Source organism: Salvelinus namaycush, chromosome 5 (genome assembly GCF_016432855.1).
Source record: "Salvelinus namaycush isolate Seneca chromosome 5, SaNama_1.0, whole genome shotgun sequence".
Taxonomy (NCBI): Eukaryota; Metazoa; Chordata; class Actinopteri; order Salmoniformes; family Salmonidae; genus Salvelinus; species Salvelinus namaycush.
The window spans coordinates 69,677,402-69,749,490 of record NC_052311.1 but is presented as its reverse complement, the minus strand read 5'-3'; the positions used below and the strand labels follow the sequence as shown (position 1 = coordinate 69,749,490).

The following is a 72,089-nucleotide window of genomic DNA, read 5'->3' as shown; positions in this document are numbered from 1 at the left end:
GTGCTACACAACCAAGGGTTTGTATTAAACAAACAATTATCTGGTACCAGCACAGTCTATTCCTGGTCTGAATAGCCCACCACCACCACCCACCAACTGTACAGTACAAGACAAAAGGGAGATGTGGGTCCAGTCACCTGGGCAATGCCAGGTGCGCTCTCATTCCTAATGTGAACAAACCAAAGCATAGACCTTAACCACATCAGAGAGATTCCACCTCGAGTCTTCTTAGCCTCCTTGGCTCTCTGCCATCCACTCAGTCCAAAAGATGTAGGTGTTGACAAGGCCCTATCCCAGCTGTTGGTGTGTATTCACTATACAGGCAACAGGGTGACATTTGGGACGCAGTCATGGTCTTTCTTGTGTTGAGCTGCAAGTCTCTCCAGAGATGTTTGGTCGGGTTCCAGTCCGGGCTCTGCCTGGGCCTCTCAAGGACATTCAGAGACTTGTCACGAAGCCACTCCTGCGTTGTCTTGGCTGTGTGCTTAGGGTCGTTGTCCTGTTGGAAGGTGAACCTTCACCCCAGTCTGAGGTCCTGAGCACTCTGGAGCAGGTTTTCATCAAAGAGCTCTCTGTACTTTGCTCCGTTCATATTTCCCTCGATCCTGACTAAGTTCAATCTTGGTTTCATCAGACCAGAAAATCATGTTTCTCATGGTCTGAGAGTCTTTTGGTGCCTTTTGGCAAAATCAGAGGGCTGTCATGTGGTTTTTACTGAGGAGTGGCTTCTGTCTGGCTACTCTACCATAAAGGCATGATTGGTGGAGTGGTGCAGGGATGGTTGTCCTTCCGGAAGGTTCTCCCATCTCCACAGAGGAACTTTGTAGCTCTGTCAGAGTGACCATCGGGTTCTTGGCCAATTCCCTTCTCCCCAGATTGCTCAGTTTGGCCGGGCAGCCAGCTCTAGGAAGAGTCTTGGTGATTCCAAACTTCTTCCATTTAACAATGATGGCCACTGTGTTCTTGGGAACCTTCAATGCTGCAGAAATTTTTTGGTACCCTTCCCCAGATCTGTGCCTTGGCACAATCCTGTCTTAGAGCTCTACGTACAGTTCTTTCGACCTCATGGTTTGGTTTTTGCTCTGACATACACAGTCCACTGTGGGACCTTATACGGACAGGTTTGTACCTTTCAAAATCATGTTCAATCAATTGAATTTATCACAGGTGGACTCCAATAAAGTTGTAAAAACATTTGTGGAAAAAATGTGGAAAAAGTCAAGGGGTCTGAATACTTTCCGAATGAACTGTACATAGGAGATTTGAAAAACAAAAGTGACAGGACAAATGATCATTTGATCGTAGCGGGAACAGAGAAAGATCCTTGGTAGAGTGTGGTAGGATATATGGATATATTTCCCTTTTAAAAGACTGTGACATTTCTTAATTAACTTCATTTGAATGTCTTTGCTTACTGCTCCTATTACCAGACATTATATAAATATATAGGGCTCTATTCAATCCGCATCGCGGAACTACAGCTTTACAGCGTGATTGAAATTGAAAGGCAACGCTCACACTTTTTAGCGGAGGCTGCATTCAGGTTAAACGCTGCATAAGTCGGCTCAATAGGAAATGACCTTAACGTTTTCTATTCCGGAATCCTTAACCCTTCAGCTTTATGATTGAATAGAGCCCCTCGTCTCAGATTCATGGACATGTCAAATCAGACATTAACTGCTCAAATTAAGCTTGTCTGGAGCCCTGTGTAATTACAAATAGACTGACGCGCACATATGTGCTAGAGCAGGCTAAAACAAGGACATTCATTCTCAGTATGATATGTGCTAGAGCAGACTAAAACAAGGACATTCATTCTCAGTATGATATGTGCTAGAGCAGACTAAAACAAGGACATTCATTCTCAGTATGATATGTGCTAGAGCAGACTAAAACAAGGACATTCATTCTCAGTATGATATGTGCTAGAGCAGACTAAAACAAGGACATTCATTCTCAGTATGATATGTGCTAGAGCAGACTAAAACAAGGACATTCATTCTCAGTATGATATGTGCTAGAGCAGGCTAAAACAAGGACATTCATTCTCAGTATGATATGTGCTAGAGCAGACTAAAACAAGGACATTCATTCTCAGTATGATATGTGCTAGAGCAGACTAAAACAAGGACATTCATTCTCAGTATGATATGTGCTAGAGCAGACTAAAACAAGGACATTCATTCTCAGTATGATATGTGCTAGAGCAGGCTAAAACAAGGACATTCATTCTCAGTATGATATGTGCTAGAGCAGACTAAAACAAGGACATTCATTCTCAGTATGATATGTGCTAGAGCAGACTAAAACAAGGACATTCATTCTCAGTATGATATGTGCTAGAGCAGACTAAAACAAGGACATTCATTCTCAGTATGATATGTGCTAGAGCAGACTAAAACAAGGACATTCATTCTCAGTATGATATGTGCTAGAGCAGACTAAAACAAGGACATTCATTCTCAGTATGATATGTGCTAGAGCAGACTAAAACAAGGACATTCATTCTCAGTATGATATGTGCTAGAGCAGACTAAAACAAGGACATTCATTCTCAGTATGATATGTGCTAGAGCAGACTAAAACAAGGACATTCATTCTCAGTATGATATGTGCTAGAGCAGACTAAAACAAGGACATTCATTCTCAGTATGATATGTGCTAGAGCAGACTAAAACAAGGACATTCATTCTCAGTATGATATGTGCTAGAGCAGACTAAAACAAGGACATTCATTCTCAGTATGATATGTGCTAGAGCAGACTAAAACAAGGACATTCATTCTCAGTATGATATGTGCTAGAGCAGACTAAAACAAGGACATTCATTCTCAGTATGATATGTGCTAGAGCAGACTAAAACAAGGACATTCATTCTCAGTATGATATGTGCTAGAGCAGACTAAAACAAGGACATTCATTCTCAGTATGATATGTGCTAGAGCAGACTAAAACAAGGACATTCATTCTCAGTATGATATGTGCTAGAGCAGACTAAAACAAGGACATTCATTCTCAGTATGATATGTGCTAGAGCAGACTAAAACAAGGACATTCATTCTCAGTATGATATGTGCTAGAGCAGACTAAAACAAGGACATTCATTCTCAGTATGATATGTGCTAGAGCAGACTAAAACAAGGACATTCATTCTCAGTATGATATGTGCTAGAGCAGACTAAAACAAGGACATTCATTCTCAGTATGATATGTGCTAGAGCAGACTAAAACAAGGACATTCATTCTCAGTATGATATGTGCTAGAGCAGACTAAAACAAGGACATTCATTCTCAGTATGATATGTGCTAGAGCAGACTAAAACAAGGACATTCATTCTCAGTATGATATGTGCTAGAGCAGACTAAAACAAGGACATTCATTCTCAGTATGATATGTGCTAGAGCAGACTAAAACAAGGACATTCATTCTCAGTATGATATGTGCTAGAGCAGACTAAAACAAGGACATTCATTCTCAGTATGATATGTGCTAGAGCAGACTAAAACAAGGACATTCATTCTCAGTATGATATGTGCTAGAGCAGACTAAAACAAGGACATTCATTCTCAGTATGATATGTGCTAGAGCAGACTAAAACAAGGACATTCATTCTCAGTATGATATGTGCTAGAGCAGACTAAAACAAGGACATTCATTCTCAGTATGATATGTGCTAGAGCAGACTAAAACAAGGACATTCATTCTCAGTATGATATGTGCTAGAGCAGACTAAAACAAGGACATTCATTCTCAGTATGATATGTGCTAGAGCAGACTAAAACAAGGACATTCATTCTCAGTATGATATGTGCTAGAGCAGACTAAAACAAGGACATTCATTATCAGTATGAACGCTTTATCTATCGCTCTAATATATTTTGTTTTACCCTGTCAGCAATGTGCTGCTTGACTGGGTCTTAGCAAAACCCTTCAACTGTACAGGAAAAAAAACTGCTGATGCACACAAAGCTAAATGAGAAATACCCCTCTTCTCTTCTCTGGTCTCCAGAATCGGAAGGGGTATCCTCCCTGCATCCTCCACCATGTGAGCTTCAGTTGAGTTCCGTGAGGACATGTTCCTTTTTGTTCTTCTAAAGCCACAAGAAATTGGCAGGTGTCCTCCCATCCTTCTCTTTGAGAATCCACAACTGGCTATTTCTACTACATTTATAGGTTGGGTCTCAAATTGTACCCTATTCCCTATATTGTGCACTACTTTTGATCAGGGTCCATAGTGCTATGTACAGTATATGGAGTAGGGTGCCATTTGGGATGCACACATAGACTACACAGCACATTCATCTCTTCTCTTATTTCTCGTGTTTTTAAAACATTTTATACTGTATATTTTTTGTTAGTTATACTATTTTGATATTGAATACTGCAGGACTTGCAAGTTAAGCATTTCACTGAACTGGTGCATGTGACAAATAAAAACTTGAAACATTCATCTATCTGCTTTTTACTGGAGGAACAAAACAAGGACTTCCTCGCTAGAGCCTTGGTTTAAAGTCTCCTTCTTAACCAGACAGATCAGCTAGTCTTTAGAAGGGCTGTCCCTCAGCCGTTATGGGCCGAGGAGGAACGTCAGCTGCACAATGAATACTAATACATCCCATACATCATTTTCCTCCCGATGGGAAGTCAGATACGCTGTCACCGCAGTCAGGCCAGAGTAACCAAGGGGAACGGAAGGGGAACGGAGGTGTTAAGGTCTCCTCAAGCAGCAGACACCTCTCATAACTCCTATATCCCCATAGGTATTGGTTTGCTGTTGTGGCCCTTTATGCCAAAGGTGATCGTGTGTGTCTGGTTGGCTGCACCGCCGGTTGCTGAGAGTAACAAATGGCTGTTGTCATAAGCAGATAAATTGCTAAAATCCCATAAAATGACAACATTACTAAAGCAGAGGATAACATCTGATGCATGCTAAGTGTACTGGTCTCACTATGAGTCAAGAAAGGTGTGTTTACCACAGTTTTGACAAGGCATTATGTTATTACGTAATTCATATTATTTGTGACATAAACAAGTGGGTTTATGTGAATTAAACTGTTGAGGGCTCTCTGAGTCTCTCGGCAAGATCGAGTGCTATGGGAAACACTACCCACCCAATAGTTTGTCTGAGGAAACACTTTGCTCATCAAGTGTTTCCTCAGTAGAACAATGTTCTACAATGTTGTAGGTAGTCTGGGAGCAGACTCAGCGGAGGAAGAGGAGGAGTAGTCTGGGAGCAGACTCAGCGGAGGAAGAGGAGGAGTAGTCTGGGAGCAGACTCAGCGGAGGAAGAGGAGGAGTAGTCTGGGAGCAGACTCAGTGGAGGATGAGGAAAAGACTATGCTACATCCCCCAGGTATTCATGCAAATGCAGAGCTCTGTGTCTCAAATGGCACCCTATTCCCTACATAGTGCACTCATTTTGACCAGTCTAACTACCTCTTAATTAACTACGGGATCGGTGTCCCGGGATCGGTTGAGTTAACGTAGGCTAATGTGATTAGAATGGGGTTGAAAGTAACCAAAAAAAATCCCAGAACATAGACATATCTGATATTGGCAGAAAGCTTAAATTCTTGTTAATCTAACTGCACTGTTCAATTTACAGTAGCTATTACAGTGAAAGAACACCATGCTATTGTTTGAGGAGAGTGCACAATTATGAACTTGAAAATGTATTAATTAACCAGTTAGGCACATTTGGGCAGTCTTGATACAACATTTTGAACAGATATACAATGGTTCATTAGATCAGTCTTAAACTTTGCACATACACTGCTGCCATCTAGTGGCCAACATCTAAATTGCGCCTGGGCTGGAATAAACTTCAAAGTGTTTCCTTTTAAATATGGATATATGCATATCCTTGCTTCAGGGCCTGAGCTACAGGCAGTTAGATTTGGGTATGTCATGTTAGGCGAAGATTGAAAAAAAGGGTTGGATCCTTACCAAGTCTAACTATAGAGCCACAAGGATATCGTTATTACCCTCTTAATTAACAGTCTAACTATAGAGCCACAATGATATCATTACTACCCTCTTAATTAACACAGTCTAACTATAGAGCCACAAGGATATCATTACTACCCTCTTAATTAACACAGTCTAACTATAGAGCCACAATGATATCATTACTACCCTCTTAATTAACAGTCTAACTATAGAGCCACAAGGATATCATTACTACCCTCTTAATTAACACAGTCTAACTATAGAGCCACAACAATATCATTACTACTCTCTTAATTAACAGTCTAACTATAGAGCCACAATGATATCATTACTACTCTCTTAATTAACACAGTCTAACTATAGAGCCACAACAATATCATTACTACTCTCTTAATTAACACAGTCTAACTATAGAGCCACAATGATATCATTACTACTCTCTTAATTAACAGTCTAACTATAGAGCCACAATGATATCATTACTACTCTCTTAATTAACAGTCTAACTATAGAGCCACAATGATATCATTACTACCCTCTTAATTAACAGTCTAACTATAGAGCCACAATGATATCATTACTACCCTCTTAATTAACAGTCTAACTATAGAGCCACAATGATATCATTACTACTCTCTTAATTAACAGTCTAACTATAGAGCCACAATGATATCATTACTACCCTCTTAATTAACAGTCTAACTATAGAGCCACAACAATATCATTACTACCCTCTTAAGTAACAGTCTAACTATAGAGCCACAATGATATCATTACTACCCTCTTAATTAACAGTCTAACTATAGAGCCACAAGGATATCATTACTACCCTCTTAATTAACACAGTCTAACTATAGAGCCACAACAATATCATTACTACCCTCTTAATTAACACAGTCTAACTATAGAGCCACAAGGATATCATTACAACCCTCTTAATTAACAGTCTAACTATAGAGCCACAATGATATCATTACTACCCTCTTAATTAACACAGTCTAACTATAGAGCCACAATGATATCATTACTACTCTCTTAATTAACACAGTCTAACTATAGAGCCACAACAATATCATTACTACCCTCTTAAGTAACAGTCTAACTATAGAGCCACAAGGATATCATTACTACTCTCTTAATTAACACAGTCTAACTATAGAGCCACAATGATATCATTACTACCCTCTTAATTAACACAGTCTAACTATAGAGCCACAATGATATCATTACTACTCTCTTAATTAACACAGTCTAACTATAGAGCCACAATGATATCATTACTACCCTCTTAATTAACACAGTCTAACTATAGAGCCACAATGATATCATTACTACTCTCTTAATTAACACAGTCTAACTATAGAGCCACAACAATATCATTACTACCCTCTTAATTAACAGTCTAACTATAGAGCCACAACAATATCATTACTACTCTCTTAATTAACACAGTCTAACTATAGAGCCACAACAATATCATTACTACCCTCTTAATTAACACAGTCTAACTATAGAGCCACAATGATATCATTACTACCCTCTTAATTAACAGTCTAACTATAGAGCCACAATGATATCATTACAACTCTCTTAATTAACACAGTCTAACTATAGAGCCACAACAATATCATTACTACCCTCTTAATTAACAGTCTAACTATAGAGCCACAATGATATCATTACTACTCTCTTAATTAACACAGTCTAACTATAGAGCCACAATGATATCATTACTACCCTCTTAATTAACACAGTCTAACTATAGAGCCACAACAATATCATTACTACCCTCTTAATTAACAGTCTAACTATAGAGCCACAATGATATCATTACTACCCTCTTAATTAACACAGTCTAAATGTAGAGCCACAATGATATCATTACTACTCTCTTAATTAACAGTCTAACTATAGAGCCACAATGATATCATTACTACCCTCTTAATTAACACAGTCTAACTATAGAGCCACAATGATATCATTACTACTCTCTTAATTAACACAGTCTAACTATAGAGCCACAATGATATCATTACTACTCTCTTAATTAACACAGTCTAACTATAGAGCCACAATGATATCATTACTACTCTCTTAATTAACAGTCTAACTATAGAGCCACAAGGATATCATTACTACTCTCTTAATTAACACAGTCTAACTATAGAGCCACAATGATATCATTACTACCCTCTTAATTAACAGTCTAACTATAGAGCCACAAGGATATCATTACTACCCTCTTAATTAACAGTCTAACTATAGAGCCACAAGGATATCATTACTACTCTCTTAATTAACACAGTCTAACTATAGAGCCACAAGGATATCATTACAACCCTCTTAATTAACACAGTCTAACTATAGAGCCACAATGATATCATTACTACCCTCTTAATTAACAGTCTAACTATAGAGCCACAACAATATCATTACTACCCTCTTAATTAACACAGTCTAACTATAGAGCCACAAGGATATCATTACTACCCTCTTAATTAACACAGTCTAAATGTAGAGCCACAATGATATCATTACTACCCTCTTAATTAACACAGTCTAACTATAGAGCCACAACAATATCATTACTACCCTCTTAATTAACAGTCTAACTATAGAGCCACAAGGATATCATTACTACCCTCTTAATTAACACAGTCTAACTATAGAGCCACAATGATATCATTACTACCCTCTTAATTAACAGTCTAACTATAGAGCCACAATGATATCATTACTACTCTCTTAATTAACACAGTCTAACTATAGAGCCACAACAATATCATTACTACCCTCTTAATTAACACAGTCTAACTATAGAGCCACAAGGATATCATTACTACCCTCTTAATTAACACAGTCTAACTATAGAGCCACAATGATATCATTACTACCCTCTTAATTAACACAGTCTAACTATAGAGCCACAACAATATCATTACTACTCTCTTAATTAACAGTCTAACTATAGAGCCACAATGATATCATTACTACCCTCTTAATTAACACAGTCTAACTATAGAGCCACAATGATATCATTACTACCCTCTTAATTAACAGTCTAACTATAGAGCCACAAGGATATCATTACTACCCTCTTAATTAACACAGTCTAACTATAGAGCCACAAGGATATCATTACAACCCTCTTAATTGACACAGTCTAACTATAGAGCCACAATGATATCATTACTACCCTCTAAATTAACAGTCTAACTATAGAGCCACAATGATATCATTACTACCCTCTTAATTAACACAGTCTAACTATAGAGCCACAATGATATCATTACTACCCTCTTAATTAACAGTCTAACTATAGAGCCACAATGATATCATTACTACTCTCTTAATTAACACAGTCTAACTATAGAGCCACAATGATATCATTACTACCCTCTTAATTAACACAGTCTAACTATAGAGCCACAAGGATATCATTACAACCCTCTTAATTAACACAGTCTAACTATAGAGCCACAAGGATATCATTACTACTCTCTTAATTAACACAGTCTAACTATAGAGCCACAAGGATATCATTACTACCCTCTTAATTAACACAGTCTAACTATAGAGCCACAAGGATATCATTACTACCCTCTTAATTAACACAGTCTAACTATAGAGCCACAATGATATCATTACTACCCTCTTAATTAACACAGTCTAACTATAGAGCCACAAGGATATCATTACTACTCTCTTAATTAACACAGTCTAACTATAGAGCCACAAGGATATCATTACTACCCTCTTAATTAACACAGTCTAACTATAGAGCCACAAGGATATCATTACTACCCTCTTAATTAACACAGTCTAACTATAGAGCCACAATGATATCATTACTACCCTCTTAATTAACAGTCTAACTATAGAGCCACAAGGATATCATTACTACCCTCTTAATTAACACAGTCTAACTATAGAGCCACAATGATATCATTACTACCCTCTTAATTAACAGTCTAACTATAGAGCCACAAGGATATCATTACTACTCTCTTAATTAACACAGACAAACTATAGAGCCACAATGATATCATTACTACCCTCTTAATTAACACAGTCTAACTATAGAGCCACAATGATATCATTACTACCCTCTTAATTAACACAGTCTAACTATAGAGCCACAAGGATATCATTACTACTCTCTTAATTAACACAGACAAACTATAGAGCCACAAGGATACCATTACTACTCTCTTAATTAACAGTCTAACTATAGAGCCACAATGATATCATTACTACTCTCTTAATTAACAGTCTAACTATAGAGCCACAATGATATCATTACTACCCTCTTAATTAACACAGTCTAACTATAGAGCCACAAGGATATCATTACTACCCTCTTAATTAACAGTCTAACTATAGAGCCACAATGATATCATTACTACCCTCTTAATTAACACAGTCTAACTATAGAGCCACAATGATATCATTACTACCCTCTTAATTAACAGTCTAACTATAGAGCCACAATGATATCATTACTACTCTCTTAATTAACACAGACTAACTATAGAGCCACAATGATATCATTACTACCCTCTTAATTAACACAGTCTAACTATAGAGCCACAAGGATATCATTACTACCCTCTTAATTAACACAGTCTAACTATAGAGCCACAATGATATCATTACTACTCTCTTAATTAACACAGTCTAACTATAGAGCCACAATGATATCATTACAACTCTCTTAATTAACACAGTCTAACTATAGAGCCACAAGGATATCATTACTACCCTCTTAATTAACACAGTCTAACTATAGAGCCACAACAATATCATTACTACCCTCTTAAGTAACAGTCTAACTATAGAGCCACAAGGATATCATTACTACCCTCTTAATTAACACAGTCTAACTATAGAGCCACAATGATATCATTACTACCCTCTTAATTAACAGTCTAACTATAGAGCCACAATGATATCATTACTACTCTCTTAATTAACACAGTCTAACTATAGAGCCACAAGGATATCATTACTACTCTCTTAATTAACAGTCTAACTATAGAGCCACAATGATATCATTACTACCCTCTTAATTAACAGTCTAACTATAGAGCCACAATGATATCATTACTACCCTCTTAATTAACACAGTCTAACTATAGAGCCACAATGATATCATTACTACCCTCTTAATTAACAGTCTAACTATAGAGCCACAATGATATCATTACTACCCTCTTAATTAACACAGACAAACTATAGAGCCACAATGATATCATTACTACCCTCTTAATTAACACAGACAAACTATAGAGCCACAACAATATCATTACAACTCTCTTAATTAACACAGTCTAACTATAGAGCCACAAGGATATCATTACTACTCTCTTAATTAACAGTCTAACTATAGAGCCACAAGGATATCATTACTACCCTCTTAATTAACACAGTCTAAATGTAGAGCCACAATGATATCATTACTACCCTCTTAATTAACACAGTCTAACTATAGAGCCACAAGGATATCATTACTACCCTCTTAATTAACACAGTCTAACTATAGAGCCACAAGGATATCATTACTACCCTCTTAATTAACACAGTCTAACTATAGAGCCACAAGGATATCATTACTACCCTCTTAATTAACACAGTCTAACTATAGAGCCACAAGGATATCATTACTACTCTCTTAATTAACAGTCTAACTATAGAGCCACAATGATATCATTACTACCCTCTTAATTAACAGTCTAACTATAGAGCCACAATGATATCATTACTACCCTCTTAATTAACACAGTCTAACTATAGAGCCACAACAATATCATTACTACTCTCTTAATTAACACAGTCTAACTATAGAGCCACAACAATATCATTACTACCCTCTTAATTAACAGTCTAACTATAGAGCCACAATGATATCATTACTACTCTCTTAATTAACAGTCTAACTATAGAGCCACAAGGATATCATTACTACCCTCTTAATTAACACAGTCTAACTATAGAGCCACAACAATATCATTACTACCCTCTTAATTAACACAGTCTAACTATAGAGCCACAATGATATCATTACTACCCTCTTAATTAACAGTCTAACTATAGAGCCACAATGATATCATTACTACCCTCTTAATTAACACAGTCTAACTATAGAGCCACAATGATATCATTACTACCCTCTTAATTAACAGTCTAACTATAGAGCCACAATGATATCATTACTACCCTCTTAATTAACACAGACAAACTATAGAGCCACAATGATATCATTACTACCCTCTTAATTAACACAGTCTAACTATAGAGCCACAATGATATCATTACTACCCTCTTAATTAACACAGTCTAACTATAGAGCCACAAGGATACCATTACTACTCTCTTAATTAACAGTCTAACTATAGAGCCACAAGGATATCATTACTACCCTCTTAATTAACACAGTCTAACTATAGAGCCACAATGATATCATTACTACCCTCTTAATTAACACAGTCTAACTATAGAGCCACAAGGATACCATTACTACTCTCTTAATTAACAGTCTAACTATAGAGCCACAAGGATATCATTACTACCCTCTTAATTAACACAGTCTAACTATAGAGCCACAAGGATATCATTACTACCCTCTTAATTAACACAGTCTAACTATAGAGCCACAAGGATATCATTACAACCCTCTTAATTAACACAGTCTAACTATAGAGCCACAAGGATATCATTACTACCCTCTTAATTAACAGTCTAACTATAGAGCCACAAGGATATCATTACTACTCTCTTAATTAACACAGTCTAACTATAGAGCCACAATGATATCATTACTACCCTCTTAATTAACAGTCTAACTATAGAGCCACAATGATATCATTACTACCCTCTTAATTAACAGTCTAACTATAGAGCCACAAGGATATCATTACAACCCTCTTAATTAACACAGTCTAACTATAGAGCCACAAGGATATCATTACTACCCTCTTAATTAACACAGTCTAACTATAGAGCCACAAGGATATCATTACTACCCTCTTAATTAACAGTCTAACTATAGAGCCACAATGATATCATTACTACCCTCTTAATTAACACAGTCTAACTATAGAGCCACAATGATATCATTACTACCCTCTTAATTAACACAGTCTAACTATAGAGCCACAATGATATCATTACAACTCTCTTAATTAACAGTCTAACTATAGAGCCACAAGGATATCATTACTACCCTCTTAAGTAACAGTCTAACTATAGAGCCACAAGGATATCATTACAACCCTCTTAATTAACACAGTCTAACTATAGAGCCACAATGATATCATTACTACCCTCTTAATTAACACAGTCTAACTATAGAGCCACAAGGATATCATTACTAACCGCTTAATTAACACAGTCTAACTTGTATGTCTTAGATGTGGTAGACCATGTGCTGACTTAATCAATTACCAAAAGTACACTTAGTGTACAAAACATTAAGAACACCTTCCTAATATTGAGTTGTGCCCTCAGAACAGCCTCAATTCATCGGGGCATGGACTCTACAAGGTGTCGAAAGCGTTCCACAGGGATGCTGGCCCATGTTGACTCCATTGCTTCCCACATTTGGGTCAAGTTGGCTGAATGTCCTTTGGGTGGTGGACGATTCTTGATACACACGGGAAACTGTTGAGTGTGGAAAAACCCAGCAGCGTTGCAGTTCTTGACACAAACCAGTGCACCTGGCACCTACTGTGCTACCATACCCCGTTCAAAGGCACTTATATATTTTGTCTTGCCCATTTACTCTCTGAATGGCACACACACATACACAATCCATCTCAATTGTCTCAAGGCTTAAAAATCCATCTTTAACCTGTCTCCTCCCCTTCATCTAAACTGATTGAAGTGGATTTAACAAGTGACATCCATAAGGGATCATAGCTTTCGTTTAGATTCACCTGGTCAGTCTATGTCATGAAAAGAGCAGGTGTTCATAAAGTTTTGTATATTTAGTCTATACCATAACTGTGTGTTAAAATAGCAGTGAGGATGATTGAATCAAATAACAGATTAGGGAGTTAAAATAGATTTCTGTGTGAACATTTTGGGGTGTAAAACATCCATCTTGGATACATGTTCCTAAAATGACATACCTAGCATTCTTATATGAAGTGTTCATCCCTGCAATGGCATGAGTCTAGATAAGCCAATACATTCCTCAACACTTAGTATTGGAGTGAATGTGAGACTGTATCTTTCCTCTAGTGAATAATTACATTTCAGTTAAAGACATGCTGCGGTACTGTTGCGACTAATAAGTCTTTTTTTAACCTCCCGCTTTGGGCTGGATGTGTCAATTTGTAGCTCATACATGCATAATCTATGAGCAAAAGTAATGTTTTAAGGTCAATTAGCCACAAATCCATAGTTTGAAAGTGACATTTTGTGGAAGCTGTGCGGCGTCATTTTCACTACATTTACCCACATGTGAGCCAGCCTCCTAGCAATTTGAGTTTCAGCCAATGAGCTCCAGCCCCTCTGCATTTAAGTGACAGCTAGCAAGATGCACACGCAGTAGAGTGAGAGAGAAAACAATGACATGCTGCACGTATCTGCACATTTGTGACGTAGTACACGTAGCACTACTTTCAGAACTACTGGCTAAAAAGTATAAAAAAGTAGCGGAGAATATCTTTAAAAAGTTCAACAGTAGAAACAGGCCCAGAAAGTGACAGGCTACAGTACATAAATCCTAGCACGCCTATTTTCACTGTGGATGGGAGTCTCTCCAGGACCTTCATGTGAAGTATCTCCCTGTACACACTCTCCCTCCCTGTGGAGCTTCTCCTTAGGCCTGTCTGGAGACAAACACAATCTAAAGAGACAGACACTACGTCTCTAATGGCACCCTATTCCCTATGTAGTGCACTTCTTTTGACCATAGGTCCATGTCTTTAATCTTTGTATTGCGTTTATACTGGGGTGCTATTTTGAGACACAGAGAGAGAATGTCCTCACACTCTGCAGCACATCGCTTCTTTAAGACTTCACATCTACAAATTGGGGGTCGAGAACGAATTGAGGGTTGAGAACAAAAGACATTACAGTCTGTCTGTACTCTGTACTTGCTGTACTCTGACATGAATATTGAGGCAACACCAGATTCCAGAAAGTACTAATTTATGATTTAAAATGATTGTTTATAATTCATGATTTAAAAACAGAAAGTAAAGCATAGAACAGGTGGAGACATGTCAGGGTGATCATGTGACGTGGGTGCAGGCTAGTCAGGGCTGGTGAAGTCACTCAGAGGGAAAGGAATCTAAAACCAAACTGACTTCCCTACCCCTTCTCTTCACCTTCCCTTCCTTTTCCCTCCTGGTGAAGGTTTCCTCCCTGAGACAAAGCACCAAGGACAGCAACCTGTGCATCCCAAACGACACCCTAGTCCCTATTAAAGTGCACTACTATAATAAGGAATAGGGTGCCATTTGGAATGTCCCCACTGACTTCATATACTGATACTGACACAGTTTCTAAGGCAGGGGAGAGAGAGAGAAAAACCGAAACCATCAGGAGCACATAATCCTCGAGATCATTAAATAAACTACACAAAGTACAAAAGTGCTAGTGTGCAAGTGCAGTTTCAAGTTCACTGGTTACAGTACATCATTGGTCTAAAAACGTAATCTAACCCTGCTGTGTTCACTGGTTACAGTACATCATTGGTCTAAAACCGTAATCTAACCCTGCTGTGGTCTCTTGTTACAGTACATCATTGGTCTAAGAACGTAATCTAACCCTGCTGTGTTCACTGGTTACAGTACATCATTGGTCTAAGAACGTAATCTAACCCTGCTGTGGTCTCTTGTTACAGTACATCATTGGTCTAAGAACGTAATCTAACCCTGCTGTGGTCTCTTGTTACAGTACATCATTGGTCTAAAACTGTAATCTAACCCTGCTGTGGTCTCTTGTTACAGTACATCATTGGTCTAAGAACGTAATCTAACCCTGCTGTGTTCACTGGTTACAGTACATCATTGGTCTAAAACCGTAATCTAACCCTGCTGTGGTCTCTTGTTACAGTACATCATTGGTCTAAGAACGTAATCTAACCCTGCTGTGTTCACTGGTTACAGTACATCATTGGTCTAAGAACGTAATCTAACCCTGCTGTGTTCACTGGTTACAGTACATCATTGGTCTAAGAACGTAATCTAACCCTGCTGTGTTCACTGGTTCAGTACATCATTGGTGTAAGAACGTAATCTAACCCTGCTGTGTTCACTGGTTCAGTACATCATTGGTCTAAGAACGTAATCTAACCCTGCTGTGTTCACTGGTTACAGTACATCATTGGTGTAAGAACGTAATCTAACCCTGCTGTGTTCACTTGTTATAAAGTTGTGTCTCTTCTGGGTTTGAAACAGCCACACGCTCCTCTAAGGAAGTTAGGCTTACATGGAGAACATCACATCTCTCTGAAATGAAAGTGGATTGGCCCTCCCTTCAGCAAAAATATATTTGACCTAAACCCTCCCTGAACGCTTGAAAAAAAAGACCCTTGCCTATGTCCAAAATAATAAACAAAACATAAAGTGGATAGCAGAGAACATGTTTACCTTTTACCCTAACTTCTTGGACAGGCCAGAGTCTTAGATATGCAGTTTTACAAACTGCTCTTCGTCCTGGAAGCATTACATGGCAGCCCAGGAATTTTGATAGTGCCCAGGCTGTGGGCCAGAAGATTGCCCACACACATTACCGAAATTACAGGCTAAGAATGGACAGAGTGTGTTCATCTTGTCATATTTCTCCAATGCCAAATCAGTGTGTCTTGTTTGCAATGAAACTGTTCCTGTTTGCAAATAGTTACATCTGAGAAGTCATTAGGAATCTGAACATGGTACTTTCAAAAGTTAGGCTTACCTTTCCACCCCGGACAGAGTAGGCCTACCGACGCAGAAAAATGTAAGCGTTAACTGCTGGCTACTCTTATTCTGTGGTTTAACACAAAAGGTCCCAAGTGTTTCTCTAAAAGCTGTCTGGGTTTAAACATCTTCTATTTTACATACAGAAAGTGAATAACTTAATAAATTGATTGTGACAGAATTAGATTACTTCCAAAGCAAAGTCAATTTTTTATCTCCTCGGTTATAGAAGGTTGTAGCTCGGCCTCTGAATGTCAAACAAAGTAAACAATGATATCCCAATATGCATCGGAGTCACGTCTTACCCGGGTATTTTATCATATTTCTAGAAATAAAGCATTACAGATCAAAGTGCTCTTATAGATCACTTTATATAATCGTATCCGTAAGATAAAAAAGGGTAGGCTTGTGTGTCACGACTTCCACCGAAGTCGGCTCCTCTCCTTGTTCGGGCGGCGTTCGGCGGTCCACGTCACCGGCTTTCTAGCCATCACCTCTCCATTTTTCATGTATCCATTTGTTTTGTCTTGTTCCCTGCACACCTGGTTTTCATTCCCCAATCAATCCATATGTATTTATTCCTCTGTTCCCCATCATGTCTTTGTGTAGGATTGTTTGTGTTACATGCATTTTGATATTGTGGATATTGTTATGCGCATTACGTTTTGTCTATGTTCCGTGTTTTGGGCACATTTTATGTTATTTTGTGCTGTCATTTTGCCCATAATAAAAAGTGTGCCTGTTCACTACACTCTGCTCTCCTGCACCTGACTTCGCCTCCAATACACACTCCTAACACTGTGCTTTTTTGCCATTTTCTTTTTTTTAAAGTAGGCCTATGGCATACCCTCTCATACCCTCTCATTTGGAGTCTTGGTTTTATCTTAACAGCCCTTCACTGACAGGTAGGCTATTTAAAGAGTGCATGGTGGGTGGAGGAATTGACCTTCAAATCTATGGATATAGCAGTCAAAAGCCTAATTTTGTTTGTCAAACAGGTAGGCCTACCTCCTATTTCTTAAATAGGAAGAAATAGGCTCCAACACAAAGCCCTCTTGTTGTTAGTAAAGTCTAATTCAAATGAAGATGGTTTAAATGAATTATGCCTACTGGAATTTGCCTTCTTTCAGTACCATGAGCTGTCCATTTCTGATTGATTGTGCCGCGGTTGCTGCTTCAAGTTTCAGCACCACAATGTCAATTACTTGAATCTGTCTTATTGTGAGGTCAATAATTCTGATAAATACATCATGGGTAAGAAACATATTGTTTTTAATCAAATCATTTATAGTAGTGGCAAGCTATCAAAGTTGACCTCCGGTGCTCTTCATGATCTTCACACTCTCCTTCTCAAACTGAACAGAACATAGGCTATTGGCTAGTCCACATGCAAGGCCTAATCCAAAATGATTTTCAGAAGAAGCCTTTGATTCTCCTCCTGAACTGCCACCGTAGGCCTACACAGCACAGACATTGGTTAGGCAGCACAAAAAACATTTTGTTGATCAGCAACAGCAGGCCGGGGCTCAGGGTTGGAATATCCATTTCAGTGTGTAATGCAGCCTAGTTTTATTGACACCATCCCAGAAGCTATCTTAGAGATAGAACTTTGCTCTGTGCTTCTCCCAGCATGTACTTCATAGCCTATAGCCCATGGGTCATGTGATTGAGACCACACTAAATAGCCAATAGGTGCATTTGATATTGCACGCCCAGTGGAGAATCAGAGGTGAGCGGCGGCATCAGGCACACATCGATATATAGCTTAATAAGCAACTAATTCTAAAACACGGATAAAGATAGACATTTCTTCAATTACAAATTACATGACCCTCCCCTGGGCTGGATTTTAAAAAACACTTAACCCTCCCCTTGACTGAAATTGAAAATGCATGAACCGCCTCCTTTTCCTCCAGGTATCCATTATGTAAATGTGGATCCATCCCTAAGAAGAGAGAGTGATCAGACTCACTCCAACTCCCCCATCTCTCTGTCAAGCTAGACCACCTCTGTCTCATGTCATTTTAAATTCCCTTCAATAACTGAACTGATGATATTTGATATTGTACAATATCATACATGGATTCATACGATTAGTAAAATGTCATAATACAATGAAGACACTGTAACAGTAATATGAAGACGATGGTATGTTATTGTGATCATAAGAGTTGACACTTTATTAATAGGGACAGAATAAAGTTGAGGTATCAGTCCATTTTGCCATTTGTTGGATTGAATCCAGATTGACAGTGAGTTTGACTGCCTCGTTAGTCTGTGTTGGTCCCGAAGATAAATCCATCCCTGACCAGAATTATCTCCTCTGACAGCTCGTGACAGCCCCTGAGAGTTTAGCATCTTTGAGGATCCACTACAGCATTAAATTGGGTATATTGTTGGGTAATATTGCACACTGCCTGAAGCAATCCCAATTGACAGCTTTACTTGGAGATTTTTTGTACTTGACATCCCAGAGTGACATTGACCTCTGCTGGCCATGAGAGTCATTGCAGGTGAATTTGCCTCAGGCAATTATATTACTAAAAAAAGAGTGTTGAGATAATTGCCACAGCCTGATCTCCTCCTGGTCTTCCTCCTTCCTCTTCATCTCTCTCCCTCTCTCTCTCTCTCTCTATCTCTCTCTCTCTTTCTTTCTCTTCATCTCTCTCTCTCTCTCTCTCTCTCTCTCTCTATCTCTCTCTCTCTCGCTCTGTGATATAGAGTGGTGGCAGCACTAGGCCTACTTCCTACTTCCTGATTAATTGGGGACGGGGCTTCACCTGTGGTTCTATTTCTGAACATCCTGTCTTCTCTCCAGCGGTCAAAATGCAAGCTCAGTAAGATCCGCTTCGCGAGCCCGTCAGCAGAATCTCTAATGCCTTATGCCAGTATGGGAGCCAAGATCTGGGAAATGTCGCCATTAAATATGCACAAGATCCACAAGGGACAGGCAGTATTAATATTGTTAGAGTCATGAGGTAGCCTATTCTCTGGGAAAGGATCCAACTAGAACATTAACTCAGGAAGGTTGAAATGGTGCCTTTATTAATATTGTTAGAGTCATGAGGTAGCCTATTCTCTGGGAAAGGATCCAACTAGAACATTAACTCAGGAAGGTTGAAATGGTGCCTTTATTAATATTGTTAGAGTCATGAGGTAGCCTATTCTCTGGGAAAGGAGAATGGGTAGGGACTGGGTAGGGTGAGAGGCAGACCTGTTCGGTGCTTGGCATGCAGTGAGGGGCGTTTTGGAGCCTTCTCCTGGACGAAACGTAGTGCAGTACATGAACTGTATACTGACTGTCATTTATGATGCTGCGTTCATGTGCTCTCAGAATGATTGGAAATTTACGGAACTCGTGACTGAAAAACTCCCAGAAACCCCCTGGACTCATCATAACTATGACTTTTAGACATCCAAATCAGTTCGTAATGAGCTTTGGTGAATAGAGGGAAATGTTGGTAACAAAACATTTCAAGTCAAAAGACAAAGACATCTTAATCTGTGTTTATTGTCATCATAAATAACAGTCTGAAACAGAAAAGGACAACAAATTATAGATGTAAGTGAACAATACGTCACAGGAAAATATGATATAAAAACAAATAAATTGTAATGTGGTGCTGTTTGCATGACAACGAGTTCAACTTTGATGGTATTGCCACTACAGAAAGGAGATGGCCGTACATAGCTGAGACATGTCCAAGTCAGTTTTTCAAACAGGGTTTTCTTGTACTGTACTGAGGTAAGGTTTTAGTTCATGAGAACAACAAGGAACCAGGATGCGTAGGTGTTCTAGTGTAATACAAGACTGCCTTAATCCAGAATCATATAGACCTATCAATCTACTAAACACTGATCTCAAAACAGGTCACAAAATGAAAGAGGAGGTCAAAATCTGTTTGCTATAAATTTGTCAAACTGCATTAATATCACTCTGTTTCTATGTGAAGGAAAAGCATTTACAATTTGGGAGCTATTTTCAGTTATCTAAGTACACAAGCGATCATGGTCATTTTGGTTTCCTCTGATTTCAATGCATGTTTTTTTTTTCTTACTATCTTTATGTTCTTATGATACGTTCCTGCGATCCGGTTTAAATTATATATTTTTTTAACGATATAATGTGTTAATCAATAGGCACTGAAATGTGTCTTAGTGATTGATTTGAAAGCTAGGCACACGTCTGCCTGATTCATCCACAGAGAAACAGACCAGGAGAAGATGACACTAGAGCCTTCCTCTTCTGTCCATCAAGGGGGGCTCCTTTATAATCTTCAGTATCTCACAATCTGACACCAACTTCCCTTTAGTTTTCCTTTTGGACTTCCTGGATTATTTCCAAGTGGACGGAGCAGTAACATGTTTGCCACTTGTTAAAGTTGTTAAATCTCGTTTCTTCTTCTTTTTGTTACTGTCACCTGCTTCACCATGCCCAGTTCTTTACTGTGTGAAGGTTAGAAAAATACATCAATCCATCCATCCATCCAACTCCCATCCAAACTCTGAGTAGGTTAACAGACTGCCATAACAAAGCTCTTGCAGTAATCCAGCAAAAAATTGCTGGAAAAGCGTGTTCTGCTGCTGCTGCTGCTGCCTCAGCCTGCCCTCTGTGCCCTTTTCCTGAGGTGGGAGAACCTACCACGGTGGGGGACCAACACTGAGGTGGGAGACCAACACTGGGGTGAGAACCTACCACGGTGGGGGACCAACACTGAGGTGGGAGACCAACACTGGGGTGAGAACCTACCACGGTGGGGGACCAACACTGGGGTGAGAACCTACCACGGTGGGAGACCAACACTGGGGTGAGAACCTACCACGGTGGGAGACCAACACTGGGGTGAGAACCTACCACGGTGGGGGACCAACACTGGGGTGAGAACCTACCACGGTGGGAGACCAACACTGGGGTGAGAACCTACCACGGCAGGGGACAAACACTAAGGTGGGAGAACCTACCACGGCAGGGGACCAACACTGAGGTGGGAGAACCTACCACGGCAGGGGACCAACACCGCATCTGTTGCGACCACCTCAACCTATGTACAGAAGGGAAAAGGTGGATCCTACTCTAGTTAACCTGAGTTCTAGTTTGTTACTGTACCTTAGCACTTGGCCATACTACACCTGACCATGCAGGGAGATAGCAACCAGGTTGGGGAGGACACGACAGACACTTGCTGTGTTGTGCTGAAATGAATGAATGGCTGGATGGGGGGGAAGGAGTGTTACGGTATTGTATTGTTGCCTAGCAATGAGAGCGCAGAGGGAACAAGAGAGAAGAGACATTCATTTCACAGGCAGGCACAGGCAGAGTGGAGTCTTTGGGCTCATGCTTTGTCGCAGAAAGCCGCACGGCCTCCCTACGTGTCCAGGCGTCCAGCAGGTTTTCTCTTGGCTTTGCGTGCGTATAGGAAGTACATGGTGTGTCCCGTGGTGATGAACAGTACAGAGATGATGACCAGGATGCCAAAGTGCTGGGGCTGCGGAGCAGAGATGACCATGATGAAGTGGAGGAGGTCCATCAGGTAGTTCATGGAGCTCTGGACCCCGTTGACCACACCACGTTCTGACTCACAGATGTTCTCCTGAAGCAGCTGGGTCACGGTCAGGTCAAAGGACCACAGACCTGGAACACACAGGATACACAGACAATGGTCAGTGGTTGCTTTGGTCTATACAGATAGACTACTACACTATGGTCTACACAGATAGACTACTACACTATGGTATATACAGATAGACTACTACACTATGGTCTATACAGATAGACTACTACACTATGGTCTATACAGATAGACTACTACACTATGGTCTATACAAATACACTACAACACTATGGTCTATGCAGATAGACTACTACACTATGGTCTATGCAGATAGACTACTGCACTATGGTCTATGCAGATAGACTACTACACTATGGTCTACACAGATAGACTACTACACTATGGTCTATACAAATACACTACAACACTATGGTCTATGCAGATAGACTACTACACTATGGTCTATGCAGATAGACTACTACACTGTGATCTATACAGATAGACCACTAGACTATGGTCTATACAGATAGACCACTATAATATAGTCTATATAGATAGACCACTAGACTATGGTCTATATAGATAGACCACTAGACTATAGTCTATATAGATAGACAACTAGACTATAGTATATATAGATAAACCACTAGTCTATAGTCTATATATATAGACCACTAGACTATAGTATATATAGATAGACCCCTATACTATAGTCTATATAGATAGACCACTAGACTATGGTCTATATAGATAGACAACTATACTATAGTCTATATAGATAGACCACTAGACTATAGTATATATAGACAGACCACTAGACTATAGTCTATATAGATAGACAACTATACTATAGTCTATATAGATAGACCACTAGACTATGGTCTATATAGATAGACAACTAGACTATAGTCTATATAGATAGACAACTAGACTATAGTCTATATAGATAGACAACTAGACTATAGTCTATATAGATAGACCCCTATACTATAGTCTATATAGATAGACAACTAGACTATAGTCTATATAGATAGACCACTAGACTATAGTCTATATAGATAGACAACTAGACTATAGTCTATATAGATAGACCACTAGTCTATAGTCTATATAGATAGACCCCTATACTATAGTCTATATAGATAGACAACTAGACTATAGTCTATATAGATAGACCCCTATACTATAGTCTATATAGATAGACAACTAGACTATAGTCTATATAGATAGACCCCTATACTATAGTCTATATAGATAGACCACTAGACTATAGTCTATATAGATAGACCACTAGACTATAGTCTATATAGATAGACAACTAGACTATAGTCTATATAGATAGACCCCTATACTATAGTCTATATAGATAGACCCCTATACTATAGTCTATATAGATAGACAACTAGACTATAGTCTATATAGATAGACAACTATACTATAGTCTATATAGATAGACAACTAGACTATAGTATATATAGATAGACAACTAGACTATAGTCTATATAGATAGACAACTAGACTATAGTCTATATAGATAGACAACTAGACTATAGTCTATATAAATAGACAACTAGACTATAGTCTATATAGATAGACCCCTATACTATAGTCTATATAGATAGACAACTAGACTATAGTCTATATAGATAGACCACTAGACTATAGTCTATATAGATAGACCACTAGTCTATGGTCTATATAGATAGACCACTAGACTATGGTCTAGATAGACAACTAGACTATAGTCTATATAGATAGACAACTAGACTATAGTCTATATAGATAGACCACTAGACTATAGTCTATATAGATAGACAACTAGACTATAGTCTATATAGATAGACAACTATACTATAGTCTATATAGATAGACAACTATACTATAGTCTATATAGATAGACCCCTATACTATAGTCTATATAGATAGACAACTATACTATAGTCTATATAGATAGACAACTAGACTATGGTCTATATAGATAGACCACTAGACTATAGTCTATATAGATAGACCCCTATACTATAGTCTATATAGATAGACCCCTATACTATAGTCTATATAGATAGACAACTAGACTATAGTCTATATAGATAGACCCCTATACTATAGTCTGTATAGATAGACAACTAGACTATAGTCTATATAGATAGACAACTAGACTATAGTCTATATAGATAGACCCCTATACTATAGTCTATATAGATAGACAACTAGACTATAGTCTATATAGATAGACAACTAGACTATGGAGCCATTGCACTAGTCTCTATTCAGTCAGGCACTCTGTCATCAAAACTGGTTAAACAATTCCGGTATAATACAAAAATGATTATCTTCCAACACTATTTGAACTAATTTACTGTTGAGTCTCAAAAGAGCTGAATACCTACAGCCTATGTTATAAACATGCATAATACAGTTGCTATTGTTAAGCTGTGGATCAGCAACTCAGTCCAATTGTGAAGGGCTTGGGCCTGGTCGTCCCTCTTACTCACCGATGCGTGCTGTGATGACCCCCAAGAACAGCAGGATTATAGAGATGTAGGAGTCTGGCTCCATGCCTGATGGCATATTCTCAAACAGCACCGTGTTGTTGGTCCAGTGGATGGACGAGCGGTCGGGCAGCAGCGGCTGATTAATGCCACCCCGCATCGGGTAGGTGTGCTTCTGCCTCTGGCCCTCCACCATCCCCCCGGCCGCCGCCAACGTCGAGTTGGCGTTGGCGTCCAGGAAGGGCATGAGCAGGCGGAGGTCCATGGGGCTGCCGGGGGCGAACACAGAACACACACACAGCAGCAGACAGCAAAGATGGAGACAGCTGGAGATGATGCCTGTGTTGACTAAACCGTAGGCCTTCCTCAGCTTGGTGAACATGACAGTGCCCATGAGGCCTGTTATAGCCGAGACCCCCATCAGCAGACTGAGCAGGGAGCCACTGATGCCCTGGGTGTAGGCGTAGCCCGTGGTGATGCAGTCGAAGCCCAGGACAGTTGTGTAGAGGAAGGCCAGGCCCATCCCAGCCAGGAAGACATCCTGGCGGTAGTAGGCCCTCCAGCCATCCTTACAGGTGCTCAGCAGCCAGCGGAAGCGTCCGAAACACAGAGGCAGGTTGGTGATCTCCTTGAGGTTCAGGCTCATGTCGTCATCACTGAGGCCCGGGGCTGATGTCACCACCTCACTTTGCTCTACTGAGAGGTAGAGGACAAGAATCAGTCATGCTACTAACAATGCTCTACTGAGAGGACAAGCATCAGTCATGCTACTAACAATGCTCTACTGAGAGGGAGAGGACAAGAATCAGTCATGCTACTAACAATGCTCTACTGAGAGGACACACATCAGTCATGATACTAACAATGATCTACTGAGAGGACAAGCATCAGTCAACCTACTAACAATGATCTACTGAGAGGGAGAGGACAAGCATCAGTCATGATACTAACAATGATCTACTGAGAGAGAGAGGACAAGCATCAGTCATGCTACTAACAATGATCTACTGAGAGGACAAGCATCAGTCATGATGCTAACAATGCTCTACTGAGAGGACAAGCATCAGTCAAGCTACTAACAATGATCTACTGAGAGGGAGAGGACAAGCATCAGTCATGATACTAACAATGATCTACTGAGAGGACAAGCATCAGTCATGATACTAACAATGATCTACTGAGAGGGAGAGGACAAGCATCAGTCATGATACTAACAATGATCTACTGAGAGGACAAGCATCAGTCATGCTACTAACAATGATCTACTGAGAGGACAAGCATCAGTCATGCTACTAACAATGATCTACTGAGAGGACAAGCATCAGTCATGCTACTAACAATGATCTACTGAGAGGGCAAGCATCAGTCATGCTACTAACAATGATCTACTGAGAGGACAAGCATCAGTCATGCTACTAACAATGATCTACTGAGAGGGCAAGCATCAGTCATGCTACTAACAATGCTCTACTGAGAGGGAGAGGACAAGCATCAGTCATGCTACTAACAATGATCTACTGAGAGGGCAAGCATCAGTCATGCTACTAACAATGCTCTACTGAGAGGACAAGCATCAGTCATGATACTAACAATGATCTACTGAGAGGACAAGCATCAGTCATGATACTAACAATGATCTACTGAGAGGTAGAGGACAAGCATCAGTCATGATACTAACAATGATCTACTGAGAGGACAAGCATCAGTCATGCTACTAACAATGATCTACTGAGAGGGAGAGGACAAGCATCAGTCAAGCTACTAACAATGATCTACTGAGAGGACAAGCATCAGTCATGATACTAACAATGATCTACTGAGAGGTAGAGGACAAGCATCAGTCATGATACTAACAATGATCTACTGAGAGGACAAGCATCAGTCATGCTACTAACAATGATCTACTGAGAGGGAGAGGGCAAGCATCAGTCAACCTACTAACAATGATCTACTGAGAGGGAGAGGACAAGCATCAGTCAAAATACTAACAATGATCTACTGAGAGGACAAGCATCAGTCAAGCTACTAACAATTATCTACTGAGAGGACAAGCATCAGTCAAGCTACTAACAATGATCTACTGAGAGGACAAGCATCAGTCATGATACTAACAATGATCTACTGAGAGGACAAGCATCAGTCAAGCTACTAACAATGATCTACTGAGAGGACAAGCATCAGTCATGATACTAACAATGATCTACTGAGAGGACAAGCATCAGACATGATACTAACAATGATCTACTGAGAGGGAGAGGACAAGCATCAGTCAAGCTAATAACAATGATCTACTGAGAGGACAAGCATCAGTCATGCTACTAACAATGATCTACTGAGAGGGCAAGCATCAGTCATGCTACTAACAATGATCTACTGAGAGGACAAGCATCAGTCATGCTACTAACAATGATCTACTGAGAGGGCAAGCATCAGTCATGCTACTAACAATGCTCTACTGAGAGGGAGAGGACAAGCATCAGTCATGCTACTAACAATGATCTACTGAGAGGGCAAGCATCAGTCATGCTACTAACAATGCTCTACTGAGAGGACAAGCATCAGTCATGATACTAACAATGATCTACTGAGAGGACAAGCATCAGTCATGATACTAACAATGATCTACTGAGAGGTAGAGGACAAGCATCAGTCATGATACTAACAATGATCTACTGAGAGGACAAGCATCAGTCATGCTACTAACAATGATCTACTGAGAGGGAGAGGACAAGCATCAGTCAAGCTACTAACAATGATCTACTGAGAGGACAAGCATCAGTCATGATACTAACAATGATCTACTGAGAGGTAGAGGACAAGCATCAGTCATGATACTAACAATGATCTACTGAGAGGACAAGCATCAGTCATGCTACTAACAATGATCTACTGAGAGGGAGAGGGCAAGCATCAGTCAACCTACTAACAATGATCTACTGAGAGGGAGAGGACAAGCATCAGTCAAAATACTAACAATGATCTACTGAGAGGACAAGCATCAGTCAAGCTACTAACAATGATCTACTGAGAGGACAAGCATCAGTCATGATACTAACAATGATCTACTGAGAGGACAAGCATCAGTCAAGCTACTAACAATGATCTACTGAGAGGACAAGCATCAGTCATGATACTAACAATGATCTACTGAGAGGACAAGCATCAGACATGATACTAACAATGATCTACTGAGAGGGAGAGGACAAGCATCAGTCAAGCTACTAACAATGATCTACTGAGAGGACAAGCATCAGTCATGCTACTAACAATGATCTACTGAGAGGACAAGCATCAGTCATGATACTAACAATGATCTACTGAGAGGGCAAGCATCAGTCAACCTACTAACAATGATCTACTGAGAGGACAAGCATCAGTCATGCTACTAACAATGATCTACTGAGAGGACAAGCATCAGTCAAGCTACTAACAATGCTCTACTGAGAGGGAGAGGACAAGCATCAGTCAAGCTACTAACAATGATCTACTGAGAGGAAAAGCATCAGACATGATACTAACAATGATCTACTGAGAGGTAGAGGACAAGCATCAGTCATGATACTAACAATGATCTACTGAGAGGACAAGCATCAGTCAAGCTACTAACAATGATCTACTGAGAGGACAAGCATCAGTCATGCTACTAACAATGATCTACTGAGAGGACAAGCATCAGTCAAGCTACTAACAATGATCTACTGAGAGGGAAAGGACAAGCATCAGTCAAGCTACTAACAATGATCTACTGAGAGGACAAGCATCAGTCATGCTACTAACAATGATCTACTGAGAGGACAAGCATCAGACATGATACTAACAATGATCTACTGAGAGGTAGAGGACAAGCATCAGTCATGATACTAACAATGATCTACTGAGAGGACAAGCATCAGTCATGATACTAACAATGATCTACTGTGAGGACAAGCATCAGTCATGATACTAACAATGATCTACTGAGAGGGAGAGGACAAACATCAGTCATGCTACTACCAATGATCTACTGAGAGGGAGAGGACAAGCATCAGTCATGATACTAATAATGATCTACTGAGAGGACAAGCATCAATCATGCTACTAACAATGATCTACTGAGAGGGAGAGGACAAGCATCAGTCATGCTACTACCAATGATCTACTGAGAGGGAGAGGACAAGCATCAGTCATGATACTAATAATGATCTACTGAGAGGACAAGCATCAATCATGCTACTAACAATGATCTACTGAGAGGGAGAGGACAAGCATCAGTCATGCTACTACCAATGATCTACTGAGAGGGAGAGGACAAGCATCAGTCATGATACTAATAATGATCTACTGAGAGGACAAGCATCAATCATGCTACTAACAATGATCTACTGAGAGGGAGAGGACAAGCATTAGTCAAGCTACTAACATCATCCATTAACTAACTTAAGGCAACAGTGTTTTCAAGTAATACTACGTTTCCATAGAGATGAACAAGCATGTACACTACCGTTCAAAAGTTTGTTTTTGACTTGTTTTTGAAAGAAAAGCACATATTGTCACGTTCCTGACCTGTTTTCTGTTGTTTGGTATGTGTTTAATTGGTCAGGGCGTGAGTTTGGGTGGGTAGTCTATGTTATGTGTTTTCTATGTTGGGTTAATGGGTTGCCTGGTATGGCTCTCAATTAGAGGCAGGTGTTTGGCGTTTCCTCTGATTGAGAGCCATATTAAGGTAGGTTGTTTCACATTGTTTGTTGTGGGTGGTTGTCTTCCATGTCTGTGTACGTGCACCACACGGGACTGTTTCGGTTTGTTCGTTCGTTTTATGTAGTCTGTTCCTGTTCATGCGTTCTTCGTGTATATGTAAGTTCGTTAGTTCAGGTCTGTCTACGTGCGTTTGTTATTTTGTAATTATCAAGTGTATTTCGTGTCAGTGTTCGTCTTGTCAAATAAATCATTATGTATTCATCACCCGCTGCGCCTTGGTCCACTCTCTCACCGAAAGACGACCGTTACACATATTTTTTCCATTAAAATAACATTAGATATATTACAAATACAGTGTAGACATTGTTAATGTTGTAAATGACTATTGTAGCTGGAAACAGCTGATTTTCCATGGAATATCTACATAGGCGTACAGAGGCCCATTATCAGCAACCATCACTCCTGTGTTCCAATGGCACGTTACGTTAGCTAATCCAAGTTTATCATTTTAAAAGGCTAAATGATCATTAGATCATGATCTAAAGTGTTTCCAAGATGGCGTAGCAGTTAGACGTCTTTGTCCTCGTCTTGTTGTGTCCCGTGTATATATCTTTTTTCTTTGCATATATTTTTTAAAATATTTTTCTTAACCTTAACTTCAACATACTCTCCTGCAATCCGCCTCACCCAATGTGGTGTGAATCTGCTATTTTCTTTACTTTTGAACCGGAACCCCAAACAGAAGCTAGCCAGCTAACTAGCTACTAGCTAGTAGTCAGCTAGCCACTGCTAGCAGTCATCAGCTAACCTTTAGCCCAGACAACTCTTGCCAGTCTGCACAGCGCGACTCAAACCCGAGCAAATCGGACATATTTTTCTCCATATCTCCGGATTCCTACCGCAAGCTCTGAACCTTTTAACCTGGATCATCACAGCTAGCTAGCTGCTATTCCGAGTGACCACTCCTGGCTAACGTCTCTGTCCTGAAGCAAGAACCAATTAGCCTGGAGCTAGCCTTTGCAAGGCCCATCTCCTGGCTAGCGGAAGAGGTCCATCAGCCACTCCTTTGCCAATTGGCCTGGAACCCTTTGACTGCCGACACGGAGCCCCGCCGATTCCATCACGACTGGACTACTGACGTAATTTACCTGAGGGTTTTTTTCAACTGGCTCCTCCATCGCGACGTCCCCTGAATGCCCATCTGCTAGCCTGCTAGCCGCGGCCCGCTAGCTGTCTAGAGCATATCGGACTGTTAGCTGAAGAGGCCCATCGGACAAATTCTTTGGCCACTATACCTATTTTGCCAATTTGCCTGGACCCTTTTACCACACAGAGCCCTGCTGATCCATCACGACTAGTCTGCCGACATAACAGCACGAGGGGGCTACAACAGACTTCTTCCGTCGCAACGTCCCTCTAAGGCCATTCTGCTAGCTTGCTAGCCACGGCCCGCAAGCTGTCTGAATGGCTGTGTCTCCAGCCCGCCGAGCTACTCACTGGACCCCTATGATCACTCTGCTACGCATGCCTCTCCCTGATATCAATATGCCTTGTCCATTGCTGTTTTGGTTAGTGATCATTGCCTTATTTCACTGTAGAGCCTCTAGCCCTGCTCAATACGCCTTAGCTAACCCTCCCACACCTCCCACACATGCGGTGACCTCACCTGATTTAAATTATGTTTCTAGAGATAATATCTCTCATCTTCACTCAATGCATAGGTTTACCTCCACTGTATTCACATCCTACCATACCGTTGTCTGTTAATTATGCCTTGAATCAATTCTACCATGCCAAGAAACCTACTCCTTTAACTCTCTGTTCCGAACGTACTAGACGACCAGTTCTTATAGCCTTTAGCCATACCCTTATCCTACTCCTCCTCTGTTCCTCTGGTGATGTAGAGGTTAATCCAGGCCCTGCAGTGCCTAGCTCCACTCCCATTCCCCAGGCGCTCTCATTTGTTGACTTCTGTAACCGTAAATGCATGTTAACATTAGAAGCCTCATCCCTAAGTTTGTTTTATTCACTGCTTTAGCACACTCTGCCAACCCGGATGTCCTAGCCGTGTCTGAATCCTGGCTTAGGAAGACCACCAAAAACCCAGAAATTTCCATCCCTAACTATAACATTTTCCGACACGATAGAACTGCCAAAGGGGTCGGAGTTGCAATCTACTACAGAGATAGCCCGCAGAGTTCTGTCTTACTATCCAGGTCTGTGCCCAAACAATTAGAGCTTCTACTTTTAAAAATCCACCTTTCCAGAAACAAGTCACTCACCGTTGCCGCTTGCTATAAACCACCTTCTGCCCCCAGCTGTGCCCTGGACACCATATGTGAATTGATTGCCCCACATCTATCTTCAGAGCTGTTGCTGTTAGGTGACCTGTTAGGTGACCTAAACTGGGACATGCTTAACACCCCGGCCATCCTACAATCTAAGTTTGATGCCCTCAATCTCAAATTATCAATGAGCCTACCAGGTACAACCCCAAATCCGTAAACATGGCCACCCTCATAGATATCATCCTAACCAACCTGCCCTCCAAATACACCTATGCTGTCTTCAACCAGGATCTCAGCGATCACTGCCTCATTGCCTGCGTCCGTAATGGGTCTGCTGTCAAACGACCACCCCTCATCACTGTCAAACGCTCCCTAAAACACTTCAGCGAGCAGGCCTTTCTAATCGACCTGGCCCGGATATCCTGGAAGGATATTGACCTCATTCCGTCAGTAGAGGATGCCTGGTTATTCTTTAAAAGTGCCTTCCTCACCATTTTAAATAAGCATGCCCCGTTCAAAAAAATGTTGAACCAGGAACAGATATAGCCCTTGGTTCACTCCAGACCTGAATGCCCTTGACCAGCAGAAAAATATCCTGTGGCGTACTGCATTAGCATCGAATAGCCCCCGCGATATACAACTTCTCAGGGAAGTTAGGAACCAATATACACAGGCAGTTAGGAAAGCAAAGGCTAGCTTTTTCAAACAGAAATTTGCATCCTGTAGCACAAACTCCAAAAGGTTCTGGGACACTGTAAAGTCCATGGAGAATATGAGCACCTCCTCCTAGCTGCCCACTGCACTGAGGCTAGGAAACACTGTCACTACCGATAAATCCACAATAATTGAGAATTTCAATAAGAATTTTTCTACGGCTGGCCATGCTTTCCACCTGGCTACCCTTACCCCGGTCAACAGCCCTGCACCCCCCACAGCAACTTGCCCAAACCTCCCTCATTTCCCATTCACCCAAATCCAGATAGCTGATGTTCTGAAAGAGCTGCAAAATCTGGATCCCTACAAATCAGCCGGGCTAGACAATCTGGACCCTCTCTTTCAAAAATTATCTGCCAAAATTGTTGCAACCCCTATTACTAGCCTGCTCAACCTTTCTTTCATATCGTCTGAGATCCCCAAAAATTGGAAAGCTGTTCAAAGGGGGAGACACTCTAGACCCAAACTGCTACATACTTATATCTATCCTACCCTGCCTTTCTAAGGTCTTGGAAAGGCAAGTTAACAAACAGATCACCGACCATTTTGAATCCCACCGTACCTTCTCCGCTATGCAATCTGGCTTCCGAGCTGGTCATGGGTGCACCTCAGCCACACTCAATGTCCTAAACGATTTCATAACTGCCATCGATAAGAGACAATACTGTGCAGCTGTATTCATCGACCTAGCCAAGGCTTTCGACTCTGTCAATCACCACATTCTTATCGGCAGACTCAACAGCCTTGGTTTCTCAAATGACAGCCTCGCCTGGTTCACCAACTACTTCTCAGACAGAGTTCAGTGTGTCAAATCGGAGGGCCTGTTGTTCGGACCTCTGGCAGTCTCTTTGGGGGTCCCATAGGGTTCACTCCCCGGGCTGACTCTTTTCTCTGTATACATCGCTCTTGCTTCTGGTGATTCTCTGATTCACCTCTACGCAGATGACACCATTCTGTATACTTCTGGCCCTTCTTTGGGCACTGTGTTATTAACTAACCTCCAGACGAGCTTCAATGCCATACAACTCTGCTTCCGTGGCCTCCAACTGCTCCTAAATGCAAGTAAAACTAAATGCATGCTCTTCAACCGATCGCTGCCCACACCTGCCCGCTCGTCCAGCATCACTACTCTGGACCTTTCTGACTTAGAATATGTGGACAACCACAAATACCTAGGTATCGGGTTAGATTGTAAACTCTCCTTCCAGACTCACATTAAGCATCTCCAATCCATAATAAAATCTAGAATCTGCTTCATATTTCGCAACAAAGCATCCTTCACTCATGCATACCCTCATAAAACTGACTATCCTACCGATCCTTGACTTCGGCGATGTCATTTACAAAATAGCCGTGAATCACAGTGCCATCCGTTTTGTCACCAAAGCCCCATATACTACCCACCACTGCGTCCTGTATGCTCTCGTTGGCTGGCCCTCGCTTCATATTCATCGCCAAACCCACTGGCTCCAGGTCATCTATAAGTCTTTGCTAGGTAAAGCCCCGCCTTATCTCAGCTCACAGGTCACCATAGCAGCACCCACCCGTAGCACGCACTCCAGCAGGTATATTTCACTGGTCACCCCCAAAGCCAATTCCTCGTTTGGCCGCCTTTCCCTCCAGTTCTCTGCTGCCAATGACTGGAACGAACTGCAAATATCACTGAAGCTTGAGACCCATATCATCCTCACTAACTTTAAGCACCAGCTGTCATAGCAGCTCACAGATCACTGCACCTGTACATAGCCAATCCAACTACCTCATCCCCATACTGTTATTTATTTGATTTATCTTGCTCCTTTGCACCCCAGTATCTCTACTTGCACACTCATCTTCTGCACAACTATCACTCCAGTGCCTTACCTCCCTTATCCTACCTCATTTGCACACACTGTATATAGACTTTTTTCTATTTTATTATTGACTGTATGTTTGTTTATTCCATGTGTAACTCTGTGTTGTTGTTTTTGTCGCACTGCTTTGCTTTATCTTGGCCAGGTCGCAGTTGTAAATGAGAACTTGTTCTCAACTGGCCTACCTGGTTAAATAAAGGTGAAATACATTTAAGAACAAGTTGAAAACCCTTTTGCAATTATGTTAGCACAGCTGAAAACTGTTGTTCTGATTAAAGAAGCAATAAAACTGGCTTTTTTTTTTTTTTTAAAGGTCTTTGTTTCTGGCCATTTTGAACCTGTAATTGAACCCACAAATGCTGATGCTCCAGAAACTCAAATAGTCTAAGAAGGCCAGTTTTATTGTTTCTGTAATCAGGACAACAGTTTTCAGCTGTGCTAAAATAATTGCAAAAGGGTTTTATAATGATCAATAAGCCTTTTAAAATTATAAACTTGAATTAGCTAACACAACGTGCCATTGGAACACAGGAGTGATGGTTCCTGATAATGGGCCTTTGTACGCCCATGATGATATTCCATAAAAAATCAGCCGTTTCCAGCTACAATAGTCATTTACAACAATAACAATGTCTACACTGTATTTCTGAACAATTTGATGTTATTTTAATGGAAACAAAATGTGCTTTTCTTTCAAAAACAAGGACATTTTTAAGTGACCCCAATCTTTTGAACGGTAGTGTTTGTGCTGTGCATGTTGTGGAATTAGAGTAAGGTTTCTTGACCTCACGTATCTTTCAACCGATTTCATCCAATTTTACTGTAAAGTAAAGTTATGCTTCACTGTAAAGTTTGATGAAATAGGTTGGAAGATCCACTTTACTTTACTTTACCAACTCAACTACTGAAGCAGTCACACAGTGACCAGGACACCAGGACACTGACCTTGTGACCCCCTCCTCTCCACCAGTCCCTCCGTCCTCTCTGCTGGTCTCTCCAGGGAGGCCTGGCCGTCCTCGGGCGCGGGTGGTTTGACGGACAGCGCCGGTACAATGCGGTAGACCCGGGACAGGAAGATAAACTCCACTATGAGGGACACCAGGTTCCAGCCCAGGATGAAGCCGCAGCCGATCACGTTGGAGGCCAGGGTCATGACCTGTCCCACCGCCAGCGGTGCCAGGATGTTGGTCACCTGATCGATGCGCCGCATGGTAGCATTCATCCCTTCAGATCAGAATCAAACCAAAAGATACAGGGTTTAGTTTGGTTATGGTGATATGGTATCTGTGTTACCAGCTTTACTAATGCCTACATTATCAAACTATTCTGACTCTATTGTAATGCATGTGATACATCCTAGAAAAACTAAATATATAGAGTGTCTGATAACCTTGTGCTTTAACCAGCAGCCAGTTCAGCAGCTGAAACAGAAACAACAATCCCTCGTGATGTAATAGCGTGTGGCAGGTCTGCCAGTCTCACCAGCGAGGTGACCCCGGTTGTATCCAGTGATAACCACAATCCAGTCCCTCTGGATGGCGATGGTCAGCGCTGTGCTTGCTAGGTTAGCCACATCTGCCAGGACGATCACCACCGTATAACAAACCACCTTGTGTAAGTTTTGTGATGCAACACGTTACTACGCATGACAGCACAGAGCAGCAGGAGGTTCAGAATAGCAGCAGCAACAACATGGACACAGAACAGTGCAGGAGAAACAGCAACCGTCACAGCAGTTTGCAATAATATATCTAGCCTGATTCTCAACAGACCTGGGTTTAAATAGTATTCATTTTCTTTCAAATACATTGAGCGTTTGATTGAGCACGCCTGGAGCACTGGATGGGCGGAGTTTGTCATTTTAGGACTTCCATTGGTTCCATTGCACCAGGCAAACTCAATCAAGTGCAGATAAAGTATTTGAAAGGATACAAATGCTATTTGAATCCATATCTGATTCCAAAACATACTGTTGGTTCACATCATGAGAGTTTAGACAGTATGGGAGAGAAAATGAAAAATATACTCACAGTTAACCAGCCATCCCAAATGCTCTCAATCCACTGTTTATATAAGAAGACCAACATCAGCACAATGCTACACACCGTCACTGAAATGTTCTGAACCAACAACGATGCATGCGCCACTAAAACCAAGGAGGGAGAAAAAACTAAGACTCTAAAATGTTCTGGGACAATGCATTTCAGAGAACCATAAAGACTTCTACAGAACCATAAATGTATCATTGGTCTTAAAATGGCATTCTGCAGTTGCTATAGCACATTCATTTTTGGACTTTTAAAGTAATGATATATAGCTATTGATTCTAAAATAATATAACTTATAAATGACTCATGACCTTAGTTAATCTGTTGTACCCCATTAGATCCCCAAATATACGCTTGTTTTACTTTGTAATTGTAAACTAACTCTGTATAGCTTCAAAACATGATTAAAACTATAATGTTCGTCTCATGGATGGTCAGTACTTGCATCCATAGCTCTATCTATGAATTTGTGAGTGGTTACATTTATCCAGCCAAATCCCTCAGCAATTTACCAAAATAGTGGTGGGGTGCAACTTTGTTACTGTTTGAACTGCAGAGTGCCCATCTGAGGCAGAGAGGCAGGAAATTAGGACTGCATCCCAAATAGCATCATATTCCCTATTAGATTGCAGTACCTTTAGGGTGCCATTTGGGACTAGATGTCAGTCCCTATAGCTGTAAATATAAATTATTGTTGGTCTAACCTTTGTTCCTGGGGTTGCGGTCAACCCAGTCCCCAATCAACGCCCCTAGCAGCAGCACTGACCCCGCCACCACCAAGCCGAATATTGCGGTCAGCAGCAGGTTACGTCCATACAGCTCGATCAGGAACACCGAAATGGCAAAGTGCCACATACGGTCACCCTATTAGAAAGACAAATAGTCATCATGACGGAGAAGAACGTTTTTAGCTTTTGGCTTTTAGCTTTTTACTCTTTCTAGGGGTAGAGGGCATAAAGACAAATGTAAAGTATGTCCATCTATCATTGATTTGCAAGACACTACCAGGTTGATGACATAAACCTTATAGTGTCCAGCCGGTATGGCTTTGTAGCTCCCTTACCCATTGTTGTTACATGAAAAGGCTTCTTACCCACATGGACAGTGCCCCACTGACGTAGATCAGGAATTTAGGGCCCCTGAGGTAGATGAGGGCTGACCCTGGTGAGTAAGTTCAACAGAGACACACAGTAACATGAACAATAACCAGAGATAACATCATTATGAGTCTACAGGACACACTCTGCATCTATAGCTGGAAAACCACCTAATATTAAGCACTGGGCATCAGAGTATGTCTGAACATATTTAGGACCAGGATGTTCTGATCAGAAAACAAAAGCATTAAGTTGTTCTTATACCTAACACTTTACATTAAGTAGCTCTTACAACTAAACACTTTACATTAAGTTATCTTACACCTACTGTAACACGTTACATTAAGTTGCTCTTATGCCTAACACTTTACATTAAGCAGCTCTTACAACTAAACACTTTACATTAAGTTATCTTACACCTACTGTAACAAGTTACATTAAGTTGCTCTTATGCCTAACACTTTACATTAAGCAGCTCTTACAACTAAACACTTTACATTAAGTTATCTTACACCTACTGTAACATGTTACGTTAAGTAGCTCTTATGCCTAACACTTTACATTAAGCAGCTCTTACAACTAAACAGTTTACATTAAGTTATCTTACACCTACTGTAACACGGTACATTAAGTTGCTCTTATGCCTAACACTTTACATTAAGCAGCTCTTACAACTAAACAGTTTACATTAAGTTATCTTACACCTACTGTAACACGGTACATTAAGTTGCTCTTATGCCTAACACTTTACATTAAGCAGCTCTTACAACTAAACACTTTACATTAAGTTATCTTACACCTACTGTAACACGTTACGTTAAGTTGCTCTTATACTTAACACGTTACATTAAGTAGCTCTTATGCCTAACACTTTACATTAAGCAGCTCTTACAACTAAACACTTTATATTAAGTAGCTCTTATACCTAACACTTTACATTAAGTAGATCGTACACCTAAAACTTTACATTAAGTAGATCTTATACCTAACACTTTACATTAAGTAGCTCGTACACCTAAAACTTTACATTAAGTAGCTCTTATACCTAACACTTTACATTAAGTAGCTCGTACACCTAACACCTTACATTAAGTTACTCTAACACCTAACACTTTACATTAAGCAGCTCTTATACCTAACACTTTACATTAAGTTTTGCTTATACCTAACACTTTACATTAAGTTTTGCTTATACCTAACACTTTACATTAAGTTTTGCTTATACCTAACACTTTACATTAAGTTTCGCTTATACATAACCCTTTACATTAAGTAGCTCGTACACCTAACACCTTACATTACGTTTCTCTTATACCTAACACTTTATATTGGGTTGCTCTAATACCTATATAAATGTAACGCTGTGATTACGACAATCACAACGTGTTGTTACATCATCATTAAGTAATGGCTGTGTAGTTGTATTGTCAGGTCATGAGGTCAGGGTAAACTCCTGGTCATCTCTCTCTCTCCACTCCCGCAATAGACGAGCTGACCTGATCTACTCCTGGCCTTCCTGGCCCGAGCCTCCCTGATGTCATCAGACTCAAACTCCACCACCACCCCTCCACACTGGGCTGCGTCTGCTCGCAGGGACATCGCCTGTACAGAGTCCAAACCAGCTCACCGGTAAGGGGTCAGAGGTCACACAACTACTGTACAAGAATCCAGAAGGGGCTTGTCAACAATGGAACTAGTAGAATTAAGAATGGGCCTGCTCAACTCAATTGAACTAGAATATACAGTTGAAGTCGGAAGTTAACATACACCTTAGCCAAATACATTTAAACTCACTCTTTCAAAATTCCTGACATGTAATCCTAGTAAAAATTCCCTGTCTTAGGTCAGTTAGGATCACCACTTTATTTTAAGAATGTGAAATGTCAGTAGAGAGAATTATTTATTTCAGCTTTTATTTCTTTCATCACATTCCCAGTGGGTCAGAAGTTTACGTACACTCAATTTGTATTTGGTAGCATTGCCTTTAAATTGTTTAACTTGGGTCAAACGTTTCGGGTAGCCTTCCACAAGCTTCCCACAATAAGTTGGGTGAATTTTGGGCCATTCCTCCTGACAGAGCTGGTGTAACTGAGTCAGGTTTGTAGGCCTCCTTGCTCGCACACGCTTTTTCAGTTCTGACCACACATTTTCTATAGGATTGAGGTCAGGACTTTGTGATGGCCCTCCAATACCTTGACTTTGTTGTCCTTAAGCCATTTTGCCACAACTTTGGAAGTATCCTTGGGGTCATTGTCCATTTGGGAGACCCATTTGCAACCAAGCTTTAACTTCCTGACTGATGTCTTGAGATGTTGCTTCAATATATCCACATCATTTTCCTCCCTCATGATGCCATGTATTTTGTGAAGTGCACCAGTCCCTCCTGCAGCAAAGCACCGCCACAACATGATGCTGCCACCCCCGTGCTTCACAGTTGGGATGGTGTTCTTCGGCTTGCAAGCCTCCCCATTTTTCCTCCAAACATAACGATGACCATTATGGCCAAACAGTTCTATTTTTGTTTCATCAGACCAGAGGACATTTCTCCAAAAAGTACGATCTTTGTCCCCATGTGCAGTTGCAAACCGTTGTCTGGCTTTTTTATGGCGGTTTTGGAGCAGTGGCTTCTTCCTTGCTGAGCTGCCTTTCAGGTTATGTCGATATAGGACTCGTTTTACTGTGGATATGGATACTTTTGTACTTGTTTCCTCCAGCATCTTCACAAGGTCCTTTGCTGTTGATTTGCACTTTTTGCACCAAAGTACATTCATCTCTAGGAGACAGAACGCGTCTCCTTCCTGAGCGGTATGACAGCTGCGTGGTCCCATGGTGTTTATACTTGCGTACTATTGTTTGTACAGATGAACGTGGTACCTTCAGGCATTTGGAAATTGCTCCCAAGGATGAACCAGACTTGTGGAGGTCTACAATTTGTTTTCCTGAGGTCTTGGCTGATTTCTTTTGATTTTCCCAAGATGTCAAGCAAAGAGGCACTGAGTTTGAAGGTATGCTTTGAAATGCAGCCTCAGGTACACAGTCAACTTAGTGTATGTAAACTTCTGACCCACTGGAATTGTGATACAGTGAATTATAAGTGAAATCATCTGTCTGTAAACAATTGTTGGAAAAATTACTTGTGTCATGCAAAACTATAGTTTGTTAACAAGAAATGTGTGGAGGGGTTGAAAAACAACTTTTAATGACTCCAACCTAAGTGTATGTAAACTTCTGACTTCAACTGTAACTAGTAGAATTAAGAATGGGTCTGTTCAACTCAAAAGAACTACAATATAACTAGTAGAATTAAGAACGGGTCTGTCCAACTCAAAAGAACTACAATATAACTAGTAGAATTAAGAATGGGTCTGTTCAACTCAAAAGAACTACAATATAACTAGTAGTATTAAGAATGGGTCTGTTCATCTCAAAAGAACTACAATATAACTAGTAGAATTAAGAATGGGTCTGTTCAACTCAAAAGAACTACAATATAACTAGTAGAATTAAGAATGGGTCCGTTCATCTCAAAAGAACTACAATATAACTAGTAGAATTAAGAATGGGTCTGTTCAACTCAAAAGAACTACAATATAACTAGTAGAATTAAGAATGGGTCTGTTCATCTCAAAAGAACTACAATATAACTAGTAGAATTAAGAATGGGTCTGTTCAACTCAAAAGAACTACAATATAACTAGTAGAATTAAGAATTGGTCTGTTCAAGGCAATAGAACTACAATATAACTAGTAGAATTAAGAATGGGTCTACTCAAGGCAAAAGTCTGTTTAATAAAGGTATATACGTGCATTGCAGAGTCCTAAGGGCATACACTAGTAATAGAAAAACCGAAACTCATTGAAAATATTCTTTAGAACACGTGTTAAACTCATTCCATGGAGGGCCGAGTGTCTGCAGGTTTTCACTCCTCCTTTGTACTTGATTGAGGAATTAAGGTAATGAATTAGTAAGGAACTCCCCTCACCTGGTTGTCTAGGTCTTAATTGAAAGGAAAACCAAAAATCAGCAGACTCTAGGCTCTCCATGGAATGAGTTTGACACCCCTTCTTTAGAAGTTCAATTCATTTTAACAGCACATCAACATTTAAATGACAGGTTTAAGAAAAGTTTGTTGACATGAAGTAAAAGGGCACCTTATTAAGCCTCAACCATGTCTAACATGTTCATCTGTTGAAGCCAGTATCTGGTTGCATTTGACAAGATCAGATCATGTTCAGTGACAGGATGGATTCTGATTCATAAACCATCATGTTAATTATCTTAGTGCCACCAGTCTTCACATCTTGTACCTTATCCTTTCATATCTCAGAAACCATCTCAGATAAACGTATCTCAGACAAAATATTGTCAACCAGAAAGTACATCACACCGCAAATGTTGATCTCAAGTTGTTTGTGCTTTGCCTGTCTGAAATGAATTCAAATAGTATTTCAGTGTTATTGAACATGACTTGCAGTTCAGATTCTGAGGCCTACATATAAGATGGCTCCCATAGGTCATGAGGTCAAATGATCTGCAGCAGGGTACACATTCTGTTTACCTCAAATCTGGCAATAACATACTGTACCTCAGGAAGACATTTCACAACACATCAAGCCAAGAACACACATAAACACATTTTAAACTTAAATCCCTGAAAACAAATACATTTGAGCCTTTCTAGCCCTATGCGTCGATGTGCTGCTTCAATGTGCACTAAACTGCAGAGCAAAACCAAGCCAACATTTCCAGTCCTCCGTGTAAAAAGAAAGATATGAACACTTCTCAAGACATTTCTGAAACAATCCCAACATCACCTTGGCTCTGATGTTAGGGTGAATCCTTGCTGGTGCTCCTTGATGAAGTGTCTTTTGCCATGTATCCTACATGGAGATGCTCCTCTTCCCGGAGACCTGGAATTCAAGCTATAGTAGTCTGAAAGGCTTGATAGAATCAGTGTGTAAAAATGCACCATTGTATGAAAGTGCCAGAAAAGCAGAACGAGGGACAACAAAAGCAGCCAGAGTATTCCAAAGCACGTGACAATGAGGGGACAATATCTCTGTCCCCCCCGCACCACAGAAAGGATAACCGTGTCACTCGTATGACACATACACACACAGACAAAAACCCACACACAGACGCACACGCGCATGCGTGCACACACACACACGAGACCAATTGAGTTCTGATAAAACTGGACCAGTGATAACATGAAACCATAACAAATTACGCAAAGTTCTTCACAGTATGTAAGTTATACGGAACAAAAATATAAACACAACATGTAAAAGTCTTGATCCCATGTTTCATTAGCTGTTATAAAAGATCCCGGAAATTTTCCATACTCCCAAAAAAATGTGTGTGTGTGTGTGTGTGTGTGTGTGTGTGTGTGTGTGTGTGTGTGTGTGTGTGTGTGTGTGTGTGTGTGTGTGTGTGTGTGTGTGTGTGTGTGTGTGTGTCAGAGGGGTTGGGTACAGCAGAAGACACACTTCTGCCTGATATGGATAAAGTATTGTTCTTCTTCGTTGTTCTACATGTCTCCAAACTTAAGTGTCATTCTAAAAGGGGGTTATGATTGCCTCTGTCCATGATACGTTTCTTCAGGAAGAGGGTGAATCTGTAGAGGGCCACTAGAGGGATGGAGACACAGGGGAGAGCATCACACAGCAAACACCCAGCGGGATAGGGCTGCAACTCAGCCATGGGGAAGTGGACCTATGGGAAGGAGAGGATGTTTCTTTACCCAGTTCATCTAAAAACGTGTAAAGTTTGCATCGATCACGTTTATTGGATGTAAAATGACTGGATTAAACATTAAACATAATTTATTATTATCTGTATCTTGTCCTACTTCACCCTGAAGTGATGCAACATTGCAACATGCATCAACATGCAACCATAGCTGTCTCTTACATAGTCAGGGTTCCATGCAGCGTAACTGGGTTGAGTTTCAGCCGGGACAACCACGTAAGCCAGGAAGACCATCAGCAGCATCAGTAGGCTGATCACTCTGCACGTGGCCTGAAAATGTTGTGCCTTCGCCCCGTCCTCCACTCCATGTCATCACTGAACCTGAGAATAAAGAAACACTCTATTTCATCACTGAACTTGAGAACATAGAAACATTCTCAGATGAGTTGAAGAAAGAAAAACAAAGATTTGATACTATTTTGTTAACTTTGCTCTTGAGATTGAGCTTGTTCAGAAGTGAGATAATTTATAGATGGAAAAAACACATAAATTAAGTGGTACTAAGTTGTTCATCCCATAGATGTTAACCACAGCGATGATCTCCAAGAAGACCATGATGAGTAGAGGCAGGGATCCTACATAGCTGTTGAAGATCTCCAGCCAGTAGTTTCCTGAGCCCATGGTAAATATCAGAGCCACAGTGAAGGAGGTGAGGCACATCAACCCTGTCACTAGATGTGTACTTGAGGTGAAGTCAGATGCAGGAGAGCAGAGTGAAGTTCTCCTGTGAAGTTCCCCCATTCTACTTCCGGCGCCGACCGAGATGGCCGCCTCGCTTCGCGTTCCTTGGAAAATATGCAGTATTTTGTTTTTTTATGTGTTATTCCTTACATTGGTACCCCAGGTAATCTTAGGTTTCATTACATACAGTCGGGAGGAACTACTGAATATAAGAGCAACGTCAACTCACCATCGTTCCAACCAGGAATATGACTTTCCCGAAACGGATCCAGTGTTTTGCCTTCCACCCAATACAATGGATCTGATCCCAGCCGGCGACCCTATGCGACGCCGTAAAAGGGGCAAACGTAGCGGTCTCCTGGTCAGGCTTCGGAGACGGGCACATCGCGCTCCACTCCCTAGCATACTACTCGCCAATGTCCAGTCTCTTGACAATAAGGTTGATGAAATTCGAGCAAGGGTAACATTCCAGAGAGACATCAGAGATTGTAACGTTCTCTGCTTCACGGAAACATGGCTAACTCAAGAGACGCTAACGGAGTCGGTGCAGCCAGCTGGTTTCTTCACGCATCGCGCCGACAGAAACATACATCTTTCTGGTAAGAAGAGGGGCGGGGGTGTATGCCTTATGATTAACGAGACGTGGTGTGATCATAACAACATACAGGAACTCAAGTCATTCTGTTCACCTGATCTAGAACTCCTCACAATCAAATGTCGACCGCATTATCTACCAAGGGAATTCTCTTCGATTATAATCACAGCCGTATATATTCCCCCCCAAGCAGACACATCGATGGCCCTGAACGAACTTTATCTGACTCTTTGTAAACTGGAAACCACACACCCTGAGGCTGCATTCATCGTAGCTGGGGATTTTAACAAGGCTAATCTGAAAACAAAACTCCCTAAATTCTATCAGCATATCGATTGTGCTACCAGGGCTGGTAAAACCTTGGATCATTGTTATACTAACTTCCGCGACGCATATAAGGCCCTCCCCCGCCCTCCTTTCGGAAAAGCTGGCCACGACTCCATTTTGTTGCTTCCAGCCTACAAACAGAAACTAAAACAACAAGCTCCCTCGCTCAGGTCTGTTCAACGCTGGTCCGACCAATCTGATTCCACGCTTCAAGACTGCTTCGATCACGCGGATTGGAATATGTTCCGCATTGCGTCCAACAACAACATTGACGAATATGCTGATTCGGTGAGCGAGTTCATTAGAAAGTGCATTGACGATGTCGTACCCACAGCAACGATTAAAACATTCCCAAACCAGAAACCGTGGATTGACGGCAGCATTCGCGTGAAACTGAAAGCGCGAACCACTGCTTTTAACCAGGGCAAGGTGACCGGAAACATGACCGAATACAAACAGTGTAGCTATTCTCTCCGCAAGGCAATCAAACAAGCTAAGTCCCAGTACAGAGACAAAATAGAGTCGCAATTCAACAGCTCAGACACAAGAGGTATGTGGCAGGGTCTACAGTCAATCGCGGATTACAAAAAGAAAACCAGCTCCGTCGCGGACCAGGATGTCTTGCTCCCAGACAGGCTTAATAACTTTTTTGCTCGCTTTGAGGACAATACAGTGCCACTGACACGGCCCGCTACCAAAACCTGCGGGCTCTCCTTCACTGCAGCCGAGGTGAGTAAAACATTTAAACGTGTTAACCCTCGCAAGGCTGCAGGCCCAGACGGCATTCCCAGCCGCGTCCTCAGAGCATGCGCAGACCAGCTGGCTGGTGTGTTTACGGACATATTCAATCAATCCTTATCCCAGTCTGCTGTTCCCACATGCTTCAAGAGGGCAACCATTGTTCCTGTTCCCAAGAAAGCTAAGGTAACTGAGCTAAACGACTACCGCCCTGTAGCACTCACTTCCGTCATCATGAAGTGCTTTGAGAGACTAGTCAAGGACCATATCACCTCCACCCTACCGGACACCCTAGACCCACTCCAATTTGCTTACCGATCCAATAGGTCCACAGACGACGCAATCGCAACCACACTGCACACTGCCCTAACCCATCTGGACAAGAGGAATACCTATGTGAGAATGCTGTTCATCGACTACAGCTCAGCATTTAACACCATAGTACCCTCCAAACTCGTCATCAAGCTCGAGACCCTGGGTCTCGACCCCGCCCTGTGCAACTGGGTCCTGGACTTCCTGACGGGCCGCCCCCAGGTGGTGAGGGTAGGTAACAACATCTCCACCCCGCTGATCCTCAACACTGGGGCCCCACAAGGGTGCGTTCTGAGCCCTCTCCTGTACTCCCTGTTCACCCACGACTGCGTGGCCATGCACGCCTCCAACTCAATCATCAAGTTTGCGGATGACACTACAGTGGTAGGCTTGATTACCAACAACGACGAGACGGCCTACAGTGAGGAGGTGAGGGCCCTCGGAGTGTGGTGTCAGGAAAATAACCTCACACTCAACGTCAACAAAACAAAGGAGATGATTGTGGACTTCAGGAAACAGCAGAGGGAGCACCCCCATATCCACATCGACGGGTCAGTAGTGGAGAAGGTGGAAAGTTTTAAGTTCCTCGGTGTACACATCACGGACAAACTGAATTGGTCCACCCACACAGACAGCGTTGTGAAGAAGGCGCAGCAGCGCCTCTTCAACCTCAGGAGGCTGAAGAAATTCGGCTTGTCACCAAAAGCACTCACAAACTTCTACAGATGCACAATCGAGAGCATCCTGTCGGGCTGTATCACCGCCTGGTACGGCAACTGCTCCGCCCACAACCGTAAGGCTCTCCAGAGGGTAGTGAGGTCTGCACAACGCATCACCGGGGGCAAACTACCTGCCCTCCAGGACACCTACACCACCCGATGTCACAGGAAGGCCATAAAGATCATCAAGGACAACAACCACCCAAGCCACTGCCTGTTCACCCCACTATCATCCAGAAGGCGAGGTTAGTACAGGTGCATCAAAGCAGGGACCGAGAGACTGAAAAACAGCTTCTATCTCAAGGCCATCAGACTGTTAAACAGCCACCACTAACATTTAGCGGCCGCTGCCAACATACTGACTCAACTCCAGCCACTTTAATAATGGGAATTGATGGAAATGATGTAAAAATGTACCACTAGCCACTTTAAACAATGCCACTTAATATAATGTTTACATACCCTACATTACTCATCTCATATGTATATGTATATACTGTACTCTATATCATCTACTGCATCTTGCCATCTTTGTCACGTTCCTGACCTGTTTTCTGTTGTTTTGTATGTGTTTAGTTGGTCAGGGCGTGAGTTGGGGTGGGTATTCTATGTTGTGTGTCTAGTTCGTCTGTTTCTGTGTTCAGCCTAATATGGTTCTCAATCAGAGACAGCTGTCAATCGTTGTCCCTGATTGAGAATCATATATAGGTGGCTTGTTTTGTGTTGGGGATTGTGGGTGGTTGTTTCCTGTCTCTGTGTTTGTGTTCTGCACCAGCTAGGACTGTGACGGTATGTTCTTTTGTTATTTTGTATAGTGTATTGTTTTGTGTTGATTAAATTCATTATGGAAAATTACCACGCTGCGTATTGGTCCTCTGATCCTTCTCGCCTCTCCTCGTCTGAGGAGGAGGACGACTTAGACTGCCGTTACAGAACCACCCACCAAACAAGGATCAAGCAGCGTGGCAACGGGCAGCAGCGACAGCAGCAGCGGTACCAGGAGGAATGGTCATGGGAGCAAATATTTAACGGAGAAGGACCCTGGGCTAAGGTTGGAGAATATCGCCGCTCTCGGGAAGAGATGGAGGCAGCTAAAGCCCAGGAGCGGTGGTCTGAGGAGGCAGCATGGAAGCGGGGCTGGAAGCCCGTGAAGAAACCCCAAAAATTTATTGGGGGGGGGGGGCTAAAGGGTAGTGTGGCGAGGGCAGGTAGGAAACCTGCGCCCACTTCCCATGCTTACCGTGGAGAGCAGGAGTACGGGCAGACACCGTGTTATGCGGAAGAGCGCACGGTGTCTCCTGTACGGGTGCATAGCCCTGTGCGGGTTATTCCACCTCCCCGCACTGGCAGGGCTAGAGTGAGCATTGAGCCAAGAGCCATGAAGCCGGCTCTACATATCTGGCCTCCAGTACGTCTCCTCGGGCCGGTGTACATGGCACCAGCCTTACGCAGGGTGTCCCCGGTTCGCCAACACAGCCCAGTGCGGGTTATTCCACCTCCCCGCACTGGACGGGCTACGGGGAGCATACAACCAGGTAAGGTTGGGCAGGCTCAGTGCTCAAGGGAGCCAGTACGCCTGCACGGTCCGGTATATCCGGCGCTACCTTCCCGCCCCAGCCCAGTACCACCAGTGCCTACACCACGCACCAGGCTTCCAGTGCGTCTCCAGAGCCCTGGTCCTCCTCCACGCACTCTCCCTGTGGTGCGTGTCTCCAGCTCGGTACCACCAGTTCCGGCACCACGCACCAAGCCTCCTGTGCGTCTCCAGAGCCCTGTACGCACTGTTCCTTCTCCCCGCACTCGCCCTGAGGTGCGTGCCCTCAGCCCGGTACCTCCAGTTCCGGTACCACGCACCAGGCCTATAGTGCGCCTCGAGAGTCCAGTGTGCCCTGTTCCTGCTCCCCGCACTCGCCCTGAGGTGCGTGCCCTCAGCCCGGTACCTCCAGTTCCGGTACCACGCACCAGGCCTATAGTGCGCATCGAGAGTCCAGTGTGCCCTGTTCCTGCTCCCTGCACTAGCCTTGAGGTGCGTGTCTCCAGTCCGGTAACACCAGTTCCGGCACCACGCAACAGGCCTACTGTGCGCCTCAGCAGGTCAGAGTCGGCCGTCTGCCCAACGCCGCCTGTACTGCTCGTCTGCCCAGCGCCGTCTGAGCTGCCTGCACTGCTCGTCTGCCCAGCACCGTCTGAGCTGCCTGCACTGCTCGTCTGCCCAGCACCGTCTGAGCTGCCTGTCTGCCCAGCGCCGTCTGAGCCATCCGTCTGCCCAGCGCCGTCTGAGCCATCCGTCTGCCCAGCGCCGTCTGAGCCATCCGTCTGCCCAGCGCCGTCTGAGCCATCCGTCTGCCCAGCGCCGTCTGAGCCATCCGTCTGCCCAGCGCCGTCTGAGCCATCTGTCTGCCCAGCGCCGTCTGAGCCATCTGTCTGCCCAGCGCCGTCTGAGCCATCCGTCTGCCCAGCGCCATCTGAGCCGCCCATCTGTCCCGAGCCATTAGAGCCGTCCGTCAGTCAGGAGCCGCTAGAGCCGTCCATCAGTCAGGAGCCGCCAGAGCTGCCAGCCAGTCAGGAGCCGCCAGAGCCGCCAGCCAGTCAGGAGCCGCCAGAGCCGCCAGCCAGTCAGGAGCCGCCAGAGCCGCCAGCCAGTCAGGAGCCGCCAGAGCCGCCAGCCAGTCAGGAGCCGCCAGAGCCGCCAGCCAGTCAGGAGCCGCCAGAGCCGCCAGCCAGTCAGGAGCCGCCAGAGCCGCCAGCCAGTCAGGAGCCGCCAGAGCCGCCAGCCAGTCAGGAGCCGCCAGAGCCGCCAGCCAGTCAGGAGCTGCCAGAGCTGCCCTACAGTCATGAGCTGCCCTACAGTCATGAGCTGCCCTCCAGTCATGAGCTGCCCTACAGTCATGAGCTGCCCTACAGTCATGAGCTGCCCTACAGTCATGAGCTGCCCTACAGTCATGAGCTGCCCTCCAGTCATGAGCTGCCCTCCAGTCATGAGCTGCCCTCCAGTCATGAGCTGCCCTCCAGTCCGGAGCTGCCCTCCAGTCCGGAGCTGCCACTCAGTCCGGAGCTGCCATTAGTCCAGAGTTGTCCCTCTGTCCTAAGCTACCTCTCTGTCCGGAGCGATTTCTCTGTCCTGAGCTACCTCTCTGTCCTGAGCTACCTCTCTGTCCTGAGCTACCTCTCGGTCCTGAGTTGTCTCCTCTATTTAGGAGGGGCCTTGGTGAAGGTTCCTGGACCATGGTCGGGGGCGAGGGTCGCCACTCAAAGGACGCTAAGGAGGGGGACAAAGACAGTGGTGGAGTGGTGTCCTCGTCCACCGCCGGAGCCGCCACCGCGGACAGATGCCCACCCAGACCCTCCCCTTGAGTTTTAGGGGTGCGCCCGGAGTTCGCACCTTGAGGGGGGGGTTCTGTCACGTTCCTGACCTGTTTTCTGTTGTTTTGTATGTGTTTAGTTGGTCAGGGCGTGAGTTGGGGTGGGTATTCTATGTTGTGTGTCTAGTTCGTCTGTTTCTGTGTTCAGCCTAATATGGTTCTCAATCAGAGACAGCTGTCAATCGTTGTCCCTGATTGAGAATCATATATAGGTGACTTGTTTTGTGTTGGGGATTGTGGGTGGTTGTTTCCTGTCTCTGTGTTTGTGTTCTGCACCAGCTAGGACTGTGACGGTATGTTCTTTTGTTATTTTGTATAGTGTATTGTTTTGTGTTGATTAAATTCATTATGGAAAATTACCACGCTGCGTATTGGTCCTCTGATCCTTCTCGCCTCTCCTCGTCTGAGGAGGAGGACGACTTAGACTGCCGTTACAGAACCACCCACCAAACAAGGATCAAGCAGCGTGGCAACGGGCAGCAGCGACAGCAGCAGCGGTACCAGGAGGAATGGTCATGGGAGCAAATATTTAACGGAGAAGGACCCTGGGCTAAGGTTGGAGAATATCGCCGCTCTCGGGAAGAGATGGAGGCAGCTAAAGCCCAGGAGCGGTGGTCTGAGGAGGCAGCACGGAAGCGGGGCTGGAAGCCCGTGAAGAAACCCCAAAAATTTCTTGGGGGGGAGGCTAAAGGGTAGTGTGGCGAGGGCAGGTAGGAAACCTGCGCCCACTTCCCATGCTTACCGTGGAGAGCAGGAGTACGGGCAGACACCGTGTTATGCGGAAGAGCGCACGGTGTCTCCTGTACGGGTGCATAGCCCGGTGCGGGTTATTCCACCTCCCCGCACTGGACGGGCTACGGGGAGCATGCAACCAGGTAAGGTTGGGCAGGCTCAGTGCTCAAGGGAGCCAGTACGCCTGCACGGTCCGGTATATCCGGCGCTACCTTCCCGCCCCAGCCCAGTACCACCAGTGCCTACACCACGCACCAGGCTTCCAGTGCGTCTCCAGAGCCCTGGTCCTCCTCCACGCACTCTCCCTGTGGTGCGTGTCTCCAGCTCGGTACCACCAGTTCCGGCACCACGCACCAAGCCTCCTGTGCGTCTCCAGAGCCCTGTACGCACTGTTCCTTCTCCCCGCACTCGCCCTGAGGTGCGTGCCCTCAGCCCGGTACCTCCAGTTCTGGTACCACGCACCAGGCCTATAGTGCGCCTCGAGAGTCCAGTGTGCCCTGTTCCTGCTCCCCGCACTCGCCCTGAGGTGCGTGCCCTCAGCCCGGTACCTCCAGTTCCGGTACCACGCACCAGGCCTATAGTGCGCATCGAGAGTCCAGTGTGCCCTGTTCCTGCTCCCTGCACTAGCCTTGAGGTGCGTGTCTCCAGTCCGGTACCACCAGTTCCGGCACCACGCAACAGGCCTACTGTGCGCCTCAGCAGGTCAGAGTCGGCCGTCTGCCCAACGCCGCCTGTACTGCTCGTCTGCCCAGCGCCGTCTGAGCTGCCTGCACTGCTCGTCTGCCCAGCACCGTCTGAGCTGCCTGCACTGCTCGTCTGCCCAGCACCGTCTGAGCTGCCTGTCTGCCCAGCGCCGTCTGAGCCATCCGTCTGCCCAGCGCCGTCTGAGCCATCCGTCTGCCCAGCGCCGTCTGAGCCATCCGTCTGCCCAGCGCCGTCTGAGCCATCCGTCTGCCCAGCGCCGTCTGAGCCATCCGTCTGCCCAGCGCCGTCTGAGCCATCTGTCTGCCCAGCGCCGTCTGAGCCATCTGTCTGCCCAGCGCCGTCTGAGCCATCCGTCTGCCCAGCGCCATCTGAGCCGCCCATCTGTCCCGAGCCATTAGAGCCGTCCGTCAGTCAGGAGCCGCTAGAGCCGTCCGTCAGTCAGGAGCCGCCAGAGCCGCCAGCCAGTCAGGAGCCGCCAGAGCCGCCAGCCAGTCAGGAGCCGCCAGAGCCGCCAGCCAGTCAGGAGCCGCCAGAGCCGCCAGCCAGTCAGGAGCCGCCAGAGCCGCCAGCCAGTCAGGAGCCGCCAGAGCCGCCAGCCAGTCAGGAGCCGCCAGAGCCGCCAGCCAGTCAGGAGCTGCCAGAGCCGCCAGCCAGTCAGGAGCTGCCAGAGCTGCCCTACAGTCATGAGCTGCCCTCCAGTCATGAGCTGCCCTCCAGTCATGAGCTGCCCTCCAGTCATGAGCTGCCCTCCAGTCATGAGCTGCCCTCCAGTCCGGAGCTGCCCTCCAGTCCGGAGCTGCCACTCAGTCCGGAGCTGCCATTAGTCCAGAGTTGTCCCTCTGTCCTAAGCTACCTCTCTGTCCGGAGCGATTTCTCTGTCCTGAGCTACCTCTCTGTCCTGAGCTACCTCTCGGTCCTGAGTTGTCTCCTCTATTTAGGAGGGGCCTTGGTGAAGGTTCCTGGACCATGGTCGGGGGCGAGGGTCGCCACTCAAAGGACGCTAAGGAGGGGGACAAAGACAGTGGTGGAGTGGTGTCCTCGTCCACCGCCGGAGCCGCCACCGCGGACAGATGCCCACCCAGACCCTCCCCTTGAGTTTTAGGGGTGCGCCCGGAGTTCGCACCTTGAGGGGGGGGTTCTGTCACGTTCCTGACCTGTTTTCTGTTGTTTTGTAGGTGTTTAGTTGGTCAGGGCGTGAGTTGGGGTGGGTATTCTATGTTGTGTGTCTAGTTCGTCTGTTTCTGTGTTCAGCCTAATATGGTTCTCAATCAGAGACAGCTGTCAATCGTTGTCCCTGATTGAGAATCATATATAGGTGGCTTGTTTTGTGTTGGGGATTGTGGGTGGTTGTTTCCTGTCTCTGTGTTTGTGTTCTGCACCAGCTAGGACTGTGACGGTATGTTCTTTTGTTATTTTGTATAGTGTATTGTTTTGTGTTGATTAAATTCATTATGGAAAATTACCACGCTGCGTATTGGTCCTCTGATCCTTCTCGCCTCTCCTCGTCTGAGGAGGAGGACGACTTAGACTGCCGTTACAATCTTTATGTAATACATGTATCACTAGCCACTTTAAACTATGCCACTTTATGTTTACATACCCTACATTACTCATCTCATATGTATATACTGTACTCTATACCATCTACTGCATCTTGCCTATGCCGTTCTGTACCATCACTCATTCATATATCTTTATGTACATATTCTTTATCCCTTTACACTTGTGTGTATAAGGTAGTAGTTGTGGAATTATTAGGTTAGATTACTTGTTGGTTATTACTGCATTGTCGGAACTAGAAGCACAAGCATTTCGCTACACTCGCATTAACATCTGCTAACCATGTGTATGTGACAAATAAAATTTGATTTGATTTGAAGTGAACAGGCGCACACTTTATTCCGGTAAAATACCATAAGCACAATGTGCCCAAAACACGGAACACAGACAAGTGTCTGGCGCGTAACAAAAATACCAATAGACAAAATACACGTAACACAAAACAGTCTTACACAAAGACATGATGGGGAACAGAGGAATAAATACATGTACATTGATTGGGGAATGAAAACCAGGTGTGCAGGGAACAAGACAAAACAAATGGATACATGAAAAATGGAGCGACGATGGCTAGAAAGCCGGTGACGTCGACCGCCGAATGCCGCCCGAACAAGGAGAGGAGCCGAAAGTTGTGACAATACCCCCCCCCGGTGCGTCGCTCCAGCGGTGCGAAGGGCGAGGCGCAGGGTGATCCGGCCGGCAACGGTGGAACTCACGCAGCAGTTCAGGGTCCAATATATCAGCCACCGGAACCCAGCACCTCTCCTCCAGACCGTACCCCTCCCACTCCCACTAATAGATTCTCACTTTTAGGAGCTGAGCGCTGGATACTGTACTTGTCCACTGCATCAACAGTACATTACCATGGAAACAGTATAACATCTCAGTCAGGTTAGCAAAATGGCATGATATTGAACCATCCTGATAGTACTTCTAAAGCGGGAGAAAGACAGGTAGGACTAACATCAGAGATTATGTGGTTAGGTTAAGCGCCAAACAGAACAAGCTAAACAATACGCTCTAACAGTAGGACATGTTCCATCTCACTGGCCTGTTTGAGATCTAAATACCAACCTCTGTTGGCCCTAAAACCTCAGACTGATTTCTGATCCAGTGTTGTAGGACATATCAAGTTAAGACTGTTTTTTGAATGGTCTCTGTTTTGTTTTTTAAATCCCAAATATTTGATGGTCTTGAATTTGACTCAACTTGCTCTGGTCTTGGTCTTGACTTGGACTTGAATATCTTTGGTCTCAGTCTTGAATCTGACTTGAATAAGGTGGTCTCAGCTACAACTGTTCTGCTCACCACCAGTAGAAACATAAATACACTGGTAAATGTTGTGTTCTATTCGACGTCATAGTGTAGATGAAGGACTCTTACCTCCTCCATAGATCTGACACAAGTAAGGGAATCTCCAGACATTACCCAGACCCACAGCAAAACCTATACAAGTCAGCAGATATTGGACCTTGTTGTCCCACTTGGGCCGTTCGCTGCTGTCCTTAGTATCCTTAGTAGCATCACCAACTACATTCATCTCATTACTATCCATCTTCTGGTGGGTGTGAACTATGGTATGCAACTACTCTGGCCTGACCATGTCCTCTCAGTCTGCATATATTACATGAGGAACTTCCTTTCTGCCTAACTTTACATCAGTCTCCACCTAGTCTGAAGAGAAAAGGAGGAGCCGTGCTGCCTGAGTACCCTCCATATCAACAGAAACACGAAGACAACTGTGCTGCGTGAGTACCTGCAATATCAACAGAAACACGAAGGCAGCCGTGCCATCTGAAGGTTCAGCCTCACCTCATTGTTTTGTTTAATCAAGGGCACTGTGTTTGTGCAAGGAAAGTGACACCCATTATTCCCCTGTCCCGCATTGTGGCTCCTGTTGTGTGGAATGTGGACGCGGACGCGGACTTCCATCAAGCCTGCGATATGAGCCCTCATCTGCACACTGTCCCGAGGGGCGTATCTACGTGCCCTCTGATGTGCGGGACCATCTCCTCGCCTGGGCACACACAGCACCTGTGTCGGGGCACCCGGGTATAGCCCGTACTATCAACTGTCTCTCCGCCAAGTACTGGGGGCCCACCTTGGACATCTGGGTTACGTCTCTTCCTGCTCCACCTGTGCACAAAGCAAGACACCTAGACACCTCCCCTATGGCAAACTCCACCCGCTGCCGGTTCCACAACGACCCTGGTCCCATTTCTCCGTGGACTTTGTCACAGACCTTCCCCCCTCGGAGGGGCACACCACGTTGTGGACCAGTTTTCCAAAGCCTGTCGTTTGAAGAGGCTCTCTTCTCTCACGTCTTCCGGCACTACGGGACGCCGGAGAACAACGTGTCTGGCCGTGGTCCTCAGTTCACCTCCCGTGTCTGGAAGGCCTTCATGGAATGACTGGGGGTCACGGTCAGCCTCACCTCCGGGTACCGTCCCCAATCAAGTGGGTAGGTGGAAAGGGTATATCAGGAACTGGGTGGGTACCTTCCCTCCGTCAACTCTTCCTCTAACCTCACACCCTTTCAGTGTGTTGTAGGCTATCAGCCGGCCCTGGCACCCTGGCACTGGAGTCAGATCGAGGCTCCTGCGGTGGACAATTGGTTCCGGCGTGCCGAGGAGGCATGGAATACCGCGCACACCCGTCTCCAGCGCATCGTCCTCCGGCAGAGGGCGCAGGCCAATCGTCACCGCAGTGTGGCCCTGGTCTTTCATCCCGGTGACAGGGTCTGGCTTTCTACGAAGGACCTGCTCCTCCACCTGCCCTGCCGGAAGCTGAGCCCTCAGTTTGTGAGCCCGTTCAAAGTCCTGAGGAGAGTCAATGAGGTGATTACTGCTCCCCATCAATTACCGTAACTCACCCTCATTTCATGTATCTCTCCTCAGGCCGGTAGCAGCTGGCCCTTGGCTAGTGCTGGACCGCACGACGCACCTCCCCCTCCCTTGGACGTCGAGGGGGCCCCGGCATACTCCGTCCGCAGCCTGTTGGACTCACAGCGTCATGGAGGGCTTCTCCAGTACCTGATCGACTGGGAGGGGTACGGTCCCGAAGATCGGTGCTGGGTTCCGGCACATTACATCCTGGATCATTCTCTCATTCGAGACTTCCACAGGTGTCATCCTGACCGACCCGCACAGCATCTCCGGGGTTGTCCCCAAGGTCAGCGGTGCCCCGCTGCTGGAGCAGCGCCTCGGGGGGAGGGTACTGTCACACCAGCCTTTGCTTTGGCTCCCCCTTCTGTTCAGCTCAGGCATTCAGCGTAGCAGGCCTTCTAGCTTCTGCCAAACCTACTGCTGGCAAACACCCTTCACTCATCAACCCTGGACTTGTCTCGTCATCATTACACACACCTGGTTCCAATCCCCACTCTATCACTGTATATATACTCCCTCTGCCATTTGTCTTTGTCGGTCATTGTAAATGTTACTTGTTTTCCTGAGAGGAATTTCTTCTACTATTTCCTGAATATGTTGCACTTTGGGTTCGCCCTGTGACTTTTTGTTTATGAAGATATATTTGGAGCACAACAGCGTCTGGGTTTCGTCCCGCTTTGATCTCTGGTCCTTAAATAAATTCAGTAGTTCTGAACCTGCGACTGCCTCCTGCCTACTCCTCTCTACACCAGTGACACCTAATGCACTGTAGATCCAGTCTGGATATGGCTTCAACTCCAAATTTGCAAGACAACTTTCCTGAAAGGGACACACAATAAAAATCATTAATATGGTACAGTTTTCCTGCAAAGAAAGTCTCAGTATGAACTAGTCTATCAACATGAACTGAAGCAATGCACTGACTTGTGTATCTAACATAACCTGTGAATGTAATCTGTTATTGTCGATTGTGACATCACTATCTTATTGTGTTTTTTATCAGTTTCTACGTCTCAAAACTCTGTAGTTTAGCTGCTTATTACGTTTAGAGGGAATATTACCAATTCAGGATACCAAGCTTTCTAGAAGAGCTTCTTAGGGACTGTGTCGTCGAAGTAGAAGACAAAAATGACGAACGTGAAGGGACTGATCAGCCTCCATGAAGGCGGCAGGTAGCCTAGCGGTTAGAGTGTTGCATCAGTAACCGAAAGGCCTCTGGTTCGAATACTCAAGGTGAAAACTCTGTCGATGTGCCTTTGGCACTTAAACTTAATTTAGTCCAGGGGTGCCTTACTACTATGCTTGACCCTGTAAAACAAGACATTCATTGCACCTATCCGGTCTATGTGACAATAAAACATGTTATTTGTATCTGCCAGTAGAAATTGCAACTGGGCCAGGCTCTGTGGTATAATAAATACATGACAATGGTTATCATTTTATCATAGTAATCAATGGCATTTTCCATCTAGATACTCCCCTATCAATACCCCCACCATCTTGAATAATGCAGTTATCCTAGAGATTGTTGAACTGTGTTTTGTGCAGTAGGAACATGCTGTGGGCACTTATGAGGAGATCTCAGGTTTGTCACAGAGAACAGGGATATGCTGAATCCTTAGAATACACAGGGCGGTCCCATGATGCCTATCATAAGCCTGCACTCTGTGAGTAACCCTATAAATTATAGGACAAGTTTCTGCGAGGTGTGGCCACGCCCAATGGACGAATGATCCCATCTCCTTGGAAACCAAATACCGATTGATGAAAAAGTATCCTACTCAGATGGAAGCAATCATCCCCGAGGGGATCCTGCGAAACGCAGTGTTGCTCATTCAAGACCAACGGACTGACTTCACAATACATCCCGACCTGGATCAGAGAAAGAACGAAAACAACTCTAATAGACTTTACCTTCCGGGACTGAGGACTGAGGACTGAGGACTGCGCGAGAGAGAGAAGTGGGTCTCACTCCTTTGGCTGTGAGCTATTTTTGGCCTGCTGGACTCATATCACTACTGTCAAGAGAAGAGGACAATGGACCTTTTTTTTCTCCATCCCATCCTAGAGGAATCCACTTGGTCAAGCAACATCGGCATTCAAGTACATGACCTATTGCATTCTTAAATTCCTCTGAAAGTGGCGTTGTGTGTGACGTGGTGGAAGTCATTGAGTAATTGTAAGACAGCTGGTCTAATTTACGAGCCCATGGTCAATACTGTCCTGGCATTGTCCACATTCGGATGCTAACTGATTGCCTAGTTCATTGTCTATTCCTGGTTGGTGAAGCTCTCTATAAGGTCACGGTTGTGAAAGCCTGTGTTGGTGAACCCCTTTCACATTGTCTCTTTCAATTACAAAAAATAAAATAAATCCTGTTAATGTTCTGTTGAGTATGGCTGACTTGAGTATGGAAGTTCATTCATACTGACCTGTGGAGATTCTCAACTCAATAACTGTGTTGTATCCCGTTATTCCCTGCTTTTATATTGTATCTTTAACTACCTAATTTTCCAACTGATTTAGTCTAGTAAATAAAAACTTCAATTCATTATTTGTGGCATTGTGTTAATTTACGAGCTATTGGGTTCTTGAGGTTCCAGACCTCGACGACTCTTCAGAATGAGAACATGGTAAAAATGATTATATTGTTGATAGGATTAACACTGTAATGATTAATGATAATGAGTTAATTCAAGAGTCTCTCTATAGGCAACCCTTAATGGTGCCCCTTTCAGATTAATTTGAACAGGATAACCAGATGAATCAAATAAATCTGATCAATTCATTATTCCAGTAATTAATCAGTAAATTATCTGGAATATTTGGCCCAAAGTCGCAAGACCAGCACTACACATTAAATGGTCATCCCCAAGGACTATGATATAGCAAGACCAGAACTACACACTGAATGGTAATCCCCGAGGACTATATTATACCAAGAACATAACAAGAACAAGGGATATAATTTAGTTTAATGTTGACTTTTCAGCACAAAAATTACAACAATGTGTCAATCAATGTAAGCTTTAATGGCTTTTCTGCCATACCTCATTCCATACAACCATGTAGTGTAAAACTTGTAGTGTAAAACATTCAAACGTATCTACTCCTTTCAGCTATCAGTGGCATGAAGTAAACACATGGAGGCCTGTCATGAAAACAACAATGGGACTAGTGACTTGATCACTATCTTCCATCTGCTGTCTCTGGGATGTCTGGTTTGTTCTTGGTAGCCTCATCCGTCAGGTGAACTTGTTTGGTAATAGTGTTTAAGTCATCTTGTTTAAACTCATTATCCTTCTTGCAGCAGCGGTTCCTCAAACATTTGTAAACAGCCGTAAGAGGTACAGAAAGACCTGGGATTCCTGCCAGGATGAAGATTATAGCAAAGATCCAGGTTGGATATTCCTTCTCCTCCAATGTAGGGAAGTTGTCCTGTGAAGAAACGGTAATAACCTTGTTAAGTGTGTTTGTAGGCTACTGATGCCACTGTCTAGTGAGATCCTTTCAAACACCCAATAAAGAACATGTGCACGCAAGTTGATTTACTATTAGCAAGTAGAAATCTCCTCATTTCATAACTAATTTGGCCACTGACAACAAAGTGAAACGTTACCGATTCAGGATTCCAGGCTTTGTACATTGGTGTTTCTTGGACTTTCGTGACAAAGTAGAACACAAAGATGACAAACATGATGGTGGGGCTGACAAATCTCCATGTGATCTGCCAGAAGAGGTTGGGCTTGTGGCCGATCATGAACTCAATATCATCGTTGAACCTGTTAGAACAACGTACATAGTCAACATTCATTAATACCCAGACTCTAATGAATCTATGGTGAATGTAAGGACCAACAGAATTTTGTTTCTATACTAACCTGTCAATGCCATAGAGTAACGTAACCCCCAACATCTCACTGAATTAATGTATTACTCACCTTTCAATACCATAGATGTACAGAACACCGACCATCTCACAGAATTAATTTATTTCTCACCTATCAATACCATAGAGGTACACAACCCCAACCATCTCACAGAATGCAATGATCAGCAGAGGAATGGACCCGCCATAGCTGTCAAAGAGTGCCAGCCAGTAGTTCCCTGAGCCTTGAACAAATATTAATCCAACAAAGCAGCAGAGGACACATGTTGTCCCTGTAACAGAAGAAGAAGAAGATAAAGATATTTAACAAAGGGATCTCCATCCTTCAAAATGGTGTAAGGGACATATGTCTTTGTCTCATCTCACCAGCGATGGCTTCTTTGGGCCAACTCTTGGGGAAAACCCCCAGGTCCTGAAGTGGTACCAGAACTCCTTCGATATTTCCAAACATGGAGGACAGGCCGAGACAGAAGAGCATGATGAAGAACAAGACTGACCAAACAGGAGATACAGGCATCTTAGTGATGGCCTCTGTGAACACGATAAAGGCCAGACCAGTTCCTTCAACCCCCTGTAGCAAGACAAGGAGAGAATGAATCAGATGCCTAGCAACTAAGATATATTTACAGTAAGCCTCATATACTCCACTTGTGTTGTATCCATCTCACCAAACCTTATACAAATATTGGTAACACTTTACATTCAGTTACCCTTTTATAAAAATGAATGAATCACCTCACTAAGGAAAGAATTCAAGTCACAGGTCTTCAAGTTGAGCCCCTGAATGACTTCTGGATGTGTTCCATTGAGACTCTGGAGAACGTGATCATAGTTGTTCTCAGTGACGTTGCCCTCGGGGAGATCAAATGTATTCAGCAGTGTCAGGATATTTCTGCAAAAACATTTATTTCGAGGTTAGTTCATATCTTCATGCAACAACTCTAGTTTAATTCTAGTATAGGTACATACCCAGTAATACAGTCATCAAACTTCTCTGTGGCTCTGAAGCCAATGATGGTGTAAATGACTGTTGCAGCGTAGACGGCAGTGGCTCCGTTCACGATAGAGATGATCACTGCATCTTGTTCACAGTTATTACTGGAGAGACAGAACACATTAAGAACCCAGCCATCAGAATCCAGCCATAAGGTTTGAATCTAGTTCAACTGTCGTACCCCATCAGAATCCAGCCATAAGGTTTGAATCTAGTTCAACTGTCGTACCCCATCAGTATCCAGCCATAAGGTTTGAATATAGTTCAACTGTCATTCCCCATCAGTATCCAGCCATAAGGTTTGAATCTAGTTCAACTGTTGTACCCCATCAGTATCCAGCCATAAGGTTTGAATCTAGTTCAACTGTCGTACCCCATCAGTATCCAGCCATAAGGTTTGAATCTAGTTCAACTGTCGTACCCCATCAGAATCCAGCCATAAGGTTTGAATCTAGTTCAACTGTCGTACCCCATCAGTATCCAGCCATAAGGTTTGAATATAGTTCAACTGTTGTACCCCATCATAATCCAGCCATAAGGTTTGAATCTAGTTCAACTGTCATACCCCATCAGAATCCAGCCATAAGGTTTGAATCTAGTTCAACTGTCGTACCCCATCAGAATCCAGCCATAAGGTTTGAATATAGTTCAACTGTCGTGCCCCATCAGAAACCAGCCATAAGGTTTGAATCTAGTTCAACTGTCGTACCCCATCAGAATCCAGCCATAAGGTTTGAATCTAGTTCAACTGTCGTACCCCATCAGAATCCAGCCATAAGGTTTGAATATAGTTCAACTGTCGTGCCCCATCAGAATCCAGCCATAAGGTTTGAATCTAGTTCAACTGTCGTACTCCATCATTATCCAGCCATAAGATTTGAATCTAGTTCAACTGTCGTACCCCATCAGTATCCAGCCATAAGGTTTGAATCTAGTTCAACTGTCGTACTCCATCAGTATCCAGCCATAAGGTTTGAATCTAGTTCAACTGTCGTACCCCATCAGTATCCAGCCATAAGGTTTGAATCTAGTTCAACTGTCGTACCTCATCAGAATCCAGCCATAAGATTTGAATATAGTTCAACTGTCGTACCCCATCAGAATCCAGCCATAAGGTTTGAATATAGTTCAACTGTCGTACCCCATCAGAATCCAGCCATAAGGTTTGAATCTAGTTCAACTGTCGTACCCCATCAGAATCCAGCCATAAGGTTTGAATATAGTTCAACTGTCGTGCCCCATCAGAATCCAGCCATAAGGTTTGAATCTAGTTCAACTGTCGTACCCCATCAGTATCCAGCCATAAGGTTTGAATCTAGTTCAACTGTCGTACCCCATCAGAATCCAGCCATAAGGTTTGAATCTAGTTCAACTGTCGTACCCCATCAGAAACCAGCCATAAGGGTTTAATCTGAACCAGATATATTGCAGCATCACTTTAACTTTTGCATAAATCTTGGCTGCATTAATGTCAATGAAATATTTTACGATGAAAGTTAAGCGTGCTCACTTTGAGGTAGGTAGGACTGGGTCCTAAGCTTGCAGTGGTTATGTACAAGTTAAGATATGTCTTGAATTGATTTAGTGTCTCAACCGGGTTGTGAACAACAAGTCATTTAGTAGTTATTAGCCAGAAGTATGGACTTACTGCACTGAGTTGTAGCTGGAGAAAGACAGAAGACCTCCAAAGGCCAAAGAGAATGAATAGAAAACCTGGGCACCCGCATCAAGCCAAGTAGTTGGGTTCATTAGTTCATTCATCTGGAGAAACACACACCCAGAGAAATGTTGTTAGGTGTGTCGTTTTGATTCTATCATACTACCTCATATATTAACGCTAGCTAAAAGGCCTTAGATGCACTCTTTGTGGATCTGGATCTGTGGCTGAACTTGGAATATCATATACTTTGAATAAATACTTTTGTTCGATGACGGGATAGTAATGTTAACTACTCACGTCTGGGGTGAAGAGGAACTTCACTCCATTCAAAGAGCCTTTCAAGGTCAAGCCTCTGATCAGAAAGATGGTCAGCACCACATAAGGTAATGTTGAGGTGATATACACAGCCTAATGGGAGGAGACCACAGGGTAATGTTGATATACACAGCCTAATGGGAGGAGACCACAGGGTAATGTTGATATACACAGCCTAATGGGAGGAGACCACAGGGTAATGTTGATATACACAGCCTAATGGGAGGAGACCACAGGGTAATGTTGATATACACAGCCTAATGGGAGGAGACCACATGGTAATGTTGATATACACAGCCTAATGGGAGGAGACCACAGGGTAATGTTGATATACACAGCCTAATGGGAGGAGACCACAGGGTAATGTTGATATACACAGCCTAATGGGAGGAGACCACAGGGTAATGTTGATATACACAGCCTAATGGGAGGAGACCACAGGGTAATGTTGATATACACAGCCTAAATGGGAGGAGACCACAGGGTAATGTTGAGGTAATATACACAGCCAAATGGGAGGAGACCACAGGGTAATATTGAGGTGATATACACAGCCTAATGGGAGGAGACCACAGGGTAATGTTGATATACACAGCCAAATGGGAGGAGACCACAGGATAATGTTGAGGTGATATACACAGCCTAATGGGAGGAGACCACAGGGTAATGTTGAGGTGATATACACAGCCAAATGGGAGGAGACCACAGGGTAATATTGAGGTGATATACACAGCCTAATGGGAGGAGACCACAGGGTAATGTTGTGGTGATATACACAGCCAAATGGGAGGAGACCACAGGGTAATATTGAGGTGATATACACAGCCTAATGGGAGGAGACCACAGGGTAATGTTGATATACACAGCCTAATGGGAGGAGACCACAGGGTAATGTTGAGGTGATATACACAGCCAAATGGGAGGAGACCACAGGGTAATATTGAGGTGATATACACAGCCTAAATGGGAGGAGACCACATGGTAAGGGTGAGGTGATATACACAGCCAAATGGGAGGAGACCACAGGGTAATATTGAGGTGATATACACAGCCTAATGGGAGGAGACCACAGGGTAATGTTGAGGTGATATACACAGCCAAATGGGAGGAGACCACAGGGTAATGTTGAGGTGATATACACAGCCTAATGGGAGGAGACCACAGGGTAATGTTGATATACACAGCCTAATGGGAGGAGACCACAGGGTAATGTTGAGGTGATATACACAGCCTAATGGGAGGAGACCACAGGGTAATGTTGAGGTGATATACACAGCCAAATGGGAGGAGACCACAGGGTAATGTTGAGGTGATATACACAGCCAAATGGGAGGAGACCACAGGGTAATATTGAGGTGATATACACAGCCAAATGGGAGGAGATCACAGGGTAATATTGAGGTGATATACACAGCCAAATGGGAGGAGACCACAGGATAATGTTGAGGTGATATACACAGCCAAATGGGAGGAGACCACAGGGTAATGTTGATATACACAGCCAAATGGGAGGAGACCACAGGATAATGTTGAGGTGATATACACAGCCTAATGGGAGGAGACCACAGGGTAATGTTGAGGTGATATACACAGCCAGATGGGAGGAGACCACAGGGTAATATTGAGGTGATATACACAGCCTAATGGGAGGAGACCACAGGGTAATGTTGTGGTGATATACACAGCCAAATGGGAGGAGACCACAGGGTAATGTTGAGGTGATATACACAGCCTAATGGGAGGAGACCACAGGGTAATATTGAGGTGATATACACAGCCTAATGGGAGGAGACCACAGGGTAATGTTGATATACACAGCCAAATGGGAGGAGACCACAGGGTAATATTGAGGTGATATACACAGCCTAAATGGGAGGAGACCACATGGTAATGGTGAGGTGATATACACAGCCAAATGGGAGGAGACCACAGGGTAATATTGAGGTGATATACACAGCCTAATGGGAGGAGACCACAGGGTAATGTTGAGGTGATATACACAGCCTAATAGGAGGAGACCACAGGGTAATGTTGAGGTGATATACACAGCCAAATGGGAGGAGACCACAGGGTAATGTTGAGGTGATATACACAGCCTAATGGGAGGAGACCACAGGGTAATGTTGAGGTGATATACACAGCCTAATGGGAGGAGACCACAGGGTAATATTGAGGTGATATACACAGCCTAATGGGAGGAGACCACAGGGTAATGTTGATATACACAGCCAAATGGGAGGAGACCACAGGATAATATTGAGGGGATATACACAGCCTAATGGGAGGAGACCACAGGGTAATGTTGAGGTGATATACACAGCCAAATGGGAGGAGACCACAGGGTAATGTTGAGGTGATATACACAGCCTAATGGGAGGAGACCACAGGGTAATGTTGAGGTGATATACACAGCCTAATGGGAGGAGACCACAGGGTAATGTTGAGGTGATATACACAGCCAAATGGGAGGAGACCACAGGGTAATGTTGAGGTGATATACACAGCCTAATGGGAGGAGACCACAGGGTAATGTTGAGGTGATATACACAGCCTAAATGGGAGGAGACCACAGGGTAATGTTGAGGTGATATACACAGCCTAATGGGAGGAGACCACAGGGTAATGTTGAGGTGATATACACAGCCTAATGGGAGGAGAGAGGGATGTTGTTATGAATTTGAACAGTTACTGTTTTGTGTACTATTATAGCAAATATACTAACATGGACTTATTAGTTTATGTCAACACCTACTCATTAAAGGGTTTTTCTTTAATTTTACTATTTTCTACATTGTAGAATAATAGTGAAGACATCAGAACTAAATAACACATATGGAATCATGTAGTAACCAAAAAAGTGTTAAACAAATCAAAATATATTTTATTTTTGAGATTCTTCAAATAGCCACTCTTTGCCTTGATGACAGCTTTGCACACTCTTGGCATTCTCTCAACCAGCTTCACCTGGAATGCTTTTCCAACAGTCTTGAAGGAGTTCCCACATATGCTGAGCACCTGTTGGCTGTTTTTCCTTCACTCTGCGGTTCGACTCATCCCAAACCATCTCAATTTGGTTGAGATCATGGGATTGTGGAGGCCAGGTCATCTGATACATCACTCCATCACTCTCCTTCTTGGTCAAATAGCTCTTACACAGCCTGTTGAAAAACAAATGATACTCCCACTAAGCCCAAACCAGATCGGATGATGTATCACTGCAGAATGCTGTGGTAGCCATACTGGTTAAATGTGTCTTGAATTGTAAATTATTCACAGACAGCGCCACCAGCAAAGCACCCCCACACCATAACACCTCCTCCTCCATGCTTTGCGGTGGGAAATACACATCCGAATTTGGACTCCAGACCAAAGGACACATTTCCACTTTTTCCAATTTTCTATTGTCCATTGCTCGTGTTTCTTGGCCCAAGCAAGTTTCTTATTATTATTGGTGTCCTTTAGTAGTGGTTTCTTTGCAGCAATTCAACATGAAGGCCTGATTCACACAGTCTCCTCTGAACAGTTGATGTTGAGATGTGTCTGTTACTTGAACTCTGTGAAGCATTTATTTGGGCTGCAATTTCTGAGGCTGGTAACTCTAATGAACGTATCCTCTGCAGCAGAGGTACATGAGAGCCAGTTTCTTCATAGCGCTTGATGGTTTTTGCGACTGCACTTGAAGAAACGTTCAAAGTTCTTGACATTTTCTTGATTGACTGACCTTCATGTCTTAAAGTAACGATGAACTGTCGTTTCTCTTTGCTTATTTGAGCTGTTCTTGCCATAATATGGACTTGGTCTTTTAACAAATAGGGCTCTCTTCGGATTGGCTCAAATGTATTAAAACCTCTACGGGATTGGTGTCCCCACCACGGGATGGTTGAGCTAACGTAGGATAATGTGATTAGCATTAGGTTGTAAGTAACAAAAAAATCCCTCGACATAGCCATATCTGATGTGGGCACAAAGCATCAATTCTTGTTAATCTGTCCAATTTACAGTAGCTAATATAGTGAAAGAATACCGTGCTATTGTTTGAGGAGAGTCCACAATGATGAACATTTGGGTAGTCTTGATACAACATTTTGAGCAGATATACAATGCTTCCTTGGATCAGTCTAAAACTTTGCACGTACACTGCTGACATCTAGTGGCCAACATCTAAATTGCGGCTGGGCTGGAATAATACATTATGGCCTTTCTCTTGCATTTCAAAGATGATGGTATCTTTTACCAGATCTAATGTGTTGTATTCTCCTACATTAATTCACATTTCCACAAACTTCAAAGTGTTTCCTTTTAAATTGTATCAAGAATATTTATATCCTTGCTTCAGGTCCTTAGCTACAGGCAGTTAGATTTGGGTATGTCTTTTTAGGCAAAACATTTTTTTTAAAGGGTCAGATCCTTAATAGGTTTTAAGAGGGAAAGACAATGCACACCTATTAATTGTAATTAATTCCAGGTGACTTATCTCATGAAGCTGGTTGAGAGAATGCAAAGAGTGTGCAAAGCTGTCATCAAGGCAACGGGTGGCTATTTGAAGAATCTCAAATATAAAATATATTTTGATTTGTTTAACACTTTTTGGTTACTGCATGATTCCATATGTGTTATTTCATAGTGTTGATGTCTTCACTATTCTTCACTATTCTACAATGTAGAAATTAGTCAAAATAAAGAAAAACCTTTGAATGAGTAGGTGTTCTAAAACTTTTGACCGGTAGTGTATAACTATTGTAAATATGTTCCGCAAGCTGACATTAGTTAAATATATGTCACTATGGATACATAAAATAATCACATTTTACCATTGCAGTTTAATGTCACAGAAGCTGAGATATATGAGTTACAGTATATGTCATTAGAGTGATATACTACTGATATGTCATTAGGGTGATATACTACTGATATGTCACAAGGGTGATATAGTACTGATATGTCAGTAGGGTGATATACTACTGATATGTCACAAGGGTGATATAGTACTGATATGTCATTAGAGTTATATACTACTGCTATGTCATTAGGGTGATATACTACTGATATGTCACCATGTCAGACCTGGGATAACTATAATTTTAACTATGCTTTGTGGAAAGTAAAACTAATTCTGGGGTAACAAATAGTTACTTTGGAGGTGACTACAACTATCTGAATACATATTAAAATCTCAGGAAGTGACTATTTATCTGAAACTATTGGATTGGCTGCCTTCCACTGGCAGGGCTGTATCTAGAACTGCATGTTGAAGATAGAAATAGAATGAATTGACAACACACAATGCCCTATACTATTCCAATTTATCTGACAGTCATATATTTGATCTACATGATACATTTCTATCTGAACATTTTGTAAATGTACATTCTCCTGTATGTCCATTGCCCCAGGTGCACATAATCAAGTTAAACCAATTATACCAATGATATTTTGTACAGATAAGTATAAATAAGTTGTGATGCTCAACTACTGAATGACTCCTTCAACATGCTACTGAAAAGGTTGAAAGCTGCCATTCATTTTATGAGACCTGAAAATACTGCAGAGTAATTCAAAGCCATTTGCAAACACTTCTAACAGCAAGTTGAATGCTTAGCAAAAACAACTTCGAACCTCTTTGTCCATCTGAGGGCAAGTGTTCTTGTTGTCAAACACACACTATACCATCTTTAAAGGGATAGTTTACTCAGAATACAAACTCTCATGATTTTCCACCTCCTTTGTCTGTAGTTGGGACATTTAGTTTCCTTTCGACACTTAATGGCCGTACTTTGTTACTGTTAGCTTTCTCAGCAACACTTACCATTAAACTGTTCTTGTACCTGTGTAATAAACTTTAATTACTTTTGGAACAACATTTTATTATCATGTTGTTACACAATACTTTGTCAATTGCATTTTAATCGCATATCAATGACCTGAGTGTTTTTGTAACTACTGTACACAAGAGGAATTGTGACTGTTCCTTATTCCACTTATGTAATAACTCCATTATTATGCAATTATAAAACAACTGCCAAAGTCAATGTTCTTGTTGTAATAATGGCAAAGTTACTACACAAGTATAACAACTTAATATCATGTGTTACAGTACTACCTTATGTCTCACTCATTATGAAAATATATATTTGTTCGTTTAAAGCTGCAAAAGTGGTCTACTCTAATGTTGAGGTGATTCCTTGTCCCTCGTGTATTTCATTCTAGGTTATAGGCTAAATTAAGACTCATATCTAAGAGCCCTACAAACCACTTGCTTATAATAAAATATTTGACTAATTCAACTAACTGTTTTATTTTTTGGATTCTTTATCAAATATTTGACAGCCATATATTCAAATACCTTCAAATATTATTTGGTTTTCTGAGAGGTATTCAAAATACTACATTTGTTTGTCTTTTAGCTGAAACTCTATATAAACTATATTTGTCTACCTCGAGTGTTTGAAAAGTTGGTATTTTCAAATAAACTACAAACTACAACAATTTTCTGTCCAGGTTTGCACCATGGTGACATACACTGTATATACAGTATATAATACAATATGCAATACAAATATATAAAATACGTTAAAATTAGAACGTGAACACTGTCTACAACTGTTTACACTGTCAAAGTGGTGTCAGAAAGGTCAACAAAGCTGTTATTAAAAACAGCTGGGTCATTTGAGCGCTCTGGTAACATGCTTTATTGCATATATAAACTGAACAGAAATATAAACTCAGCATGTGAAGTGTTGGTCCCATGTTTCATGAGCTGAAATAAAAGATCCCAGAAATGTTCCAAAAAGCTTATTTCTCTCAAATGTTGTGCACACATTTGTTTACATCCCTGTCAGTGAGCATTTGTCCTTTGCCAAGATAATCCATCCACCTGACAGGTGTGGTATATCAAGAAGCGAATTAAACAGCATGATCATTACACAGGCGCACCTTGTGCTAATGTGCAGTTTTGTCACACAACACAGTGTCACAGATGTCTCAAGTTTTGAGGGAGCGTACAAATGGCATGCTGACTGTAGGAATGGCCACCAAAGCAGTTGCCAGAGAGTTTAATGTTAATTTATCTTCCATAAACCACTATGTCATTTTAGAGAATATGGCAGTATGCCCAATCGGCTTAACATACGTGTAATTGGCTGGGCCTGTGCCTGGCTCCCAAGTGGGCGGGCCATGGCTGCGCCCCTGCCCAGTCATGTGAAATCCATAGATTAGGGCCTAATGAATTGATTTCAATGAATTGTTTTCCTCATATGAACTATAACTCAGTAAAATTGTTGAAATTGTTGCATGCTGCATTTATATTTTTGTTCAGTTTAGTAAAACAAATCATTCTGTCATGTTTTGTATATGGCTATAATATCATAAAAAGGAAACCTTGATTCAGCGCTTCAATAACCAAGTGCCTATAAACATAACCGTGATCATTTTGACATTGACAGCTGCTGCTGTTATAAAGTGATTTGCTGTCCAGAAGTTATGCCGTACCTTCCCAGTAGTCTCAATGCCTCGACTTATGCAGATAAACAGCAACGCCCAGGCAGACACATGGCATAGGACCATCCACCATTGTAGCCCACCTGTGTTACCTATGTCTGGGGTGGTGTTCAGGGTCTCTCTGTACCAATAGTAATCCACTGGAGAGCTTCTTTCACACTCTGACACCAGGCCTGGGTAAAGTTCATTTAATTCATTCACATGGTAAAATACAATAGAATGAAGCAATTGAAGACAGAGTTACAGGTAACGAAATAAGGGGTGTGTATAAAGTTAATCATTTTCCATCATTATAGCTCAGCTATCTATGGATGACTTACCTGTCATGTTGGCATTGACTGGACATTGGCTCCAAGGCAGCGGATCTTGGAAGGAGTTAAAGAAGTACCACATCACCCAGGCCATGATGGTGTTGTAGTACAGGCTGACCAGAAAGGACACACACATGGATCCAATGCCTATGGAACATAACACAACACCGTGGCCCAATGAGATTTGGTCTATTTTTACCCATGTCTAAATTCCTATGGAGTGTTTTGCTTACCAATGCCAGTCAAGTATGGATGGATGGCAGACCAGACACCTACACTGCCTTTCCTTAGACGTTGACCAATAGCAAACTCCAGATGGAGCAGAGGAACACCTTCTAGAACCAGCAGGATCAGGAAAGGAATCATGAATGCACCTGAGAACAGACCAAGAAGCAGGGTGGAGGAGGGGTTATCTGTTGCTGTTGTATGTACATAAAGAAACACAGGGTTGCAAAATTACAGTAACTTTCCCAAAACGTCCGTATTTCCTGCTTATTCCCCTCTGTATTAACCTCTGTATTAACCTCTGTATTAAGGGAATTATCAAACCGGGATTTCTGGAAAACCCATGAATTTGAGGAAAGTTACCGGTATTCTGCAACCCTACTCTTCAACAACACATTCAACAACACCTACCTCCCCCATGGCTCTGGCAAAGGTACGGGAAGCGCCAGACGTTCCCCAGTCCCACACAGAAACCTACGATAGTCAGCATGTACTGGGCCTTGTTGTCCCATTTGGGTCTGTCCCCAGCCTCCTCATTCTCCAGCTTTTCCAGTTCCTCATAGGAAGGGATCCTTTCTTCCAGGCCTTGGTTGGAGACCTGTAAACACCTCATGGTTCCTTCCACGCAGATGGACAGGCTCAATGCAAATGGAAAATATTACTACTTTCTATGGAGTCCAATGTATGTGTAATCTGTCCACTGTTCAAAGGAGGCTATTTATAAGGGCAAACTGTTCCCGATTATAATCAATGTCTTGGAATGGATGTGAGGCGCATTGCACACGCCTACAACCCCATTCCGTATGCCTCTTGCTAGTACACCATGGTAATCTATAGTCATTGGCCTCTGATAACGATCTCTATGACTCTTTTATGAGTGATATCAATTCCAATGAAGGTTCAACATTCAACGTTGTTATTTGTATCCAATATACTGTCGGGTTCTTCTCTATAGAGTAGAACTAAGTCCAATTAGATTGTGGTTGTGATGGTGAGGATCATGATGTTATTGTTGGTTAATGTACCCAGTACTTTAGCTCTTTTATCTGTGTTATTCATAGGGATTCTCTGTATCCACTAAGTTCTGATTTGATCATGGCATAAGAATTATTATAAACTGGGTGGTTCGAGCCCTGAATGCTGATTGGCTCAAAGCCGTGGTATATCAGAACATTGCTTTTTATCGCGTTGCATGGTTCCTAAGAACAACCCTTAGCCCGGGAATATTGGCCAAATACCACACCCCCTCG

General features: G+C 43.0%; 2 protein-coding genes across 2 annotated transcripts; both read right to left on the bottom strand.

Annotated features, from left to right (window-relative positions):
- Positions 1-22,225: 22,225 nt before the first annotated feature.
- Positions 22,226-43,953, bottom strand: si:ch211-254p10.2 (solute carrier family 40 member 1). Its single transcript, XM_038992842.1, has 10 exons — positions 43,834-43,953; positions 39,077-39,182; positions 37,577-37,644; positions 37,188-37,347; positions 36,466-36,581; positions 35,918-36,044; positions 35,381-35,659; positions 25,136-25,599; positions 24,907-25,078; positions 22,226-22,491 (listed from the first exon to the last, which is right to left on the bottom strand). Exons 1-10 carry the CDS (start codon positions 43,951-43,953, stop codon positions 22,226-22,228), a joined length of 1,878 nt encoding a protein of 625 aa, XP_038848770.1.
- Positions 43,954-59,137: 15,184 nt separating this feature from the next.
- Positions 59,138-71,452, bottom strand: LOC120047317 (sodium-dependent neutral amino acid transporter B(0)AT1-like). Its single transcript, XM_038992841.1, has 12 exons — positions 71,251-71,452; positions 70,848-70,988; positions 70,624-70,761; positions 70,295-70,476; positions 62,789-62,899; positions 62,480-62,592; positions 60,807-60,935; positions 60,573-60,729; positions 60,204-60,408; positions 59,950-60,109; positions 59,568-59,730; positions 59,138-59,386 (listed from the first exon to the last, which is right to left on the bottom strand). Exons 1-12 carry the CDS (start codon positions 71,450-71,452, stop codon positions 59,138-59,140), a joined length of 1,950 nt encoding a protein of 649 aa, XP_038848769.1.
- Between the last annotated feature and the right edge of the window lie 637 nt (positions 71,453-72,089).

Bases quoted from the DNA above. Each gene is read 5' to 3' on its own strand.
- LOC120047317 (XM_038992841.1), bottom strand. From the start codon at position 71,452: ATGAGGTGTTTACAGGTCTCCAACCAAGGCCTGGAAGAAAGGATCCCT. The intron at 60,936-62,479 runs GTAAGTCCATAC...CTGTCTCTCCAG, and splicing joins TCCAGCTACAACTCAGTGCA to TAATAACTGTGAACAAGATG. The intron at 59,387-59,567 runs GTAACGTTTCAC...GTTTCTTCACAG, and splicing joins AAGCCTGGAATCCTGAATCG to GACAACTTCCCTACATTGGA.
- si:ch211-254p10.2 (XM_038992842.1), bottom strand. From the start codon at position 43,953: ATGGGCTCAGGAAACTACTGGCTGGAGATCTTCAACAGCTATGTAGGA. The intron at 36,045-36,465 runs GTGAGTATATTT...AACTTACACAAG, and splicing joins TTTGGGATGGCTGGTTAACT to GTGGTTTGTTATACGGTGGT. The intron at 22,492-24,906 runs GTGAGTAAGAGG...TGTGTGTTCCAG, and splicing joins GGTCATCACAGCACGCATCG to GTCTGTGGTCCTTTGACCTG.